Source organism: Rhinolophus ferrumequinum, chromosome 4, assembly GCF_004115265.2.
Source record: "Rhinolophus ferrumequinum isolate MPI-CBG mRhiFer1 chromosome 4, mRhiFer1_v1.p, whole genome shotgun sequence".
NCBI classification, from domain to species: domain Eukaryota; kingdom Metazoa; phylum Chordata; class Mammalia; order Chiroptera; family Rhinolophidae; genus Rhinolophus; species Rhinolophus ferrumequinum.
In genome coordinates this window covers 89,497,153-89,569,241 of record NC_046287.1, presented here as the reverse complement: position 1 = coordinate 89,569,241, position 72,089 = coordinate 89,497,153, and positions in this window count along the sequence as shown.

Below are 72,089 nucleotides of genomic sequence, written 5' to 3'. Positions count from 1 at the left end.
TATTTTTAAATATGGGGGGAAAAAACAGAAGAAAATTATTCTCTAGAATTAATACTCTTTCTTACAGTTTTGAGTTTTTAAGCCACACTTAGTCATGTGGATAATTTTCCATCAGAACTTTATTTCCTCCAATTGCTCCAGATAACTTATAGCACATAAGTTCCTTATCTTCTATTCAATATGTTGTTTTCACTTTCATCCTCTATAGTGAAAGGCATTTTTCAGTGCCCATTCTGGGGCAGCTGACAGATCCCAACAGTTCTCTAGAAATATCTTTTAATCACAGAGCCTGCAAGGTGACTGATTTCATAAAACAAATGGGCTGCTTATGACTTTAAATTACAGCTCTGGCTTTTCAAATCACCTACAGGTATTCACAAATGGTCTCACTAAAAAGCGACGTATTTGTTAAGGTAAATTACCCTGAAAATGGGACATAATACCTTTCCCACTTCTACTCCTCCTCTTAGGGAGATTAAAACAACAGTTTCATTTCAATAAAAGCTAAACCAGAAAGATATTTTTTCATCAACAATTTAAGATAATTACTCCTGACAGTGTAGCAGATATTAATTTTCTTTATCCAATGAGAATTAACTTTCTCACCACTAAAAATACACTGTAAAATGCCCCTTGGTTTCTTTAAAATTAAAGACTTTTTTTCCAAGCAATTTAATCAGTAGATTTTATTTGCTTGGCCCAATGTCAGCTCTTTTTCTATTTCTTAAAGTTTCTTAAGTCATGTCATCTGCTACCGGATTATATTTTACTAACTTTCTAGCAGTGAAATGGATATTTCTTTATCCTTTAGCATGTGGTGTAATGCGTGATTAAATTCAGGGTATATCTGAGCACCTATGTAAACAAAATGATATTATTTAGACACTGGATAAATAAAGGTTGTTAATAACAACTGATCGCATGAAACAACAGCCAATCTGTTGCCTATTTCAGTTACCCATTCATGTATTAAACATTTTCTGAATGCCTATGATATGACTGACACTGTGAAAGTCACTTGGGATCTAAAGATAAATGGGGCATGATCTCCATTTTCAAGATGTTCAAAGTCTATGGGAGAGTAAGACTAGTTAGGACAATTGTCTTTCAATGTAATAAGCACTACTATAGAAGAATGCTGTGTTTCTGTGGGAGCACAATGGAGGAGCATCTAACTATAGAATTCAAGGAAGTATTATATAGAAGATACCTGAACTTAATAGGTAAGAGTTAGCCATTCCTAGAGAGGTAGAAGGGGAAATGGCATACCTGACCAGGGGGACAGCACCTTGAAAGATCAAGAATTTATGGGGCAATGTACATGAAATTCATGTACATCAGAATAGTTGGGAATAGAAAGCGAGAAGGAATTGAAAAGAGATTTGCCTAGAGAAGCATTGGAAAGTGGGTAGAAAAAGATGCAATCCCAGTCTTCCCAACTCCAAACATTGGTGTTTCCACCATACTAAGCTGTGTAGGGCAAGTATATGACAAATCATATGTAACGTACATTTCATAGGAGGCTGGAGGAGGCAGAGGTTACTTTAGGTTAGATCAATCAGGGATAGCTCCATGGAGTAAGAAGAAACTGCACTACATCTGTTTCACGTTGAACAGTTGGACACTGTCATGGAGAGTGGTCCTGTATCATTTCTCTCCTTTTTCCCACTGGATCATTTCCAATAACATATAATAGTGCTTTTCATCTTTAGAAAAAGGTCCTTGACTCCACATACCACACCCTATTTCCCAGACCCTCTTCCTATATAATTTCTTGAAAAGGTCTTTTACACCAGACAGTTTGCACTTCCTAACTTCTAGCTCTATCCTCAACCACTCTAGTCTGGCTTCCCACCATCAACCTCATAAAATGTCTCTTGTCAAGGTCACTGATGCTGCCACGGTTACTCCATGTGTCAGTAGCATTTAAAATGGTGGCCACTCCTTCCTTCTTAAACAACTCTTCTCTTTTGGCTTCTTTGATCTCATGTTCTCCCAATTTTCCTTCTATTTCCCCTCCCACACCTTCTCAAACACCTTCCCTACCCAACCACTAAATATTGAGGAATCTTACGGCTCACTTTTAGGCTCACTTCTCCATTCTCTACTTTCTCTTCCTAGATAATATCAACAATTATTTTGGAGTTAAATATAACTATTATTCTATTGACTCTGAAAATGCCTACCTCCTCTGAAATCCAGAGGCAAATGTCTAAATTCCTACTTAACATCTTCACTTGGAATTCTCATAAACAACTCAGATTAATATCCCCACAGCAGAATTAATTCCTTCCCCGTTTCGCCCTCTACCTCCAATCTTACCCATCCCATTAGCTATTCACCCAGGAAAATCATGGGGTAGCAAGAAGGAACAAAGGAAGACCGGAAGCAGCAATTTACACAGGGCCAATTATGGAAAGGATGAAATCTGTATTTAATGACAATGTATCAGATAGACTATCACTAGTTTCTATAACAAATAAACCCTAAAATTCCAGTGGCTTAATACAAGAGAAGTTCATGGCCCTGTCCAAATATGTGTTTATGTACTATCCTCACATGGTTATTTAGGATAGGCATCTTCCATCCTGTGGCTTTACCATCCCTTTGGGCTTCAGAGTTCTTTGAATCTAGCTATACATCCTGAGAAGAAAGAGCAGAAAATGCACAATCATTTCTTAAAACTCCAGCTTCTGAAGCAGGCAATTTCTGCTCACATTCTATTGGTGAAACCTAGTCACAAGACCCTACTTTGATTCAAGAGGATCTGGGAAGCGTAGTCTCTGGCTCATCAGTTGCCTGCTGTGTAAATATATGGTGGACAGCCACTTATTTCTGCCACAGCTAGTTACATGAAAGAACCTAGGATTGCAGTTTATCGGGAAAATTAAAGATCTGAGGACAAATTAACAAATTTAAAATAAAAAAATAATTTTTCATGGGAAGAAAGAAAAGAAATAGATGATTATAAGAAGACATTGAAAGGAAATGAGATATTAAAGTACTACAATATTTTATAAGGGTATTTCATATCTCATACTGTCCCTAGTCAGCTTACCTGAAGCTCCTGGCTCTTCGGACTCCTTTGGGCTGTAACTCTTTAGGATATGAAGAAGGACAATTCCACCATAAGACCACAATGGAAGAAAAACTGAAAGCTGGATTTCTACTACCTCCTGCCAGTGTTTTTAAATGAATGCACACACGAATATTTTATGACAGTTGCAAGAAAAGGATAAATAGTGAAGTAAATCCAAAAAAAAACATGTTGTCAGCTAATTATTCTCTGCCACTCACTTATGTTCCCTTAAGTGACTATTACAAAAAATATTTTTAGTAAATGTAGTTTTCAAGATAGCCTGACATTTTACCTAGGGACTTGGAAGCCCTATATAATGAGCTACCAGAGAATGGGATGACAGGCAATGAAGAATTAAATGTTCTAAACCTCCCTTTCTCCTCTTCGACTTCATGTTCTTATTATACAGAACTGGATCATGAATGTGATGAGAACATTACTCAAGAATAGTGACAGATTAGCTGACAAATTATATCCCTGGTTTGGAGAAGGCAGAAAATTACAAGGTCATAACAAGGCATAAATCATAGAGGGCACATCAGGGTCCAAGCAATGACCAGATAGGCAGCCAGAAGCTTTCTGCCTCTGAGAAGTTTGGCTTTCCCACAGAATCAAGAAATTAGGACACTGGTCACACCAGAATAGAGAACATGGGCTGGAGAGGGGTAGGTGGTGTCATGTCAGGTGAAGATCAGTTGAGTCCCCAACTGTGATATGTAAAAGTCTAAATCTTCATCAAGGCAAAGATTTAGGGCATAATTTGGCTTTAATGAGATGTTCTGTGACTTGTTAGAAATGAAAAGTAAATAGCTGCTGGCAGCTTTCCATAAGTCAGGGTGGCTGTGGGACATGTTCTCACCCATTTAGTTGCCACAAAGACTTCCAACTTGGTTACCATAGAGACAGCATAGAAATCAAAGGCCTCATGTAAATTATTTTCTTTTTTTCAACCTCATGTAAATTATTAAAACCTACTTATCCAAGTAGGAGAGAGTCTGATAATTTCAATAGTTTTACGTTGAGACTGGTGATACTTATCTTAGGACAAAAAGGAATTAAAATATTTCCCTACATAGTTTCTGAGCTGTGACACTAGGTTTATCTCACTATATTCACTATTAGTTTAGATCCAGAACTTTGTATTGCACAGTAACTTCTGTAGCTTAATGCTTTGAATTTATCAATGTATATATGTGTGATTTATAATATATATTGGACTCACACATAATAAATGTTAACCACCTCCCCAAATAATCTATGTTCTATCCAGCACAGTGTTGGAAGATGGCATAAGATAGGAATAATTCATTGACAGGAAAATCTGCCATTTGACTAATATCCAGTGCTGTCATTAACTTGTTTATTAAACATGGTCATGAACATAGAACAGAAATCTTTTGCACAAGAGGACACCCTGTTCAAAGGCTATTCCCCAGAAATCTAGAGCCATTGCCTGGGCATTCAGTATCACTAAAATGAGTTAAAGGACAATCAGTGTCCATAGCCAAACGTCCTTGCTTAGGCCAAGTAGAAAATTTCCTATATGGTATGACCAAGCCCCACCAACCTGAAAGTATCTGCCTCACTGGCCTAATAAACTCTGTTTTTTTCTTACAACTCAACCTGAAACCATTGTCCTATAGTCATTCTTTTGCTTCAGACAGCAAGTGTAGAGCCAATATCTCCAGAGAAATGGAGAAATGAAAGTCCAAACCTAAAGAAGCCACTTTGGTTGTTGACAGAGAAAACACAGGGCCATCAAACAGATATCATGGACCAAAGCAAATCCTCATAAGACTTCATCAAGAAATAATGGATAACAAGAGGTTTTCCTCTGGAAGGAAAGGGAAGGCAGGAAAATGGCAAGAACTTCAAGAAATCCTTATCTCCTACGTCTTTTCTCTTAGAAACTGAGACCTTACAAGCAGTGAAGATTAATTAAGTTTACTGAAAACAGTGGGAATCCATTCCCCTAGTATCCAATTTCCCTCTCTGACAGTCCCCTCCTTCTTTTCCTATCCTTTTCCCCAGATCCTCAACATACTCTCATTTCGATGTACTAACTTCAACATGTATTACCTCTGTAAAAGAAAAATATCATGAGTAGTGGAAACTTCCAATATTCGTTCATCCTCCCTCTTCACACAGAGCATCCCAATTTTGTTTTGGGAGGCAAAATGATCAGTGAAAATATATTCACCCCCTGTGGAATGACCGTGGAACCCAGTTCTGGCCAATGAGATGAGAGCACAGTAGAGGAGCTCTTTCTTTCCTGATAAAAAGGGTAAGAATTAGTTGGCATAAACCTTCTACTCTTGCCCTTTCTTCCTTTCTGCTAGAATGGAGGCACAAAGCTACATGTGGCCAAGGGTTAGTAGAACTTCTCTATCCTCTTACAATCAACAGTAGGAATCGCATGCCCCAGCGGTGACAGTGGGAAGCTAGAAAGAGCCTTGGTCTGTGAAGATTCCCTTGAAGACCAAGCCTTCAGATTACTTCAGATTACTTGTTAATGAAAACAATAAAGCCCTTTTTGATTAAGACATTATGTCTACTTTATGCTCCTAAAGGTAATTTTGTCTGATATGCCATAGCTGTTACTTGACAGGGTGAGAATTTCCATGAGATGAGACAAAGAATCAAATATGAGGGAGTGGTGTGAGTACAATGATGTGAGATACCCGAAGGTACAGGTCTATAGCAATTCGTGAGCTGTGGCTAATTGTTTGGCAGGGTAGTCAGGGATGTGGAAGAAACAAGGTTAGAAAATTGGTGACTAGGAGGTCTAAAAAAGAGGTATGTGAACAGACATTTTTGCATAGGCACAGAGTGCAAAGGTATTATGTCACATGTGAATGATCTTGGGGGGGAATTTTAACATTTAGGCAGTTTGGATGACCAGTTCATGAACAGTAGTCAGCCTCTTTCCCAACAACTCCTGTTTTTGCCCAGTGGGCTCATGATCAAAGTGGCCATGGCACCAGGGATGGAAGTTAGGTATGGGCTCAGCAACACTGACTTCCACTCATCAAGGCCACCCTGGCTGTGCCCACCGCTGAGTGCCCAATCTGCTAGTAACTATGTAAATAAACTTAGAAGCAGATCTTCCCAGAGTCAAGCCTTGAGATGTGGCCCCAGCCAATAGCTTCACTGCAACCTCATGATAGACCCTGAGATAGGATCATCCAGCTAAGAAACTTCTTAGTTTTTGACTCATAGAAACTCTAATATAATATAAGCTTATTATCTTAAGCTACTGCTTTTGGAGTAATATGTCACACAGAAATAGATAATATACACCTAGCATGAAAACACCTGATCAGGGAGTCCTGAATAACTTAGATGTGTTAATGCTAAGTATCTCCAAGAGATGCACTCCCTACTTTCTTTATTTTAATTTTCTATCTTTGCACTTTTTTTTTAATTCTTACATTATGTGACAAATAGAACTATGCCTTATGTTTATAGTTATGAAGCTGGTTTCTAAAAATTACACATTCTTTTTTATTTATTTCCCCAGAAAATTGTATCTGGACATTAACAATTTGGGGAAAGAGACAGTTACTGTCTATGCTCCATCCCTTTCACTTGTCAGCCAAAGCACTATAATGATGATAGGAACTTACAGAAATAAAAGAGAGAGGAGGATCAGAGCCATAGGAACAGCTGTGTGATGTCTCTGACTCAGAAATAGCCATGAAAAAAGAAAATGTATGATGGGTATCACTGTTAAAATTGAGAATTTATAAAATTGTGACAAAATGGGGATGAACAGGAACCTCTTGACTTCTATTTTTTGCTCATCCTGATTGATTTCCCCTTCCTGTGGAACAGAGCTCTGCCACCTCTGAGTGACCAATGGACTCTGCCCTGAAATCAAACCCAACATCTACAGCTTTTTTAAACAGCAATATTTTTTCATTCATGTGTCAGTCCCCTGCTAGCTGACACTCAAATAGAAACCACAATCTCTTCTAACAGGTTTATTTCCAGGTATAAATCTATGTCTTTTTAATTGCATTTTTGTTGTTGTTATTGTTCAGAGAAAGATCAATTCCATGACCTTGCAATATAATTTTCCTCTTTGGTTTTCTAACAAAGAAAATAGGCGCTTGGAGAAACGATCACTGTGAACAAGTTTCTTTTGTCAGAAAGCTAGTCTCCTTTCTCTCCTACCTAGTAAGATGCAGATCTTGTACCACATTAGCTCCAGAACTGGTATCCTTATCTCAAGACTTAAAGATTTTATCTATTTCATTTTCTACTTTAGGTCTGCAATTATTCACTACAAATTACTTGCAAATAACCCTTGGTCACTTAATTTACTTCTAGATGTCAAGAGAGCATTCTAATTTTTACCTCAATATGTATCCTACAGGAATTGACTTTAATTTTAAAATGATGCACATTCTTCACTGTGGCAGTTGTCACATTTCTGCAAAGAATTTATTAAACTACCCATTGGCATGATTTTCAGATCTAGTAGCATCAAGTTGCTGGTGAGCTAAAATCAATTTACCAGGTAATGAGACAATCTTCTTTGCCTATTTCCCTAATTAGCATTCTCCATATTTAATGGAAATTATGACCTCAGCTTTCTATCTTCCTCTTGGCAGATGATTAAAGACAAAACACTGACCTTGGGTCTCCAAGATCCAGTTTTCTAAATTTTCCAAACTTCACTCAATGTCACCTTACCTTGCTCTATCCATGACTGACTCGTAGAAGCCCGATGGCTACAATATCAGCTGAAGCAGCCACAGAATTAATAATTAAGATCGGTAACTAAGTTAACACCATTGCTTCAAAGCTTCGAGCAATGTCTGAGATAAGAATCACAGGGGAGAGAAAGCACACAAGAAATGAAATTTCTTCTTATTATATTTAGCATATGTGTATAAATGCATGGTGTATTAGTTTCCTCAGGTGGTAGTAACAAATTACCATGAACTTCGTGACTTCAAACAACAGAAATTTATTCTTTCACAACTTGGAGTCCAGAAGTCTGAAATCAAGGTGTCGATGGGGCTGCACTCCCTTAGAAGGTTGCACAGGAGCATCCTTCTTTGCCTCTTCCCACTTTGGGTGGTTCCAGGCATCCTTTGACTTGAGGCCACTTCACGCCAGTATCTGCCTCCATGTTCACATTGCCTCCTTCTCTCCTCTGTGTCTTCTCCTCTTCTATCTGTCTCAAATCTCCCTCTGCCTTTCTCTTATAAAGACACTTGTCATTGGACTTAAGACCCATCTGCGTAACCAGGATGATCGCCTCATCTCAACATCCTTAACTTTATATCTGCAAAGGTTCCAGGAATTTGACATGGATATCTTTTGGGGGACCATTTTTCAGCTGCACAAATATGAGTATATGGATGAAGGTGCAGACATTACACATAGGGAAACCCATTTCTGATGCTGGTTGAAAAATGGGATAGTGGATCAGTAAAGTATAACCACAGCAATTTAGCATTTATTGATGTCTTCTTTGTGCTCATGTGTGATTCTGTGAGAACACAAAACTTTAAAATTTTGGTGGAATTTTCAAAATGCTATAATAGAATAACATACATTTAATGCTATAACCCTGTTAATGCAACAGAGAGGAAAAGAGGAGCGAAAAGAACATAGGGGCATATGAGTCAAAAAGAACTAGGTTTAAATCCTGGCTATACTGAACTCTAGTCCTACGACCATGGGTAAGTTCATTTAAGTTCTTTATTTTTTACTAGTTAATATTATACTAAATCTTGTGTTTATGACAATAGTTTGGAGAGATGCATGGAGAGGCAAACTAACTACTGAAGCAGAGCTTAAAATGGTCCAAGGAAGTAAGGAGATTTAAAAGATTCAGCACCTACTCATGAATACTCTTAGGTCTGAGCTGTGATCAAAAGATACGGTGAATGTTTAAATAAAAAAAAAATTATTATAGTAAAAGCCACCTTGCCATTAATCCCTTTCAAAATACCCGTCCCCCCTTGCTTCAAACACATTTATACCATCATTCTTGCCACTTTCTGAAGCAGTTCTGGAAGTCCTCTTTCATGAGTATCTTTACTTCATCCTTCATCATGACAACGCTCCATGTCACACATCACTTCTGGTGCAGCAATTTCTGTCAAATAAAAAAAATTACAGTGTGTCCTCATCCACCTTATTCCCTGGATCTGGCACCGTGTGACTTCTGGCTCTTCCCCAAAGTCAAAATGACCATGAAAGGAAAATATTTTGAATCGATTCAGGACATCAAGGCAGCCACAACAGCGCAACTAAAGACACTCGCAAAAGAGGACTTCCAGAACTGCTTCAGAAAGTGGAAAGAATGATGGGGTAAGTGTGTTTGAAGTGTGTGTGTGTGTGTGGGGGGGTATTTTGAAGGGGATTAATGGCAATGTGTCTTTTACTGTAATATATTTGTTTATTTACATGTTTACCATATTTTTTCATCATACCTCCTATGTTATACTTTCTATTTGCATCCTTACATCAATGCTAAGCTATAGCTGTGGTATCCACAATTTATAGGTGAGCGAAAGAAACTCAGAGAAGGTGAGTAACTTGCCCAGAGTCTCACAGCTATTAACTAATACAGACTAAATCCAAATGCACATTATTCTGACTACAAAGTCTATTGAAATGAGAAAAATAAAACGGATGTGTTAACTAACATTATTGGGGTAATCATTTCACAATATATACATACATATCTAATCATTACATTGCATGCCTTCAACTTACACTATGTTTAATGTGAATTATATCTCAACAAAACTGGGGGAGGGAAAGAATTGTAAATATGCCACTTTGTGCAATCAATGGGAGTTTCATGTTCAGGTTATGGGTAGAATATAATTCTCAGTGTGGGGGGAGGAGGAGGGTAAGGAAAAGCACAAGGGCTTTCAAAGCAGTGCAAGTATTTGAAAATCTAAATCAGTATCTAAAACGGTTGGTTTTGATTCCAGTAAAGAATTAAATGTGAGAGCTTGGAAATCAATCAATCAATGATAAAGCTAATAATTTAAAGCTTACTACCTGAAATATTTATTCAAATGTCACATGTGAGATGTTGACTATGTTTAATGAGAGGTCCTGAAACATGTAAGAGGATGGATAAGACACAGATCTTGTCCTCAAGAAGCAGCTAAAAATACACTAAGATTAGTCATCTGGAGGCTTAGCTGTGGAGTAATAGGAGTCTAGCCTAGCATCAAATTAGGAAACTCCTAGTTATCGCCTACCTCAAATTTGAATATCTAGGAGTAAAGCGTCCTCATAAAGCACATGGCTGCATCCTTTATACTTTGTTTCCATTCCACAGGATCTTCCCACCTTGACTAGAATCTGCTACCCAGTCTTTCTGCTAATTCCACATTTCCCCAACTACCTACAACCACTCTGAAGAGAGGGATTCAAGCAGTGATCTTCAGTTCCAACCCGTGAGCTAGGCAGCCCCACTTATATGGTTAGTTCTTGTCAGCCCCCTTGGGAGCTGTAGCCAGCTACTGGTTTTTCTCACGTGGAGGCAAGACCCGTATGTCAGTCAAGATTGGGGTACCTTCACACTTTTGTAGTTCAAGCCAGTTGCTTGGGTAGTGACACCAGCCTGGATTTGATTGAGGTTTTTTCTGTATTTTTCAGGCTTTGTTGTAAGGGGAAAGCACCTGCCACTTCTTCTCTACTGATGTTTTCCTTCTTCCTGTTGATCCAGTCCTCTCCCAGTATGCTGCCTAGTGGGACTGGGTGGAGGGGTATAACAAGTGAATGAGATGAACAGGGAGATGCATAACAAATGAAATGATCAAGGATGTGTATAATGAATGAATGAAATACACAGAAGTGTATAACAAATATGTGAAATAAACAAGGAGGCGTATAATAAATGAATTAAATGAACAAGGAAGAAAATAATGAATGCATGAAATGAGCAGGGTAATGAATAACAAATGAGTGACATGATCAAGGCAGTATAAACAAATCAGTGAAAAGAACAAGATGTATAACAAATGAACTAAATGGACAGGGAGGAATATAATGAATGAATGAAAAAGGTTGTGCATAACATGAGTGAAATGAACAGGGGGATTAAGTTTTTTTGACATCTCAGTAAGGATAGAGGGTAGAGTTACACAGGCTGAGACAAATACATGGGCTGTGGCAGAATAACAGAACAGCTGTATTTAGAGGAGTTCTGTTTCCTTAAGTGTTTGTCTTCACATTTGTGAGTCAACTTCCATTGTGTATTTCAAGAAACTTTTTTGTCAAATTATTGTCTCAGGTCAGCATAAATAAAGGTAGGGTTAACACTCAAAAGAGCAAAGCATCTGTGATTTAAAAAATAAGCTATTTCTAAAGAAAGATGGATAAGTTAAATTGTTCTGTAGATGTTCTGCTTGACCATATTGATTTGTTATGTGGGTATTTTTTTTTAACAATAGTAGAGACAGTGACCCTAAGATTCTCAGAATTAATCATGGCAAATCTCAATAGTATACCATTCCAGAAAATGCTCTTACATAGGTTTGTTTCAAATGCAGTCTCAACCACCTAAAATTTACAGCGACCCAATGCATTTGTGCTTTCTGTGATTCAGTGTCAGTGGTAATTTTCTTGAGTTTTGTAACCTTTATTATTAACAGAGTCAAATCCAAAGAGGAGGAAAAACAAGTACAGGGTATGTGTCTCCTGTCACACTCCATAGACTGTCAGTATAAATTACCCAGATGCCAACATATAATTAATTATAAAGCAGTGTTTATAGCTAATGCCAAAGTATCCAATCCAGTTTAGGGATTAGACCATCCTGTCCCATTACTTTACTCATTTTCTTTTCATTTTAGTGTTTATCATCATCCCCAAGTATTAGATGATGATAACTAGTCTACTAAGAACTTAGGGTTTCACAGAAGATGGTTGGTTAAGACGGAAGCAATTGACTAAGAGGACGATTTTGATTATGCATGAATTTCAACTAGCCATGCTTTTCCTGTATTCATCTGGGTTGGTTAGCATAGTCGTGCCTTCCAGATTCTCCATAAAGGAGTGCTTGTAATGAGGCTCTTTCCCACCTCTAAGATGTGGCCAGGGTGACATGGCACGACTTAGGTGGGCAAAAGGACATAGTTATACTAATTCCACACCAAAGCAAGAGGAGTAAAAATGGATTGAAGCTCTGCAATTCCCATGACTCACAGATCGTATGAAAACCACACCCAAAATGTACCCCATCCCAATCTACTGCACTGCCCTGAAGGCTTCATCAAGAAACCTTTCTAGTAACAGCACCTAGAAAATGTCACTCAAAGTCAGTCAACATCCTTCCCTCCCATGGGAAGAACAGCACACTTATTCAACATGCATTTAGGAGATTTCACCTTTCCCATTTCTTTTGTTGGCATTTTCCAAGCAAGTGTGTCTGAGGATGAACTTTAAAGTGTGATGTGATTACTGATATTTTCTTGGATTTTTACATTTGTTGTTAGGCATTGCTTCATTCTGTTACCTATGTCCACTGAGTCTGCAGAGTGTTAATTTGAGACACACTTGTAATGCAAGGGAAGATAAAAATAATGGTCATAATAACTGCCTTTTAGCATTTACCAAGAATTTGTCAGGTTCTTTGTGGTTTGTTATATGAGCTGATCACAGTAAGGCACACCAGGAAAGAGCTCTACTTTTCTCCCATTACTTACATGCTACATCAAAGCTTCCGATCCCACCCCGGGACAACATCTCAGGCATCTCCCACCACTTTCATTCACTTTAAGACTCACTCTCAGGAATGAAAAAAATCCAGTAGAGTCATACCAAAACATCAATATCATATCTAATTTGCAATTTCTTTTATTTTCCTTAATTCAGTTCTGGCCCAGAGTCAAACCCCTGCCATATGTATGTAGGTCCGTGATCTGCTCTCTCACATATTTTCTATATTTTACCCTCCATCTTCCCCCTCTCCCAGCCTCAGGGAGATAGGGAATGAGAGGACCAAGTACAGAAATTTCCACTGAGCTGACCCCAGCTGGACACCAAGCCCTTAGGTAACGTAGGTATCCATCCTGCAGAACCTCCCCCAGCTGTGTGGAACTCTGTATTGTCCAACTCTTTGACATGAGCACTGTGCTCTCAGAATAGCCTCTTTCAATCTCCCCGAACACCTATCCTCAGCAGTCTGACCCTTGACCTCTAACTGCTGGTTTGTCCCTTCCCTTGTGGGTGGTCTTTTGGGGAGAATCCCCTCAAGATGGCTGGAGCCCTGTTACCTTCTACTGGATACTCATAGTTGTGGGAATTCAAGCATCGTTATAGGTTGGCTCAGCTCCAGTTCTCCCTCCTTCTCTGCTATTATGGGATGCTCCACACAGTCTCCTAACTTTACAGCTTTCCAGGTGGGGCATAGGCATCACTCCTAGGGACACCTGAGCTTTCCCAAGACCTCTCTGTCCATGCCCCATTCCAATAGTAACACTACCCAACAGGCCCCTACCAGGACTAAGAGACCAGTCACCCCTTCTGTAGACACTGCCAGTCTCTATAGTGGTCCTCTTCGGGGTCATCACTTGCTGGGGTTGGGGGAGAGGTGTTGGGAACACCCTGGGAAAAAAAGCCAAAGAGTTCTGCATTTGTATGGATTTCTTCCAATAAACCCCTTTTAAATTTCTTTATTTTTATTTTTTTTTTAATAAGCTAAAGATGTGTGATGGGGGTTGTTATTTACCAGACCAAATTTTTCATCTCTTACTAAGACTGGCTTGGATGTGACTCTTATTTGTGTTTGTAATGTAAAAATACTTATTCCCTATTCTAAGATTTGGGCTTCATCCAAATTCTAAGAATTTGACTTCTGTATACATAAACAATCCAGACATCTATTTCCCTTCCTTGCTCATATTTCAGGTTCTGCTCACATATCCAGACAAATACAGTGTTTTATACAGCCCCTACATGGCCACCCAGGAATAGTCTTCATCATCAAGTATTCATCTTCCACCTCTCCTAACTCCCCACAAGGCAACTACTCACAGTCCCACTGGCCACACATGGAAATGCCAACTGAGCGTACTCGGTAGGTTGGACCTTCCATTTCTCCAGACTGCCACAACAGGTTGACCATATATGAATTTCTTCATTAAAAATTTAAGGCAAATTTTTAAAGGAAATTCCAATGTGGGGAGAGGGAGAGATTAAGTTCTCACTCACTTCCCAGAGTCTAGAGAGAAAGTACCTAAGGAAATCAGCCCTTCATAGCAGGATTATTCATGGATTCCCTCCAGATCGTGACCCAGCAGCTCTGCTCTGACGTTCCTACTTCTCTCTCTACCGATCACTTCTTTTTTGTCAGTTTCCATTTGTGAATTCCACTCACGTCTTAGTCAAGCTAATGCTATCCCCTGGGAGGAATCAAACTTCCTGGATCTTACTCAATAAATATATTTGTTTAGTAAGTCTTAGTATAACTTACTGGAAAGGGGACATTTTGTAAATATGGTTGAATCCCCACAACCCGGAACTCCAGGCCCTTCCCATAGGCCGCCCGCTAGGGGAAACTGCTCTGCAGGACATTGTGTGATGCCTCAGGTATTTTTTTCTTACGCCTCAGTTATTCAGGCTGGAGTAGCCTGGGGTTTGCTGTCCCAAGAAACCAGCAGGATTTCCATGCTTCTTCTGAAAACAGTCTGGGGGAGGGGAAAGAATCTGGCTCCCCGGATGACATTGTAAAAAGTGGACACAGGTTCTTCCAGGTTGGGTTTCCCTGATGATCGCCCACTCAATAATTTATTTATTTATCAATAAGTGTATGGACCAAGCAAGTAAAGAGCAAGACTGTCAAGTCCCCACTCTTGAGGAGCTTGCATTCTAGTTGGGGGAAAGAGACAGTAAACATATAAACAAATAGATCAGATAACATCAGATAATGGGTAAGTGCTGAATAGAAAAGGGGGAGAAAACTAGGATTGTAGGATAGAAAATAATGAGAAGGAAGATGGATGATTTAGTTGGGTGGGGTGGTCAGGCCCTCTCTCTCTCAGGAGTGATAATACACCTAGGACTTAGCTGATAAGAAGGAGCCAGCCTAGGGAAGAATATTCCAGAGGGGGCCAAAAATGTCAAGGCATAGAACCAACAGTGAACTCAGAGGGTTCATGAAATGAAAGGAGAACACTTGTGCCAGAGCCCAGAAGGAGATGAGATGGTAAATAGAAGCAGGGCCTGTGGGGCTTGTGAGATTAGACACATGCAGTCCGTTCAAGTGGCCTCAGGGGTGGGGTAGATGGGCTCAGAGTGAACATCTGTCCTTACTGCCATAATCAGTAATAAAACCCCTCTGACCCTAGAACCCAGTAAGGCATTGATGTGCAGGGCAGAGTTGGGCTCCTTTCCTGCTTGCCCTGGAGGCTACAAAATCAAGAACTGGGCCTTGTATACCTTAATGACACAATTCAGTCGTTTTCACAAGAGACATTAAATACTCCATTCTGGGGGCCCAATGAAGTTCTTTACAAATGTTTTGGTTCCAGTTAGTCTCTTTCTGGAAAAAGAGGAATGGGATGATCCAGTTTCATCATTATCTATATATTCCTTTATTTAATCCCCCAGCAACTCAAGGAGGTGGGTATCACTGACCCTGTTTTTCAGGCAAACAATCTCAGGCTCAGAAAGCTTCAACTCCCTAGAGGGGTACATAGCCACACCCAAAATCAAACACAGTACTATTTCAGTGAAATACAAATATTTATACTAGTGGGATAAATAAAGTTCATAAATACCGTCACATCAGCTCTAGTCAGGTATCACTACCAAAGGACTTACTTTAAAAAAATCAAACAAGTTCTTGTTTCAATGCTTTTTGGAACAAGAGATTTTGAATCTATAGTTGGATGACCCCATTGTGTTCATCTGTTAAATGGGCAATAAATCCACGTCACAGACTTCATGGGACAAAGAAGCAAGATAACAAGATTTATAATATTACTAAATATTTACTATATATTAAGCACTGTTCTAAGTTTGTCGAAATTCTCACACCCTCGGAAGCAGGTGGGTACTTTTCTCTTTTTTTTTTAATTTATTTTTCAATTACAGTTATCTTACAATATTATATTAGTTTCAGGTGCACAGCATAGTATTAGGTTGGTGCAAAAGTAATTGCTGTTTGAAAGGTTAAAAATAATTTCAAAAACAGCAATTACTTTTGCACCAACCTAATAATTAGGCAGTTATATAACTATCCGCTTTTAACAAAGGAAATGAGGCACAAAAAGGTTAAGTAACCTGCAGAGCCAGAATTTCAACGTAGGCAGTCTGTCACCAGGGACTGATGTGCTTCAGCCACTGTCCTGCATTGTGTCACGTAAATGGAAAAAAATGAATTTCAAAAATGAAAAATGGTAGCGCTACACTTATAAGCTCTACCCAATGCAAGGTAGTCAACAAAAGAGGAAGGACACTGGTAACTCCCAGGAAATGTGCTCCCCACTGCAACCCAAGAGCAGGTGCAAAAGAGCACACATTGTGGGGTGAGGGCCTGGCAGCCCATTTGCTTAAGGTTGGACCCACACCTATGACACTACACCAACAAGATTCTAAATGGTCAGATCCCTGGATGCCAAGCCCATATGTGACCTCCAGACATGAGGTATTCCAGGATGTCCTCTCCTGTGACAGGAATACAGAGAAGAAAACTAGGTGGATTAAGGAGACATACATATTTAAGGCTGGCTATATTTTGCTCTTAAAGGAAAAAGTGACATTCACTCACTCAAGCTGAAAACACTTTTAGAATCACATTCATAGCACAGAGATATTGCTTGAAAATACAAAAATTGACATTTGACACTTGCTCATAGTTCAGCTTGTTCTTTATTTAGCAAATAATTTCAGAAGAAGCCTGAGGCCTCTGGGTAGATAAAATGTTTTTTCCTGCTTATCTCACTTTCAGGTTTCGTGCTGTGGAAATATGAGGTGTGCGTGTGCGTGTGCGTGTGTGTGTGTGTGTGTGTGTTTGCCACAGAAAGAGTCCTTGTCCTTGCAAAGCATCAGAAATCACACTTTGTCTGTAAACTTATGAAAAAATACTAGCTCAGAATCTAGCCTTCAACCATGAGTTTTTCATCATTATACACATAAAATACAACCAACTGATAAATCCTAGCTGAGCCCTTTGCAGGTATTATGGTGGAGAAGTTGCAGGATGCTGCCAGGTGGGTGTTAACATTTTACAGAAAATAAACCAAGTTGTCCTTTAGCTCTGGGTGAAATTGAGCCTGCTGTTTTGCATGATTATCTCATATTTCATGCAATGACACCAAAACCTTGAGTCACCATTATTCCCGTGTGACAGGCATGCAGACTGAGGCTCAAATATGGAAAGTAGCCAGTCCTGATTGGCAGGCTTTAGGGGTGGGTGGCCTGGTTTGACTGCACTGGCTAAACGGACATCTCAGTTGTTTAAATCTCTCCAGGCCTCATTTTCCTCTTCTGCAGAATGGGCTACACCAGTTCCTCACAGTGGAGCATCTCAAACTTTTATGTGCACACAAATGACCTGGGATCTTAGTAAAATGCAGGCTCTGATTCAGGGGGTCTGGGGCAGGGCCTGAGAGGCTGCATTTCTCACAAGCTCCCCGGGACGCCTGTGCTACTGGTCTGTGGACCATATTTTGAGAAGCAAAGAATCACTGGGTTCTTGTTTTAAGACTTAAATGAGATCACGTACATCAAGTTGTCAGCACAGTGCCTGGAACATAGTAATTTAGTATTAGTATTACTGTGTTAGTGCTAGTCTTAGTACCAGCATCATCTCTAAATTATTGGGTAGCTCAAATTTAGTGTGTGAGTAGCCTGTAAGATTTTCTTTACCATGTCCTGAAAAGCTCTCGAAAGAGCATGGTGATGGTCAGTGTAGTGTGGCATAATGAAAAAACATTAGAATTAAGGTCAAAAGATCTGGATTTGAATCCTGGTATTATCTTTTGGAAAAGTCTTGAAACCTGTATGAGATCTTTAGGATAATAATAACTGTCTGCTTGGTTGATGGAACTCTTAAGAATCCAATGTCACAATATATGGGACATTCTTGAAAGTAAACACTCACGTGTGTATAAGGTAGTAGGTGGAATGATGCTTTCTGTGTAGGTGTAAACATTTCCTAGCTTCTCTCCCCTCACCAACTCTCCGCAGAGAGTGTCAGAACTGCTGGTGTTACTTATTTCAGAAGGCATAAGGGTGATAAGGGCCAATCTTGGACATCTGGTGGGAGAAATGAGCTCAAGCCACTTTAAATGCTGCTTCTATCCCACCTGCATAAGGTCTTAGGAGAGCCTTTAGGAGAGGAAATTGTAGAGCAAAGAGAAAACCCAGGCCAGCTGACCTTAAGCCCACACTATTAACCCTGTATTATGCTGCCTCCTGTAAGTCATACTGAAATATTCAGCACATGTACAATGGTAACAAATAAGGGGGTGGCCCCAGATCTCAGTTCTCATGCTCAGAGGGGTAAGACTTTGAGAGCCAAATTCAGGTTGGACCCTGGGGGAAGAAACCCAGCAGGACCTCTGTTTGATTTCCATTAGGTCTGAACCCAACACCTCAGCTAGCAAGGAGCTGTGACTTGGCACCTTCCAGGTTGCCCTGTGGCCTGTGTGGGACCCTGAGGAATCAGCAGTGACAGTCAGATGGATGGATTTCTCAAGGTTTATGGGATGGTTCCCAAGACTACCAGGTGAAGGTCTTTCTACAAAATATGGCAGGCAAACCTAGCAGAAAAATAACAGGCCATATTTATAAGTACACTGCTTAACAGTTCTCTAGAATAAAAAGTGCCATCTGCAAATAAATAGATGTCTGATATGAAATTATATATTTGATACTGCAACAAAATGGATACCAGCTTGATCAAAGGAGTCAATATTGGAGTTGAAAAGGTAAAATTGGGTTCAAATTCCAGCTTCTATTGCTAGTTAATTACAGTAAAACCTAAAGAATTAGCAACGTGCCCTGGTAGTACAAGGCTTTGGAGGCAGGCAGCCTTTATGAGTCAGATTACAGTTCAAATCCTGGCTCAATCGCTTTTTAGCTGTGTGATCTTGGACAAGTTAATTAACTTTTCTGGGCCTTAGTTCCCTACTGGTAAAAAAAAAAAAAATGAGGCCAATAGTGGAATCTACCTCATAGAGTTGTTAGGATTAAATAATTTCATAGTGTAAAGTGCTTAGAATAGGAAGCAAACACAGTAAGCACCCCAAAACAAGCTGTTATTACTTTATGACTCGAACAAATCAATTGACCTCTTTGAGTCACTTTTCCTCATCTGTGACAGAACAAGCACATTGTCAGGGTGAAAAGAAACAATGTATGTGAAGATATCCTGAAAAGTTAAAAGAGCTAGATAAACTGTAAAATGACCCAATTTTTATTATTACCAAGGGAATTTTATTTTGCGCCTCACTTCAGTTTGGTAAACGGGAGCTTCCATGTACATTGTCCCTAGCACAGATATTCTGTGATTTCTCTAAATGTCTGACATCTCCTCCAGGACCTCAACCTGCCAAGAGTTCTCATTCAAACACATCCAGGGGTCACTGGGAAGAGGAATTAATTAAACAAATTTTAAAAGAATATGAACTCCAAGTTAACCCACTGCTTGGAGCAAAAACAAATCTGTGACAAAATAAATCTTTCTTGAAGGTGTAACTCCTCCTATTTTTAACAAACTCTCTCTATCCTATGCACAAACCCAAATCCTTGACAGGTACCAAGTATTGGAGTGAGAGATTTGGATCTGCACAAACCATGAAGTAACGAATTCATGAGGGAGTGACCCTGTGTCAGCAGAGAGTCCTAGATACACAGTGTCTTTTTGGTAGAAATGTGATTCTGCTGACCCAGGTGAGCAAAGGAGTATATTCTTCCCATAGTGATGATGGACTAATACTTCTTCCACATGGGGGCTCCCTCAGTGATCAAACAATATACATCCACAAACATACGAAGAGGCTATATGGGTGGAGTCTTCAGTTCCTTGCCAAGAAGGAAGTGATACAGGAAAGTTAGCATGTCCCTAAGTAGACAGGGAGGTCCCTGGTAAAATAAACAAAGGCAGTCATATCCTAAAACTTCAGGTTTTGAAATCACTCCTTTGCTCCAGAACATAATGTAACAAGGCCTTGAGGTTAATCATAAAATTCCTTTTGGCCTGACAAACGGAGTAGATCTGATAGATAAAGAGTGGGTTACTTTGCTAATTCCTTTAAGATGGGCGAGCAGAACTAACCTGGTAGACGAATTTCATTAGAAGGCGCCAGTTCCCTTCTTCAAACAATTCCCTTCTCCAAGCCGCCCCCCTTCCCAAACAGACAAAGGGAAGGTATAAAGGTAGGAGCTTTTGCCTCAGTCATGGGCATCCCCCCATTCGGAACACCCTCCCGCTCAGGAGCTGCAACCTCCTCCTGCCTCTAATAAACTATCCTCTTTTTAAAAACTCTTTGCCTCTCCCTGGTCCGTGTTTCCATTCTTCGGCTTCACGAGACACGATCCCGGCCCACACTCAGAAACTGCTGGCAGATCCAACATCACCTACATCGGAAGCTCAGTCTTTTCTAGTCTAATCTCAGAAGTGACAGGACATCCCTTCTGCCCTATGCTGTTGGGCATAGAAACCAGCCCTGTTACAACCCCAAAAGCTGGGGACTGTTGGAGACCACCTGGGAAACCGGAAAGGGTTGGTTATCCACAGAATTGGTAAATTAGTATGTGCAAAGGTCTTAGAACAGTATCAGTGCTCAGCATAAGCAGGCAGTAAAATGTTTATATGTGTTTATTATGTATATGTTTATACATGTATATTACATACATGTTTATTATAAGTGTTGTGGTGGTGGTGGTGCTGCTGCTGCTGAGAGCGTTAAGGGCTCAGTTGGTGACCATAAAACAGAGACACCAGCCCAAGTGCCCATTTCAGCCCCAGCCCTGACCTCATTTACAGCTTGCTCTAACCAAATAGTCTAGAGATGTTTTTTTCTGGAACTCGCCCCGTAGTTTTTTCTTTGCTTTTCAAAAGGCTGTTTACCAAGCATCAAACCCAGCACACAACCTATGCAAAAAGGTCCCTCCCTGGATCAGTGGAGAAGTTTACAAGTGCAAATACCAGAACATCCAGAAGAACCTCTTCAGAGCTTTAATTCTCTCACATAACAAGAAGTCTGTGTAAAGGCGGTGCCAAGGTTGGTTCAGGGGCTTGACATGTCTTCAAGGATTCAGGACTTTCCCATCTCTCCCACCTGCCATCCTTGGTGACATCCCTTCATGACAGCAAGAGGGATACAACAGATTAAATCACAACTCAGTGCAAAGGCCTGGGTGGGGAAGCACCTGGGTGGTGAGAGAAGTTTCTTGACATGTCTCTGATTTGCTCAATGTTTTTGTTTTATCCAAGAAGAAATCTTTTCCCAGCAGCCTCCCCGCTGACCTTTCTTTACATCTCATTAGCCATATGTCAGTCACTTGCCCATCCCTAGCTGCAAAGGAGGCCAGAAAATTATCTGATATTTTCTGACATGGTGGCCCTGGCAGAGCTGTCCTGGAAGAATGGGGAGGGCCCTGGTTATTGGGGAGCTAACCAAGAGACTCTGCCATGCTCCCTCGTGCAGATTCTCTCATTTGAAAAACTTTATCATTCTTTCCACCTAGAATATTAATAGGCATGAATCAATAGGGTTGTGAGGAAGCAATTCATCTGAAATTGATTAAGTCTTGTTTACCTGACATCATCCAGAAATAAAGTGTTGCACAGAACTGAATTTTGCAGATAAGTTTTCTTCAAAAGTGCTAAAGCTGACTGTATTTTAACCATTCTTCTGACAATCTTTACTGAAATTCTTTGCTTCCATCTCTTATTTGGTAATGTGTCTGGACATAATTGAACACTTCCTGCCATTATGGACTCATTGCACTGTGCATACATGCTGTACTGCCCCTGGAAGCTCCAGCTGCTCCAACACCGACTGCCCCAGTCTAGCTAAACCTGCTCCATGTAGTATACACTGTACCTCAAAATATCTGCAGCTCCTTGTGGGAGCACGTCCTCCCTTGAAGTCATCCTTGTTTTATGCTGTCATTTCTATGTCTCCAGAACTTCTAATGTTAGTTCCTGCTGCTGTTTGTACTTTCATCATAACTTAGGGCAGCGAGGGAAACCAGGAGAAAGCCAGAGGCTTTCCCGCAGGGATGTGGTGATAAAGGAGACTGACTCACAAAGGCAGCTCTGAAGCAAGGACACCGGGTGACATACTGTGCCAGCCCTTCACTGATTCTGGAGAAAGCCAGAGGAGCTTGGAGGCAGTTGGTTTATTACTCCAAAAAGCTGATATGGGGTTAAGATGGATTATATCCTGACCAGAGAAACAGGTATTTTGATGGAGGAGGAGGAATGGGTGGTCCGGAAGCATGGGACCCTGCCACGGAGGACAGGTCTGGGAGGTCACCACCACATGGCCTCTGGGTGCCAGAGGAATACGGAGGTGCTACCCAAGGTAGGACTTCGAGTTATCTCCATGGGCTCGGCAAGACCATAACTAGCATTGGGACATCTTGGACCTAGTGGCTTTGGGGTACAGTTCCATGTTTGACAACGGCTTCCAAAGTTTGAAATGACCCCAAATGTCCTCACTATTCAAATAGGGCAATAATATTTTATGGTGGAACTTTGGTAGCTTTCAAACTTTATAATTAACCATCTTTACCTATGAGAATTTATTTGCCAAGCCTTATAAGCAAGACATTTTAGGCAGGACCCAGGTTAGATTTCCTGGCCTTTCTGTGCCTGGTTTGACCCTCTGGGCTGCATCATACCGCATCCTCTTCTTTAGGTTGCCAACTGATGGTGTTGTGTCAGGAGACATAAAAGGTTAGCTCTGGCAACTTCCTGTGTTCTTGACTCTCCTAGTGTAGAAGTCCTATCTCAAAATTAAAACGCTTCCGTGATTCACGTGCCCTAACTGCTGTTAAGTGACGTGGGGAAGGCAAAAGGAGTCTGTTATAGGTTCTCACTAGTAGGGTGGTGGGCACATAGGACAGCTATCACTCAGACTGGCGTTTTTCTCGCCTGGACTGGCGAAAAAGCCTTTGCTGTCACACAGGGTTTTAAATTTGTAAGGTAAGCTCCTAGTCCAACTGTTGCTATCTCCTTATGCTTTCTCCCTACAGATCAGGGAAGAATTGTTTGGGGTCATAGATTTCCTCCGACAGGGATTAATGAAGCATAAGTTAGCACAAAGTTAACTAAATTAAACTTTTGTTATAAAAATAATGCCATTCATTAATCATGTACAGTAAATCCTCCTTATTAATGGATTTCATATTTGCATATTTACTTATTAGCTAAAATTTATTTGTAATCCCAAAATCGTACTCATGGAGCTTTTTGGGTCATGTGTGGTAATGGGCAGAGTGGCAAAATCTGAGTCACTCAATGTGCACAACCCTAGTTGAGGTCAAACAACCTGGCTCTCTGCCTTCTTGTTTCAGCTCCCGTATTCTAAACAACTGTCCTTCTCCTGGTCTATTTAGTGCCATGTTTTTTAAATATTTGTGCTTTGTGTTGGTGATTTTGCTGCCTAAAATGTCTCATGAGTACAATGCTGAAGTGCTGTCTAGTCTTCCTAAGCACAGGAAGGCTCTGACATGTCTTACAGAGAAAAATATGTGTGTTAGCTGAGCTTCCTTCAGGCATGAGTTACAGTGCTGTCTAATGTTAATGAATCAAATATATATATATATACATATGTATACATATATATGTATATTATATACAGAGAGAGACAAAAAAATGTATACACATTTTAAGAAAGAAAAATTGTATTAAAATTGTAATATTCAATATATACCAATAACAAAAGATGAATAAAAGTCACATTTGACTTCTGCAATTACAAGAGATTCTCAAAGTGGTTACCATCAACGTCCAAACACTTCTGATTACAGCAAACTACTGCTTGAACAACATTGACCAAAGTGTCCACTTCTGTACATTTTTTGGCATCCAAATATATATGCGAGTGTGTGTGTGTGTGTGTTTACTTATTTATTTATGCTTATATTTATATTTATAAATATATATATATTTACTTATATAAAATATATATTAAATAAGGTGTCTTTAAACAGAAACACACATAAAACAATGTTATATATTAATCTGTTAATGAAAATATTGTGGGCAGAGGCTCATCACAGAGGAACAGACAAAGGAAACTAACCCAGTATTTCCCAAGGAGCAACGACTCCAGTGTTTGCAAATTCAATGTTCATGGAGACTTTATGGAATAGCACTACTGGGAAGCAAGAGAATCAACTGTACTGTGAGTATCTTATACTTTAAGTCACATTCTGATACATATAAACTGCTAGGTACAACTGTTACATTCCTCATTAAACTTGCTCTAAAGGTCTGCCTTATTCCTGGACCTTTCTTAACACCAGGGGCCTTCCTGGGCATAGATAGGCTTCCAACTTGCAAACATGGAGGGCCTCTGAGCACTTGTGGCAACAATAGCTCTAGCACCCTTCTAAATAAATTAAGACCCCCTTCTTTTCTGCTTGTCTTGCAAAACTAATAGACGTATTATAGAGTCCTTTTTGTCATGCACAATGAGACAAGATTATAATTTATTAGTAACTGGAAGGAGATCAAGTTAAAGTTCTAGATCCCTGTGTACAAGCCCTAAGAAAGGCACAAATAGCTACTGACATGGGCAAAGTAGCTTCAGGCAATGATGTCTCCCATTTCCCATTTTTATTATACACATCTCCTAGCATTCTCCATGGTAAGTGATAAATTCAGCCAAGGAAACAGAGAGAAAGGAAAGGGAAAATCTACACTCTCCTCTAAAACTAACCTAGAAATAACTTTAGAGGTCATTACTCTGAGAAAACAGATTTATAATTTTTTGTTATCCACTTTTAAATTTATAGCATCCTAGTTCAAGCCTTTACCGTTCAGCTAGATTACTACAGCAGCCTGCCAAATGCTCCCTGCCTTGCTTCTTCTTACACCCTCTAATTCTTCACAACTCCAGATTGATTTTTATCATGAAAGTTCCCACAGTTCTCAGGGTAAAGTCTAGCCAAAATCCACAGCCTGGCAGTCAATGTCACCTGAAATTTAGTTCCAAATCTACAACTTTTACCTACTTCTATATCCCAATGCATAGCCTCTTCTCCAACATAATCAGTTGGCTCCCTCTTTCTAAGTGTAACTTGTTTCTGCTCAGCATAGTAATTGAATGAATGGCTAAGCTTAGACTATGAAGTAAGAATGACTTGGCTTCAAATCCTAACTCAGCCACTCACTATGTAACTTTAGGCAAATAACCTTAATGCCCTCATTTTTTAAACGGAGTTAATAAGAATATATATCTCATAGGTTTGTTTTGATAATTAAATGTTATTATGCATGGAAAGTACCCAGCAGTACCTAGTACATTAAAAGTAATGACTAAATATTAGTTTAAAAAATAAATCAAAACAGTATGATACATATTGGCATAAAAACAGACACATAGACCAATGGAACAGAACTGAGAGCCCAGAAATAAATCCATGCATACATCAACTCACATTTGACAAGCGAGCCACAAATACTCAATAGAGAAAAGACAGTTTCTTCAATAAACGATGCTGGGGAAATTGAATATCCACATATAAGAACAAAACTAGATAACCATCTTACACTATTCACAAAAAATAGCTTGAAATGGATTGAACACTTAAATGTACGACTTGAAGCCATAGAACTCCTAGAAGAAGACACAAGAATAAAGCTCCTTGACATGGGTCTTGGCAATGATTTTTTTTTGTTTTTTTTGGACATGACACCTAAAGCACAAGCAACCAAATCAAAAGTAAACAAGTGGAGCTATATTAAACTAAAAAGTTTCTATTGCACAGCAAAGTAATAGTCAACAAAATGAAAAGACCAACTATGGAATGGGAAAAAGATATCTGCAAACAGTACATCTAATAAAGGGTTAATATCCAAAATACATAGGTAACTAATACAACTCAATTAACAACAAAAAAAACCCCACAATAATTCACTTTAAAAATGGGCAAAGAATCTGAATAGATATAGAAGAAGCCATAGGTATTAAATTTATGGACCTTGGGTTCAGAGAGGATTTTATAAATTTGACCTCAAAGGCAAGGGGAGTAAAACCAAAAATAAATGAATGGGACTATCTAAAACTACAGCTTCTACACATCAAAAGAAACCATCAACAAAAAAATTAGGCAGCCAACCGAATGGGTGAAGATATTTGCAAACAACACCTCTGATAAAGGGCTAATATCCAAACTATATAAAGAATTCATATAACTCATCAAAAAAAAAAAAAAACCACAAGCATTCCAATGGAAAAATAGGCAGAGGGCCTGAACAGATAATTCTCCTAAGAAGATATACAAACAGCCAACAGATATGAAAAAATGCAAATCAAAACAACAATGAGATACCACTTCACATCTGTGAGAATGGTTATTATCAACAACACAAGTAATAACAAGTGTTAAAGAGGCTTGGAGAAAAAGGAACCCCCATACACTGCTGGTGGGGATGTAAATTGGTACAGCCACTATGAAAACAGCATGGAGGTTCCTCAAAACATTAAGAATAGCATTACAGTATGACCCAGCAATCCCTCTTCTGGGTATCTACCAAAAAAAAATTCTTAAAGTCTGAAAACATTATCCATAAAGATACATGTACCCCTGTGTTCATTGCAACATTAATCACGGTGGCCAAGACATGGAAACAAACAAAGTGCCCTTTGATAGATAATTGGATAGATAATTGGATAGAAGACGTGGTACATATATACAATGGAATATTCCTCAGCCATAAGAAAAGATGAAATACTGTCATTTGAGATAACGTGGATGGATCTTGAGATTATCATGCTAAACGAAATAAGTCAGACAGAAAAAGTCAAGAACCATATGACTTCACTCATATGTGGGATATAAAACTGAAAGCAACAAGCAAACAAGACTAACCAACCAAACAAAAACTCATAGACACAGATAACAGGTTTAAATTTCCAGGTATAAAACAAATAAGTCATGGGGATATAACGCAAGCGTAGGGAATATAGTCAATAATATTGTGATAGCATAGTACGGTGTCAGATGATTGCTACACTTACCATGGTGATAATTTCTTTTGGTATATAAATGTTGAATAACTATGGTACACCCCTGAAACTAATATAATATTTTACGTTAGCTATATTTTTAATAAAAATCTTTTTAAAAAATAGGAAAAACCTGCCATTTGCAACAACATAGATGGACCTTGAGGGCATTACACTAAGTGAAATAAGTCAGACAAAGACAAATACTGTATAATCTCTTACATATAAAATCTAAAAAAAAAAAAATAGACTCTTAGGAAAAAACATCAGATTTTTTGGAGTGGAAAATGTATGAAGGGCTAGGGATGTAATGTACAATATGATAACTATAGTTAACACTGCTGTTTCTTACATATGAAAGTTGTTAAGAGAGTAAATCCTAAGAGTTCTCATCACAAGCAAAAAAAAATATTTTTTCTATTAATTTGTATCCATATGAGATGATGGATATTAACTAAATTTATTGTGGTAATCATTTCATGATACGTACGAGATCTGCCAATTAAGTTCACAAACTCATCCTAGAAAAAGTGCTACATACATCATTGCTGAATATCAATACAGTCACCTTCAAAATATTCCCCTTGAGAAGCTATGCACTGATGCCAGCACCTAGTCCACCCTTCAAAACAATTTGGGAACTCTTTTTCTAGAATGGCCATCAGAGCTGTCATCGTATTACACTTGATGTCCTGGATGTCATCAAAATCTCTTCCTTTCGATAGTTCCTTTATCTTCGGGTAAAGAAAGAAGTCATTGGGGGCCAGATCAGGTGAGTAGGGAGGGTGTACCAATACAGTTATTTGTTTACTGGCTAAAAACTCCCTCACAGACAGTGCTGTCTGAGCTGGTGCACTGCTGTGATGCAAGAGCCATGAATTGTTGGTGAAAAGTTCAGGTCGTTTTCATCTAACTTTTTCACAGAGCCTTTTCAGCACTTCCAAATAGTAAACTTGGTGAACTGTTTGTCCAGTTAGTACAAATTCATAATGAATAATCTCTCTGATATCAAAAAATGTTAGCGATATCATTTTCACTGTTGATTTGGACTGACAGAACGTTTTTGGCCGTGGAGAGTTGGCTGATTTCCATTGTGCACTTTGACGCTTTGTTTCAGGGTACACCCATGTTTTATCACCAATGATGACATGGCCCAAAACATTGTCTTGCCTCTCCAAAAGGTCTTGGCAAACTTCGACTATCCTTTTCTTTTGTTCGTTGGTTAGCTCCTTTGGGACCACTTTTGCATACACCTTTCTCATACCAAGATTTTCAGTGAATGTCATTCTAAACTTTCCCAAAAGCAAAAGTTCAGGACCAGATATCTTCACTAGTGAATTCTACCAAACCTTCAAAGAGGATCTAATACCTGTCCTACTCAAACTCTTCCAAAAATTTGAAGAAGAAACAATACTCCCTAACTCATTTTATGAGGCAAACATTACCCTGATACGAAAACCTGGTAAGGATAACACACAAAAAAGGAAACTACAGACCAGTATCTGTGATGAATACAGACACACACACACACACACAAAAAAAAAAAAAAAAAAAAAAAAAAATTCTAGCAAATCGAATGCAACAATGCATTAAAAAGATTATTCATCACAACCAACTAGGGTTCATCCCAGGGGCACAAGGATGGTTCAACATATGCAAATCCATCAATGTGATACATCACATAAACAAAGGACAAAAGTCATATGATTTTATCAATTGATGCAGAAAAACTGTTTGACAGGATACAACATCCATTTATGATTAAAACACTTAATAAAATAGGTATAGAAGGAAAATACCTTAACATAATTAAGGCCATATATGACAAACCCTCAGCTAATATCATAATTAACCGAGAAAAACTGAAGCCCTTTGCTCTATATTCAGGAACACAACAGGGATGCCCCCTATCACCTCTGCTTTTCAACATAGTGTTGAAAGTCCTTCCCAGAGCAATCAGGCAAGAGAAATAAATAAAAGGCATCCAAATTGGGAATGAATAAGTAAATTGTCCCTCTTTGCAGATGACATGATACTATATATAGAAAACCCTAAAGACTCCAGCAAAAAGCTATTAGGAACAATAAGCAAATACAGTAAAGTTGTCGGCTACAAAAATCAATGTACAAAGTCCATTGTGTCCCTATATACCTACAATAAATTCTCAGAAAAAGAAATAAAAAAGAAAAAACAATTCCCTTTGCAATTGCAACAAAAAGAATAAAATACCTAGGAATAAACTTAACCAAGGATGTGAAAGACCTATATGCTGAAAACTATAAGACATTTTAAAAAGAAATTGAAGAAGACACAAAGAAATGGAAAAACATTCCATGCTCATGGATTAGAAGAATCAACATAGTTAAAATGGCTGTATTACCCAAAGCAATATACAGATTTAATGCAATCGCCATCAAAATCCCAATGGCATTTTTTAAAGAAATAGAACAAAAAAATCATCACATTTGTATGGAACCACAAAAGACTCCGAATGGCCAAAGCAACCCTAAGAAAAAAGAACAATGCTGGAGGTATGACACTTCCTGACTTTAGCTTGTACTACAGGGCAACAATAATCAAAAGAGCGTGGTATTGGAAGAAAATCAGATATGCAGACCAATGGAATAGAATTAAGAACCCAGAAATAAAACCACATAAATATGGACAGATAATCTTTGTCAAAGAAGCAAAAAACATACAATGGAGAAAAGACAGCCTCTTCAATAAATGGGCCTGGGAGAATTGGAAAGCCACGTGCAAAAGAAAGAAACTGGACTGCTATCTGTCACCATGTACCAAAATTAATTCAAAAATGGATCAAAGACCTAAGCATAAGACCCGAAACAATAAACTGCAAAGAAGAAAGCATAGGTACTAAACTTATGGACCTTGAGTTCAAAGAGCATTTTGTGACTTTGACTCCAAAGGCAAGGGAAGTAAAAGCTAAAATAAATGAATGGGACTATATCAAACTTAAAGCTTCTGCACAGCAAAAAAAACCCATCGACAAAATAAAGAAGCAACCAACTGAATGGGAGAAGATTTTTGCAAACAGCACCTCTGATAAGGGGCTAATATCCAAAATATACAAGGAACTCATACAACTCAACAACAAAAAAACAAACAACACAATTGAAAAATGGGCAGATGACCTAAAGAGACATTTCTCCAAAGAAGACATACAAATGGCAAATAGACGTTTGAAAAAATGCTCAACATCACTAATCATCAGAGAAATGCAAATAAAAACCACAATGAGATATCACCTCACCCCAGTCAGAATGGCTATCATCAACAAGACAAATAGTAACAAGTGTTGGAGAGGCTGTAGAGAAAAAGGAACCCTCATACACTGTTGGTGGGAATGCAGATTGGTGCATCTGCTATGGAAGGCAGTATAGAGGTTCCTCAAAAAATTAAGAATAGAATTACCATATGACCCAGCAATCCTTCTCCTGGGTATTTACCAAAAAAATCTGAAAACATTTATCCATAAAGACAAGTGTGCTCCAATGTTCATTGCAGATTTATTTACAGTGGCCAAGACATGGAAACCACCAAAGTGTCCTTCAATAGATGAATGGATAAAGAAGTTGTGGTGCATATACACAATGGAATAATATTCGGCGGTAAGAAAAGATGAAATAGGACCATTTGTGACAACATGGATGGATCTTGAGACTATAATGCTAAGCGAAATAAGTCAGACAGAAAAAGTAAAGAACCACATGATTTCACTGACTGTGGTATATAAAACTGGAAACAAAAGAACAAGACAAACAAATGAAGGAACAAAAACTCATAGACATAGACAATAGTTTAGGGATTACCAGAGGGTAACGGGGGAGGGGGACTCTAGAAGACGGTAAACAGGGTCTAATATATGGCAATGGAAAGAGAACTGACTCTGTATGGTGAGCACACAATGTGAGATATAAATGATGTATTACAGAATTGTACACCTGAAATCTATGTAACTTTACTAACAATTGTTACCCCAATAAACTTTATTTTTTTTAAAAAAAAAAAGGAAGAAAAACAAAAACAAAACAAAAAAACAAAAAAAAGATTTTCAGTGGCGATTTTCCTGTTTCTCTATCAATGTTGACCTGGTCTGCTATGCTTCTCACAGTCAGCTGATGGTTTTGACGCATAATTCGATGAATTTTTGCAATGTTTTCCTCAGCTCAGCTCATTACTGGCCGCCCTGACCTCTCTTCATCAATGACGCATTCTCTCCCCTCAGAAAAATATTTAATCCATCTGTACACTGCCATTTTCTTAATGGCATTATCCTCACAAACTTGGACTAACATGTCCCTGATTTCACTTTCACTCTTGCCAAGTTTAACAAGAAATCTAATATTTGTTCATTGCTCTAATTCAAGCTCAGACATTCTCATGATGGCACACAAAAACACACAATAACAATAATGAATGCCACTCAGCAAGACACCACCACATGTCGACACGAACACAGCTGTGAGGCACTGATATACCAAGGTTATGAAATCTTATAGAGCTATTTGTACAGTGCTGCTAATGTAAGCGTACGGTGGCAAGTTCATGAATGTAATTGTCAGACTTCGCATGTGTCTGTTTACCAGCGCTTATCCTAAGTTCTTCAAAGGCTATGATAATGTATGATCCATTTTTAATTTAAAAAATGATGAAAATATGTCTAAAATCACTAACTATAGTACATCTGAGAAAATCCCAGAAGCTCATTTTAATGCCTCAATCCCAATAAAAATAGAGTGGACATAAAGGCTTCTACAGGTTACCTCCCTCCTGAATAGTTGGAAAGAAGGCTAGTGTCTCAGAAATTACCCCTTTAGTACCAAACACATCTACATAGTAAAAAGGAGAACGGCCTTAAAGTTAGAAATGCCACAGGCAGGATGCCAGTTGGAACAATTACCTAGCAGTACCTTGCAAGTTAGTACAAGACTATACTTCAAAAATATTTCCAGAACTTATATAAGAGGCATTATTAAAAAATAAATCTTATTGGCCTGGATATAAGACAAACTCTTTGAAATATAAAGTTTTAATTTCCAAAATGATGATTTTTTAAAATTTTTAATTAAACAAATGCATTCAAGCACATGAAATGCTCAGTTTTTTATACCCCATGATGATAAGGAATGACAATAACTCTTCCTTCTAACTTACCCTGCTACCTTTTGAAATACGATAGCATGAATTACTGCTATCATAATTTAAATTAAAGTGTTTCTCTAGCAGCCCCTGGCAATCTGTGTTGGACATCTCTTCTGCCTATCCAAACTCCACAGAAATGGTGTCTCAAAAGTCCAATGTTTCTTTTGGAGCAAAGCATTTTTAAACATAACATTAACAATATTTACAATAGAGATAGAAACTATTTGACAGCCCCCGTTTCTCTAGTCTTTCCTGGTAGCCCCAACCCCATCCCATGAGGTCAGGTTTGTTAGGTCTCTTGGAATGGAAGCTGCTGAGGAGGTCTCATCAAAATAGAGGGTGTTTGGCCCTGCCCTGAAGGGAGATTCCTCACCAACAAACAAAGGCTGCTATATTTTTATTGTTTACTTTTATTAAAGAAATCTTGTATTTTTTTCCTGCTAGGACATACATTCAGATTCCTTTTCACTGGTATTTCCAGCATGGAGGACAAGAAAGAAGCCGGGAGATGGGATGGAATTGTTTAAGGTCACATTCAGGAAAAGATTCGAGTATGTTGGTGTGCAGAGTGACGGCGGGCGGAGTTACTCCACAACCTCTGCTCACTGCTCAGGCCTTGAAAACACTTATACAGAAATTAGTCCATCCACAGCTGTTCTTTTAACCCCAGATTTACAATTCCAAATCTCTCATTCTGCCTTTCTCTCCTTGCCTCCTTTTCCTCTCCCATGAGCACTGTCCCCTCCCACCTTGTTCCCATCCTTATATTGTCTTAACCTGAAAGTAACTGTCTATGTGAGCTTCCAAAAGCCCTGTAAGCAAGAGAGAGAGCTGCATCACGTAAAGTAATGTCGAGATTCCTTTGTAACAGCGTTGGAGAAAGCACAATGTCTTATCTCCTGACATCCATATATGTAAGGGAGGCTAATATTCCTAGCTCAAGTAGCAGATTGAGTGCTGCTGAGACTGGAGTACGGAAAAGAAGAAAATGCATTCTTGCCTCACCTCTAGCTGCATGGAACGCAAGTGTAGGGACCATGGTTGGCTTGTTTGGTAGCAAAAAAAAAAAATCATCGTTTCAAAATCCCAATGCTGACTCTGCAGAGGAATTACTTTCAAGCCTATTACATTTCTCTGGGGCATATGACCAGCCCACCAGCCATTAGTCACCTTGTCTGTCGCTTGCTCAAAAGTTGGATAATGTATTACTCTGGAAATGTTATATGGGCTTTTTAACATTTTAGTTCTTTGCTGAACTGTACTTTGAAGTGGCGTGCATAGAGAAATGAAAAAGATAAAGGAGATTTTTTTATTTCCTGCGGAGAGGGACGAGTGCAATTATCTTAGCAGGCATACTTCTTCCTTCTATTTCTTCCCTTTCCTCTCTCATCCAATAAAGGTAACACTAAAGAGAATCAATTTGCAAAATGAAGCTCATGGCTGAGTAGCATTGTCAATGGAATGCTGACATAGAAAGTGCTGTTGCCTTGATTCACAATATCTGTTCCCATGGAATGCTGGCTACATCATACAAATGTAAACATTATCACACATATATTAAGGACTTTAAGATAAGAGGGAAATAGTTATTTTTGAAATAAATAATTAATTTGTAATTGTGTTGTTGAGTTTTGGGGCTTGTGGTTGACATTTATTTAAATAGACACATTATCAAAAATAAATAAATCCATAAATCAATAAATCGACATTATCATAATGATATCTGCAGCTGGACTTTTAATGACAATGGTATTGATGATGGCTATAGCAACAACATGATGGCTTTACTGGGAAAATACTTTTTTTCTTTTATGCTAATTGCTACGTGCCAGATATTCTACTGCAAGTTTGGTGTGGAATCCAGAAGCTCACTCCTAAACATACAGGACAGTACTGTATTTAAAGGGGATTCCCTGGAAGAGATATGGTCATGAGAGGTAAATCTCATGAAAAGGAATGATAGTGTTCACCCAAATGAGGTGATTCTTTTTTATTTTTTTCCTTAAATATAACCGTATTATTTCATTTTTTTTAATCTTTATTAAATTTATTGGGGTGAAAGACGTGATTAGTAAAATTACATAGGTTTCAAGTGTACAATTCTATAATACATCATCAATATATTACATTGTATGTTTACCACTCAGACTTAGTTCTCCTTCCATTTGTTTGAATCCCTTTACCCTCTTCTACTTTGACCCCTCCCCCCCTTACCTTCTGGTAAACACTAAAGTGTTGTCTGTGTCTATGAGTTTTTGTTTTTCTCTTTGTCTTGTTCCTTTGTTGCTTTCAGTTATGGAAAAATATTTCATGTTCATGAATTGGAAGAATCAACATAGGTAAAATGGCCATATTACTCAAAGCAATCTACAGATTTAATGCGATCCCCATCAAAATCCCAATGGCATTTTTTTAAGGAAATAGAACAAAAAAGCATCATATTTTTATGGACCCACAAAAGACCCCAAATAGCCAAAGCAATCCTAAGAAAAAAGAATAAGGCTGAAAGTATCACACTTCCTGATGTCAATTTATGCTACAAAATGACAATAATCAAAACAGCATGATATTGGCAGAAAAACAGATATACAGGAAGAGAAATGTGAAAACCCAGAAATAAGTCCACACATGCATGGGTAGATAATTTTTAACAGTAATTCTTTTTAAAACATTGAGCATTCCCTATGGTTTCCAAATGCCAAGGCATATTAGTTATCTATTGCTGCATAACAAATTGCCCCAAAACTTAGTAGTTTGAAACAATAAAATGCATTTTCTCAGCTTCAGGAATTTAGAAGCAGCTGAGCTGGGTGCTTCTGGCTCAGGGTCTCTTGTGAGTTACAGTCAAGATGACAGTTAATATTTCTGTCATCTAAAGGCTTCAGTGGAGATGTAGAATCTGCTGCCAAGTTGACTCACTCACACACCTGGCAGTTGGTGCTGATTATGGCAGGAAGCCTCAAATTCTCCCCACATGAGCCTCTCCCCAGTCACCTTGAGTGTCCTCACATCACTGTGATGAGCTACCCCCTGTAGAGAACCATCCAAGAGATCAAGACAGAACAGCAATGCCTGTTATGATCTAGCTCAGAAGTCACACACCATCATTTCCGGCATATTCCATGTGTTAGAAGTCAATAATTAAGTCCACCCATCTGCAAGGGGAGGGAGCATTAAGATGGGAGGGAAGTTAGACCGCACCTCTTGAAGGAGAGAATGTTAAAGAATTCATGAACATATTTTAAAACCACCACATAAGGTTATCTAGTTCTGACATAAATAGCTCACAAATGGAATTTCTTGTGTTCAGTAAAATACTCTCACTTTTTTTTAAATGCGCATTTGTTGGACATTTTACAAGCATGCCTTGAAAATGATAAATACCTTGGTCATGGTCATTTTTTATGTGTGGCATGCTTATTGCTTTCAAAATACAGAACTTGAATAAAAGTCCATTACAAATGAGTGGATTTGTACAATGATAGCTCAATATGCCAGATAGCAGGCTGTTACCTCTCAATTCCAAACCCACCCTTCCACACTCAGCTATGTGATGCTGGGCTGGGATTCTGCAACCACATTTCTCCTTTTCCTGCTGCTCTTCTTTGTCAGGTCCTGCCCATAGGGGGACTACAGAGAGATTGCAAAGTTAGAGGAGGGAACAGGGATTTGCTCCTGTTGGCTTCCTTTGCATTTTCTGCTTGCTTCCCTTGTCCCCCTGTTTTGCTTCTCTGCCCCAGCAGCAGCAGCTCCCTCCCAGAACAGCAACTGAACCCAGTACACATTTTTTCCAGGTCTTGCAGATCCAACCCAGTTTGTAAGCCTTCAGAGAAACCAGCACCCACTGCCCAGTGTCCTTGCTTTAGAAATCAGGGCACTTCCTTTAAGCTCAGAGACACCAGTACAAGCTAAGCAACAGATCCTTCTCAGAATTCTAAGATTTTTCTCTATGGGACATCTCTTCCATAGCTCTAAGTTTTAATAATTCCAACCTCTTCTCTTTATTCCATGATAGATCTAGGACCATTCAGTTTATTTTGCTCTCATTTCCGTAATTTATCATTCTTCATATTAAATTCTCTCCATTAAAATAAAGCAAGTGGTATGGTTTTTCTCTCCTGACTAATATGTTGTTTATGGAATTGCCAAAAAGAACCAGGAAAGTGGTATAATGGATGCTGTTGTTTGAAACATGGAAATGAGCTAAAGTCACAGGGGACTACTAGCATGGCCAATATTTAGGATCATTTAAGATCATACAGCAAAATTATTAGTTATGAAATGGGAAAATATAAGTCTGATGTTTTAAACATGAAAAGATACACCTATTACTAATAAAGTTCTATGGGTTTTTAAAAATCAAATCAGATACACAGGGAAATATCAGTACATCCAGTATTTCCCCTGAGGACTAAAAAGAGATGAGAGATCCTCCTTATAAAGATGTTAGAGGGGAAAAAGACTGGAGAACAAGCCGTCCTGTTACTCACAACCTTTAACTGTATACAAACTGTGCTGAGGTTTCACTCTAATGTGAAAACTAGAAATCTTCCACCTAGTGATCAAAAGTGAAACCCTTGTCCTTTGCCACCCTAGGTAGGACAGACAGATGAAAAACAATCCTGTATCACTGGATGCACATTGAAAAATATTAACTGCATCCTCAACCAAGAGTAAAGATTTTCGTCAAACTAAGGAAATACCAGCAGGTATTGGATGGATTGAATAAAAAAATAAGTACAGAAATATAGTTTAGAAGGAAACTGTTATCTGAATCCAAAAAATATTCCACTCTGAGTAGAAAACAAAAGGCACAAAAAGATGGGGCACAGAGGGTAACATATAAAATAGATTGGTTTCAAGGTTAAACTAAAGATGGCCCAAACCATGATCCCATAGAACTTTCTTCTCTCTCTCTCTCTCTCTCTCTCTCTCTCTCTCTCTCTCTCTCTCTCTCTTTCTCTCTCTCCCTTCCTCCTTCCCTCCCTTGCTCCTTCCCTCCCCCCCACCCTGGTTGGCTGTCTCACCATGAGTCAGCCTAAACATGGCCAAGTCCATCTGATCTGCTTCACAAGGGTAGTGGAGAAGGGTTAGTCAGTCTTTTGCCTGGCTCTGCAGATTCCTTGACACCCCACCCGACTCAACTTACAGGCCGACCCAAGCTGCTCCCAGTGGCTCTTCCATACAAATGGCCTGACTGGCTCGTGCTACAGACTTTCTTAAAATTTCTCAAAGGTTCATAAACACCAAACAAACAGCATCTGGCCTCACCTTGCCTTTAACCACTTGCTAAGGAGCCCCAAGCCCAGCATTAGCAACAACTGGACAGGGTTCACAGCTTGGCCTCTTGCGGCACCTCCAAGCCCATCATGGGTGGTGGCCATCTGTGGGTTGTTTTGTGGCTCATTCCAGGTGGTCCTGGGCAGCGTACAGTCTATTGCTGAACATGGCCTGCAGTGGGACCCATTCCAAGAGGACACGGGGACAGCTGGCCCATTGGCCAGCTTCAAAATGCACTGGAGCACCACCTGGACACTCTGAGGATGACACACCCAAATGGCAGACTGGGCAGGCAGCAGAGCCCTGCTAAAGTGAATCCTGCTCCATAGGCTCAGCCCCTTCTCCACTGTAGTCATGGCCAGTCCTCACAACAAATCAGCCTGAGGGGCAATCCCTCCCATTGATGTGCAAACAGCAACCAAGGATCAATTACAACAGAAGGGCACACACAACCCACACAAGGGACACACCTGAAGTACCCAACTCAGGTTACCAGGGAGACTGTGCTCATGGGCACCACAGGATATCTACTACACAAGGCCACTCTACTAAGACCACGAGGCATAGCAGCTCTACCTAATACATAGAACAAACACAAAGAGACAAAGAAATATGTTCCAAATGAAAAAAAAAAAAAAAAAAAAAAAAAAAACAGAACAAAGCTCCAGAAAAAGAACTAAACAATATGGAGAAAAGCAATCTACCAGGTGCAAAGTTCAAAACACTGGTTATAAGGATGTTCAATTATCTCAGGAGGAACTTCCACAAAGAGGTAGGAAACATAAAAATGGAGGTAGAAAACATAAAAAGAACCAGTCAGAAATAAAGACTACAATAACTAAAATAAAGAATACATTAGTGGAAGTTAATAGTAGATTAGACAAAGCAGAGAATCAATTCGGTAGTTTAGAAGATAAGGTAGCAGAAAACACCCAAACAGAAATACAAAAAGAAAAAAGAATCTGAAAACTGGGGATAATTTAAGGGACTTCAGAGACAATATCAAGCATACCAATATTTGCAGCGTAGGACTACCAGAAGGACAGGAGAGAAAGCAAGGAATTGAAAACCTATTTGAAGAAATAATGACAGAAAACTTCCCTAACCAGGTGAAGGAAATAGGCATAGAAGCCCAGAGAGTGCAGAGAGTCTCAAACAAGATGAACCCAAAGAGGCGCACACCAAGACACATCATAATTAAAATGCAATAGTTTACATAGGTACTAAACTTTTGAACCTTGGTCTTAGAGAGGATTTTGTGAATTTGCCCTCAAAAGCAAGGGGAGTAAAAGTAAAAATAAATGAATGGGACTATATTGAACTAAAAAGTTTCCTCACAGCAAAAGAAACCATGAACAAAACAAAGAGGCAACCAACCAAATGGTGAAGATATTTGCAAACCACACCTCTGATAAGGGGCTAATATCCAAAGTACGAGGTGTGATCAAACAATATCGTGAGTGTTTAAATAAAAAAAAATATTACAATAAAAGACACAGTGTCATTAATCCCCCTCAAAATACTCCCCCTCGCTTCAAACACACTTATCCCATCATTCTTGCCACTTTCTGAAGCAGTTCTGGAAGTTCTATTTCATGAGTGTCTTTAGTTGCGCTGTCGTAGTTGCCTTGAGGTCCTGAATCGATTCAAAATGTTTACCTTTCATGGTCATTTTGACTTTTGGGAAGAACCAGGAGTTGCATGGTGCCAAATCTGGTGAATAAGGTGGATAAGGACAAACTGTAATGTTTTTATTTGACAGAAATTGCTGTATACCAGAAGTGATGTGTGACATGGAGCCTTTCCATTGTGATCACAAAATACGGTGAATGCTGCTGCTGAGTGTCATCCAATAGAAAGGCAGGGATCTTCAATATGGGAAGCCATGTGTTAAACCTTAGTAACAGTGTGTGACAAGTTTCACCTTGTTCAGTGCAGTTGAGTGTGAGCTATGGTTGAGAAAAGGTGTGTTTTAAAGTGTGTTGTAAATCATCCTCCATCACGACAACACCTGTGTCATGCATCACTTCTGGTATGGCAATTTCTGTCAAATAAAAACATTATTGTGTGTCTTCATCCACCTTATTCACCAAATCTGGCACTTCTGATTTTAACCCAAAGTCAAAATGACCATGAAAGGTAAACATTTTGAATCGATTCAGGACCTCAAAGTAGCCATGACAGTGCAACTAAAGACACTCATGAAAGAGAACTTCCAGAACTGCTTCAGAAAGTGGCAAGAATGATGGGATAAGAGTGTTCAAAGCAAGGGGAAGTCTTTTGAGGAGGGTTAATGGCAATGTGTCTTTTCCTGTAATAAATTATTTTTATTTAAACATTCATCATATGTTTTGATCACACCTCATATATAAAGAACTCATACAACTCAACAACAAAAAAACAAACATTCCAATAAATAAATAGGCAGAGGACCTGAACAGACACTTCAGCAAAGAAGACATAAAAATGGCCAACAGATATATGAATAAGTGCTCAAATTCACTACATATTAGGGAAATGCAAATCAAAACCACAATGAGATACTACCCCACACTTGTTAGAATGGCTATTATCAAAAACACAATAACAAGTGTTGGAGAGGCTATGGAGAAAGAGAAACCCTCATACACTGCTGGTGAAAATGTAAATTGGTATAGACACTATGGAAAACAGTATGGAGGTTCTTCAAAAAAAAAATAATAATAGAACTACCATATGACCCAGCAATTTTCCCTCTTCTGAGTATCTATCCAAAAAGTCTGAAAACATTTATCTGTAAAAATATATGTACCCCTGTGTTCATTGTATTAGCTTTATTAAAATAGCTTTATTCATGGTGGCTAAGGCATGGAAACAACCAAAGTGTCCTTCAATAGATGATTGGATAAAGAAGATGTGGTACATGTATACAAGAGAATATTACTCGGCCATAAGAAAAGATGAAATACTGCCATTTGCAACAACATGGAGGAATCTTGAGATTATCGTGCCAAGCAAAATGAGACAGAAAAAGTCAAGAACCTATGACTTTATTCATATGTGGGATATAAAACTGAAAGCAATAAACAAGCAAAAACTTATACACACAGACAACAGTTTAGGTGTTACCAGAGGGTAATGAGTGAGGAGAGGAGGTAGAAGTGGGTAAAGGGGCTCAAATATATGGTGAGGAAAGATTTGATATTGGATGGTGAACAAACAATGCAATATATAGATGAGGTATTATAGAATTGTATACTTGAAACCTGTATAATTTTATTAACCAATGTCATCCCAATAAATTTAACTTTAAAAAATACCAAAGATGAAAAACAAAGAGAGAATCGTAAAAGTAGCAAGAAAAAAGCAGTTACTTTCAAGGGAGTTCCCATGAGACTGTCAGCTGATTTATCAACAGAAACTTTGCAGGTCAGAAGGAATTGACACAAAATATTCAAAGTGATGAAAATCAAGGACCTACAACCAAGATTACTCTACTCAGCAAAGCTATCATTTACAATCATTTCAGAGTTTCCCAGAGAAGAAAAAGCTAAAGGAGTACATAACCATCAAACCAGGATGAAAATAAATGTTGAAAGGTCTGCTTTAAGAAGAAAAAATAAAGCTAAAAGTATTCATAATAAAATAAATATTAATAATAAAATGGCAATAGCTACATATCTATCAAGAGGTACTTTAAATGTGAATGGATTAAAGGTTCTAATCAAAAGACATAAGGTGGCTGAACGGATAAGAAAACAAAACATTTACATATGCTAGCTATGAGAGACTCACTTCAGATTGAAAGACACACATAGATTGAAAGTAAAGGGATGGAAAAAGATATTTTATGAAAATGGAAAAAAAAAAAACAAAGAAAAACTGAAGTAGCAGTACTTAAACCAGACAAAATAAACTTGAAAACAAATGCTATAACAAAAGATAAAGAAGGACCCAGTAATTCTACTTCTGGGTATTTACCTGAAGAAACCCAAAACACTACCTCAAAGGTCATATGCATCCATGTTAATTGCAGCATTATTCACAATCGCCAAGATACGGAGACAGCCTGGGTGTCCATCAAGAGATGAATGGATAAAGGAAAGGTGGTACATATTTACAATGGAATATTACTCAGCCATAGAAAAGAATGAAATCTTGCCATCTACGACAACATGGATGGACCTAGAGGGTATTATACTGAGTGGAATCAGACTGTGAAAGACAAATGCCATATGATTTTGCTCATATGTGGACTGTAAAGAATAAAATAAACAAACAAAACAGAAACAAACTCATAGATACGGAAAATATTTTGATGGTTATCAGATGTGAAGGAGGTTGGGGGGATGGGTGAAAAAGGTAAAGGTATTAAGAAATACAAATTGGTAATTACAAAATAGTCATGGGGATATAAAGTATAGCATATGGAATATAGTTAATATTATAACTGTATATGATCACACTTAACAGGGTGATCACCTCATAAGTTACAAAATACTTAATCACTATGTTGTACACCTGAAACTAATATAATAGTATATGTCAACTGTAATTGAAAAATAAAAACATGACTAAATTGTGTAGACAAAGAAAAAAAACATCATTACCACAGCTAAAAATTAGACTCAAAGCCACCTCTTTCACCCAATATCTAAAGGAAAGGACATTAAACATGAGCAGAGTCATTGACACTTATGAACACAGAAGTAAAAAAACAGAAGGAATTTAGTATGAGTTGGAAATAGAATATTAAATCAACCATAATAGCATGTATTATAAAGTTATAAATATGTACACAGTATCTTCTAGAGAAGGCTATATAATTTAAATGTTATTATACAAGTGCATATTTCAAAATTGCTAGGCAGAAACTAAATTATCTCTTCAATATGGTTAAGTAGTTGTTCTTAGTTTGGGATGAAATTTTGTTAGACTTTAAGAAAATGTTATCAAATATTATGAGTTTGGAAAAGAGTCTTAATTATTACAACTTTGATATGTTTCCAGAAGATCCAACTTAGCTCTAGGCTAACCTTCAGAATCAGAGAGCCACTTTCCACCAGTCACATCAAGGAAAGAGCATAAAATCAGGGCAGAGGCAGCAAGACCTTGCCCTGTGCACATTCTCAGAGGAAGGAAGCATGGGCAGAAATTAACAGCATGGTCTTTTGAGATAGACCAACTGAGCTGCCGTTGTGGACTAGGACTAGTTAGTTTACTTTTCTAACCTCAGTTCATTAATCTGCAAAATGGGACCACAAGCAAAACCAGTCTACTACGGGTCCATGTTACCAAATTGGATGGATGACTTTTCAGTCCTAGATTTCTCAGCTTCATCAACACAGTTAATACTGTCTTCTTTTTCAAACAACTTTCCCTAAGCTTTGTGGAAAGAAAATGTTGCCCTCTCTCCATATTCCTGCTTGGATTCACAGTGGAATGAACCAATCCTTCCTGTGAGTATCTGACTTCCATTGGGCTATAGTACTCAGTTGTTTGGTCAAACACCAATCTAAATGTTGCTGTGAAGGCACTTTTTATATACAATTAACACTTAAATCAGGAGGCTTTATGTAAAGCAGATCACCCTCCATAATGTGGGTGGGCCTCTCCAATCAATTGAAGACCTTCAGAGAAAAGACTGAAGTCCATCAAAGAGGAAGGAATGTGGCTTCCTGACTTCCTTTTGGACTCAAAACTGCAACATCAGTTCTTGCCGGAATTTCTAGCCTGCCAGCCTGCCCTGCAAATTTCAGACTTGCCAGCCCACATAATCACAGAGCTAATTCCTTAAAATAAACCTCTCTCTCTCTCTCTCTCTCTCTCTCTCTCTCTCTCTCTCTCTCTCTCTCTCTCTCTCTCTCTCTCTCTCTCTCTCTCTCTTATTGTGTGTATGTTTGTGTTTGTATGTGGTATGTGTCAGATAGATGACAGATAGATGATAGATGGTGGATAGATAGATAGATAGATAATAGAGATAGATAGACAGATATTCTATTGATTGTTTCTCTAGAGAACCCTAACTAAACTAACAAAGCCCCCTAAGTGGTTTCCCCAATGGAGCATCCTTGTCCTTTCTCTACAGGGTAGGCAGAATGTTCATTTATAAAGCATGTATTACATCAAGTCATTTTCCAGCTATGTCTATGGCTTCCCATTGCACTTAGAATAAAATTCAAAATCCTTAAAATTATTTTCCAATCTTGACATAATCTGATCTCTGTCCTCTTCTGGTGTCTCATCTCCATTCTCTGGTCACTTGGTGTATTCCAAATGGGCTCTTTCTACTTTCTGTTCCTACTGAACCCCTTCTTATCTCAGAAGATTTTTACCAATGGCTGGAGTTCATTTCCTACCCTTTTCATGGAGCTTCCTCCTAATCATACTCAATCATACTCATTTCCTCAATGAGGCTCCCTCCCCAAGCCCCAGTAATAATGATAATAATACGGCTAAAAGTTTACTCTGTGGCAGTCTCCATTCTATCAATTTACACATATTAATTCATTTTGTCCTCACAACAACTACATAAAGTAGATAGTATTGTTATCCCCATTTTCCAGATGAAAAAAGTGAAGCACAGAAAGCTTAAGTAATGTGCCCAAGACCACACAGATGAGCTGGGATTTGAATCTAGACATTTTGTCTCCAGAGTCTATGAACTTCATTATTGAGTTTATCTTCCCCTAGGTAAAATTAAAAGATTCCCTTGATAACTTTCTTAGTGTCCTGTTATTTTCCCTCACAGTATATATTGCAATTCAAAAAATATATTTATGTTTGGTGACTTTCTAGCTCCCATCACTATCCTATCTCATGTGATAATACATGAGATATTGATAATGAGGACTAGGACACTACCTGTTTGGTTCAGCTGTGTCCCTAGTTCGGTATTTGGTATATATTAATTCTCAGTAAATATTTGTGGTTGTATATCCTTGTCCTTCCTTTCCCTAGCTCATCATTTTTAGGTAGCAAATTCTCAAAACACAGCCTGAGTGCCCTCAAATCAGATAGGAATAATAATGGGAGTCTGAATGAAGAATTGGACTAATATCCTCAGTGTCTGACCTTGGCTATGCTTTTCTACCAACTGTATTCTTTGCATGGACCAATCTCCGCAGTAGTGCAGATAGCAATGGGATGAGATTTGAGAGTCCCCAACCCTCAAAATTTGACCCCACCATCTACTTGAAATCTAATCTTTAGAGATGCTATTCCTTCAAATCTTTCATTAGAATTCAAATATACCCTGGAAGCTGAGAGCTGGTAGCCATTATTAGTTAACGTCACAGCTAGGATTACAGGACAGACAGTCCCCTGGGGATGCAATTCTGAGTAGATGCCTCCATACCAGATGGGCCTGGTACCTGGAGCTAAGTGACCAGCAGTAGACGGGGAGGGAGATTTAAGTAGAGCCAAGAGGACCCAGAGTTGATTTTTCCTTCTCCACAATGTTCATTTGTTTCCAACATGGCCCTGCAAGAACTGCCTTGATATATTAAATGTCTCCTATGGTTTGTAGAAAATCTAATTTTTAGTTTTATCTAATGCTGTATCCATGCAACAAGACAGCCATCAATTTAAAAAGTGAGAAATTTAGTCAATCAAGGAAGGAGTTTTTTTGCCTCCAAGACACCAAACAGGTTTGACTGACTCTTCACTGATTTAATGAAAAGTGAGTACTGGGGTCATGGAGCTGTAATCCAATTAAACATTATTTCTTTCCACCTCCTCTTACTGAGGACATTGAAAGACAACTCAATACTAGGTTTAATATGGGAAAATGGTGATAGTCATTGAAAAGATTTCAAATAAATTTGGTATTCTGTTCCTACTTCTCAAATTTATGTTCTCCCCTTTTAATGATGCATACTAGCATTTTAAGACAAACACTTCTAAACTTACTTTGTATTCAAACTGCTTATTTTAGGAAGGAAACACTGACCTTGTATTGACTGATTGATCACATTTTAGAAAAAGGGAGAGCCCAATTTGTTTTCAGAATAGTGTCAAAGACTACGGACTCCAATCTACTAATCCTGGAAACACACGTAGTTAAAATTATTTGAGGTTTAATTTAGATGGTAAATCACATACAACTAGGTCATACTTACTAATGGGTAAAATAACACAATACTGTGTTTCCCCGAAAATAAGACTTAGCCATACAATCAGCTCTAATGCGTCTTTTGGAGCAAAAACTAATATAAGACCTGGTCTTATTTTACTATAAGACCCAGTCTTATCTAACATAATATAATATAAGACTGGGTCTTATGTTAATTTTTGCTCCAAAAGACGCATTAGAGCCAATTGTACAGCTATGTCTCATTTTTGGTGAGAAACAGTAGCTGTCTCTAAGAATCTTCCAGGAATGTCCTGGGAGAGGACCCAGTATCGTAGTAATTATGTTTTAAATATGGGGACAATCCTTCAAAAAGTGGGATTTTGATCAGCTTTCATTAACATAGCATCATAATTTAGTAAAAGGAGGTCTAGATATGTAGTCAGGCCTGGCTTCTTGGTGATCTCCAGGATCACTACTCTTTGCTGGGTGATCTTGAAATCATCACATTTCTCTAAACCTCAATGGGCGAATTTTAAGAAATAGAGGTTGATTAACATAATTTTGTTTGACTACCTCAGTAAAGCAAAGCAAGTAAAAGGTTCCTGATTCTAGTTCCACATGCAAAATTTCCAGGATAAAATATATTACAGAGAGATTACACCCAGACCACTACGCAAAACTCAGAGAGGACTTCAGAGAAGATTAACCTCAAACACAATCGATCCTCAGAATTCTGTTGCTCACATCACCTTTCTGATTGGATTCACTGGCTAAATCAACTCTCTTAAGTCATCAACACCCCCCCTTTGCTCTATACACTAAATTAATGACAATAATAATAAACTTTTTAAAATAAGCTTATGACTTGCAGTTGCCTAACCATCCTCCCTCACTTCATCAAACTGTTGGGCTTGTTCTTGTTTTTCCTTTAGCTAACATTTATTGAATGCTTACTGTACAGCTGGCACAATAAGTATTTTACATGTATATTCCAAAGGGAAAAGGCCATTTGTATTGAATATATAATGCAGAACATTATGTTTTAGTGGCTATAGGTTAAGTTTATTGCAAATAAAGGAGAATAAAGAGACAATGAATGGTTCATGATTATGTGGTTTTTTTCTAAGCTTTCTTTAAACCATAATCTAACCACCTTTCTACTACTCCAGATTGAAATGAAAGGGAAAAAATGTTTAAATGTGTTAAACATATAAAAATTCTGGGAACTCCATATGAAATTTTCATATGGCAAAAACTACCAGTACGGTTGTAGGAGGTGAGATTCCACATTAAAATATATAAATTGAAATATATCAAGCTTTAAATATTGGAATATTTAAATATATTTAAATATTTAAAATATATCAAGCTAAGAATATTGGAAGAATTTATGTTACAGACTGTCATTAGAACTTGAGTGACTGACTGACTGATCCTGAAGTTTCCATCTTAGAGTTCCCGAAGGTTTCTGTGTAGTTTCCTGAGAAACTTTTAAGATTTCAAAACAGGATTTGTTGTCTCATCATTTTCTCTGACAATCTTTTAACATGCTGTTTCCAAATAAATGAACAAATCATTTCACAAATGGCAAATGGTAAGGTTGTACTTAGTGGAAAGAAAAATTTGAAACAAACCTGCCAAACTCAAAATTTCACAAGTGTTTGATAAAGAATTTGCTATTCATTGGACTTCATTCACATATGTGACAGCAGCCTAAAAGCTTTGTTTCATGAGTATTAAATGACTACAACTGAAATCATTTGAAGAAAGTAAAAAAATCGGTTGGTCCCAGTAAAAGAAGACCTATTTTCTAAATAACTTCCTAACTTGTGTTCTGGTACCTCTGTTTTCATATTGAAGTACATCTTTATTTTTCTCTTCCACCTTTTGCCCTATTTTAAGTGAGTCTCTAAGATTCTATAGGTCATTATAGTGCATTTTATTTTTATTCGTATATATTTGTTGATCCACCCGTGGGAGACTTTTGCTTCCTGTCCCATGGTTTATGTCAGATCTGCATATTGCTTGTTTTGGTCCATAAAATGTGATGAAAATCATGGTGCCATTTCCAAGTTAAAGCTTAAGAGCAACAACATATTACATTCTCCTTTACTTTGTGGCAAGCACAGCTGTATCCCAAGTAGGAGCAGCTCTTTGAATTGGATCCTAGACAGAAGAGAGCATGTAGTAGGGTCACCAATAATATGAATGAGATTAAAAAAAAAAAAACAAAAAAACAAAAAAAACAAACCTTTAATATTCTAAGCCACTGATATTTGGGAATTATTAACCAAGGATTCCTTAGCCTATAATTGACTGATATAATCAATAGTCTTCAAATTTTTCATTTTATAGCTCCTAAAATACTTTGAGAAACTATGGATCTCCTCTAAATTGTTTAAGTTGACAACTAAAATTTCCCATCTTATGTCTAAAAATGTGCAAAAGTTGTCATTTGCCACATATTTTAAATTTTGATTTTTAAATAAAATCATTCCATCACTCTTATAAATGTACCAAAATGGACACAATATCATGTTATTATAAGACCCACGATCATATATTTTTGAAATACATAAACAAGTTTTTGTTGATAATTGAAAATTTACATCATTCCTTTTTGTACTTGAGCTTATATTTCCATTTATTTTTCCTCAAAAAATTTTAAATCCTGATTTATTAGTCACCCCCTCATGCTTCTTGGAAAGAAAATGTATATAATTGTAATATATACATAATTTGAATTTGAATATTTTTATTTCCTTTTATTATAAGACTCCAAGAGTGAAATTTTCATCTTGAATTATTATTATAATTTTTAGTAGCACAAAATTGATCAAAATGTCAATGTAAATATATTATAATTTTATAAATTATTATTAAATATAAAAAGTAAATGTTATTAGAAATTATACAGGTGAGACTTTTTCAATTAGTTTATGTAACTATGAATGAACATTATTTAATGTCAGAAGGAAACAGGGTTCACAATTAAATCTATTCCTTTTTTTGTTTATACAGATGTAACCAGTAAAAGATTTTGTTTACATGTAAATAAATTAGAATGAAAGGAGTTTTATTTCTGAGTTAAGTGTCCAAAATTATGTTGCAATCTATCAGCAAAGATTATGTTAATGTTTTATTAGGTAACAACTCAATTAGATCCTCCTTTAATTTTGTTAAAAACAAAGATTTGGAAATAAGCTATTTGTAAAATTATCCATTATCCAACTACTAGACTCATTCACTTAATTTGTGAGGATTAGTTTTTAAAGGCTTTTCCATGGCTTATCAATAATATATTAACTATACCTGCTACTCTTTCATGTAGAAGCATTTTGTGTAACCCAATAAAGAAAGAATTTAGAAAATCAAAATATTGTTAATTGTAGTACTCCTTTGCCTATACAATATTTTTTATATGATCATTAAATATATTCATCCAAAACTTGTAATTGCAGATTTAGCTCTTTTAATTTATGAAGGTATCCACCACATAACCTAATTGACAAAGCCAGTCCTCATTCCCAAACCAATTAGCCAAATCCAACATGCTTTCCGTCAGAAAAAATAAAAAATAAAAAATTTACTTCATTTTTCAGTTCAAACAAAAGCGCTAACCCATGTCCCTGTGACAAGCATCTCACTTTTGAATTTTAACATAGACACAAAGTTTTAGAACAGATCTTCTCCGTGAGACTACCTAGGCAAAATAAGGTACTATCACCTTTGTTAATCCCAACCACAGTCTTTAGATGTGACCATATGTTTCCGCTATGTCTCTCTCTTCCCTCTGATGTGAGCCCAGTCAGGTCCCAGGGAGGAGCTGCTCCTTGGCCTGGATCCTAGAGTGAAAAGAGCATGGAGTTACTCCTGTTAACTCGTTTTACAACATATGGTAGTTCAGAACATTGCCACAGTAGCTGAAATACCCCGTTTCTAATGCCACACTTTGCAGTCAACAGAAATATGTAAAAGACAGAGAAAGATGCAAAATCCTATAGCTGGTGCACAGAGTTTTGCCTAACGAAGGCATCATCAATACTGATATTTTCATTTGATTGGAGATTTTTACATCCCTAAACAATTCACTGTGCTAAGATTTCAGATGGGTGAAAGTATGACTTTCTTTTGGAAAGTGAAGAAAAGGAAAACTGAAAAGAAATGTGGGAAAGAAAAACCCACAGGACTTCCTGAATTGCAGGTATCTTTACAGGCCAATAAATTCGAGGAAAGAGCATGTAGTGTGGATGCTGAGGATACGAAAATTGATGCTCTTCGAACTTTCTGTACCCATGCGCCTCTTAGAAAATTCTCCTATTCGCCAATAGGCACCTGGATGCTGATTTGAAGACTATTACGGCAGACTTCAAAGTAACTGGGAAATCTGATGCTTGAGAAATAAGTGATTTTATTTTCTAATATTTGCATTAGTTTCTTTTGCTACATAAGAAACTCAGCAGCATCAAACAAACATATTCATTACACCACAGTTGCTGTGTGTCAGGAGTCCAAGCATGGCTTAGCTGAGTCCTCTGCTCAGGGTATCACAAGGCTGAAGTCAAGTTATCATCCAGGGCTGCAATCTCATCACAGATTCAAGCTCTTCTCACAAGGTCACTGGTTATTGACAGAATTCAGGTTCTTGTGATTATAGGACAGAGGTCCTCAGCTCCTAGAGGCTGTCCACCATGTCCTGCTATGTAACCCTCTTCACAACATGGCAATTTGTTTTTTTAAGATCAACAGGAGAATGTTCCTGCCACTTCTGTTCTGACCTCTAAACCCCCTTTTAAAGGACTCTGCTGATTAGGTCAGGCCTACCAAATGCCTCTCCCATTTGGTTAACTTAAAGCCAGCTACTTAGGGGGCTTAATTACATAGGGAAAATTCCTTCATCTTCGCTGTATAATGTAGCATATTCAAGGAAGTGATATGCCATCATCTTTGCCATGGTCTACTAGTTACAAGCAAGTTATAACACCTGCTCACAGTAAAGGGGAGAGGGTTTTACAAGGTCATGGGCATTGGGAGTCATCTTAGAATTCTGCCCACCAAACTTTTTGTTTATTTTTTTTTAAAGATTTTTTTATAGGGGAAGGGGAACAGGACTTTATTGGGGTACAGTGTGTACTTCCAGGCTTTTTTTCCAAGTCAATTTGTTGTCCTTTCAGTCTTAGTTGTGGAGGGCGCAGCTCAGCTCCCGGTCCAGTTGCCGTTTCTAGTTGCAGGGACACAGCCCACCATCCCTTGCGGGAGTCAAACCGGCAACCTTGTGGTTGAGAGCCCGTGCTCCAACCAACTGAGCCATGCGGGAGGCAGCTCAGCTCAAGGTGCCGTGTTCAATCTTAGTTGCAGGGGGCGGAGCCCACCATCCCTTGTGGGACTCGAGTTGTTGAACCGGCAGACTTGTGGTTGAGAGCCCACTGGCCCATTGGGAATCCAACCGACAGCCTTTGGAGTTAGGAGCATGGAGCTCTAACCGCCTGAGCCACCGGACCAGCCCCATACTCTTTAAAACTACATTAAAATTGTGACTATAACAACTGTGGAGCACTTGCACCAAATTTAGAATATAAAATTTAAAGGACAGCTCCTACGGCATTCATTATTGAGTGATCCTTAGGAGAATCACCAGGGAAATTAGTTTAAAACATAGGTTTCCCAGGCCCCCTGCCCAGAGATTCTGATTTGGTAGGCAAAGAGTTGGCCAGGAATCTGCATTTTACATAAATTCTCCTTGAGGATTCTTATGCACGTGCTGACCATATGTTGAAAATCATTAATATTAGTGCTTCCATAATTACAGAATAGCTCAAGTTTCCCAAGGCTCTACAGTTTGATCCAGAGAATTTTGCCAAATAGTTTAGCCCTCTGATTTATAAAAGCTGTATCTCACAGACTCCAATTCTCTACTTAGCACCTAACATATTGAAGAACTTTTATGTAGTTCCAGGAAGTACCCTTCTGCCTAGACAAAGTCTGTACCGTAAGACTAAGCTGACAGCCTTATCTCTACTATAAACCAAATATAAAAATTGTTAAATAGTGTACAGGATAGAAACCTGGTTAATTCTCCAACTGTAATAAATTTCTGCCAAGAGGGGGAGCAGTCAAAAGCCTAACTCTAAAGTAGGCCAGTAAATTCCCTCAAGCAGTGACCCTCACCTCATGGTCTGTTTCCTGCTGAGATCCTTGCTGGTTTTTGAAGGTAGGGATTCCTTGGAGGTCTTTGGTCAGGAATCAGGTGAGAAGGTAGTTGACAGCCCCAGCAATGTGACTCTGTGCTTCCCACAAAGACTCTACCTAATTTATGAAAAAATAGCAAAAGATGCAAGGCAGTATGCAACTGGGTTAGGTGAAACCTTCAAGCACCAGAATTTTCAGAGGAGAGAAACACTAAAAGTTGTAGAAGTTAGTGAGGGTATTTGAGAATATCTGCTTACCTAGAGAGCAATAAGGGATCATCAAGACAAATAAGAGGGAAGAAACTCACAGCACTTGATTGACTCAGCTAAGAGTTGTCGAGCGCTTATAATGTACAGCAGAGCTGTAGGCATTTTCACAGCCCCTTCTCCACATTTGGTGCTAGAGAGAAGAGGTTAGCTTTCTCACTTCCTGACTTTTCCCTTCTTGGACAGCCTATCAAGCACACCATACTCCTCTCAGTATAGGATCACTTGTGATTAAATAAGAAGAAAAGTGTTTTGAACAATTGTTCTTCAGTCCGTCTACACCCAAGGTGTCTAAGTCATGCCATTTAGAGTTCTCCCTGACAACTTCACCTTCACTTCTGAGAAAAATTCTCCAAGACTGAGAAAAAGAGGCACATTAGTTCTGTCTGTAAGTATGGTTCTTAGGGAAATAATGCATGTAGCCCAGTCACCACATGAGTGACCCAGAAAAAACAGGTGGAATAAAGAAACCAAGCTTTGCAGCCTCACAAGAGTTGGGGAAGATACGTGTACTCGTCTGCTTTCCCCATAAGTTAAGCTAAAGTTCACAGCAGCTGAGTCAGGCAAAGTATTTAACAGGTAAAATGTGTTTGTGCTATTCCAATCTCCCAGGTCATATCTACATTCTTTCCCTGCCATTACCCCCTCCTGCATGTCCATGCCATCTTCTTTCTTGAATTCCGCATACTATATCCTTGAGGATTTTTTTCCTTTCGAGAAAATGTTAGGAAAGAATCAGAAAGTCACATATATGATCTTAGACAGCATATATGATCTTAGACAGGTTAAATTATTATTGTTTTTATTTTAAGAAACATATAAGTTTTTAAATTATACCTTTATGATGAAGATTAAAGCATTAATCAGTGGATTAATTTGTTATTGTTGAATTCATTTAAGAGAAGGCAGAAAAATTTTCAAAACCATTCCACATAAGCAGTCCTTTAGACTTAAGGCTTTGGAAGTACTTGAAAAGAAAAGTTGGGGGAGGGAATGGTATTTACCCCAGTCTCTCTAGTTCTTTAAAATATAATGTCCAAACTTCCTGTTTCAGCTCCAATATGTAAAGAGCTTAGATTTTGTCATTGAAAAAAAAAAAAAAAAAGAATTTGTCACTCCTGTCCTTATAAGAAAAAGTTCGATAAACTGAAGTCAATGAATTCTAGTACCCATCAAAGAATCAAAGTTTCAGGAAAACCAAAATCAGAAGAAACAGGTACACACAGAGAGTCACACTGAGAGCAGAAGTCACCGGAGTGATAAAATAGTAAAAACATTTGAATGATAATTTTGATGAAGTTCTGGAGGTGGCATTGGAACTAGCCTAACAGTGAAAATCTCCTTTGGGGCCCTCAAAGTTCTGTGGGCTTTACCTCTAGAAATACCAATGGTTCTCCACACAAAAAAATCTTAGAAAGATCCCTTCATTGCTCTGCCGGAAAAGAAGAGTACTAATTGTGGAATGCATCTGGAATATTGTCCATTACAAAGATCTACTCTAGGAGAAAATATTTTGTGAGGTTTTTCTCAGCTGGGGAAAGGGTATTCCTCTCACTCCAAACCTCTCTAGCCTTCCTGTTTCACCTAAGATGGGGAGAAGGAATAAGGGAACATAGTCAATTGGGATAAGAAGTTCAAGGGGATAGACTGGAAATATTATAGCCAGGCAAAGGAGTAGAAAAAAGAAGAGAAATAAAAAGCTATATAGCACTGGGAAGAATAACAAACAAACTTGTGAAGGTGACAGACAAACAAAACAAGATTACTAAAAGCCTAAGATTTAACCATAAGATTATAGAATACCCACCCTATTTCATATTTATTACCACACAGATGGGGCTCCTCTATAATAACAGCAGATTATAGCTGACAGAGATACAAGGCAGAGAACTGATACAATATTTGCGAAGTATATCTGATGAAAGGCTTGTATCCAACATATCCAAAATATACAAAGAATTCTTAAAATTCAGCAATAAAAAAGTAAACAGCAATTTAAAGGGCACCCCTAGGCAATATGGGAAGGAATTCCATTACTAAGTCTAGAGCATCTGGCAAAAATGAGGGGAAAATCTGAGAACTCTCTCAGAGGTATTGGAGAATCTCATTTGTTGCCCTCCCTTTCCCTTTTGATTACATGGGTGCTCTAGCCATCCACCCAAGCCTGTCAGAGTACACACCAGACCTCAGGACCACACTGGTTCTGCAGTTTGCCCCTGGACACCCCGAGGCCTGCACCAGCTACAGCTTCCAGCTGGCCTGCTAAGGAGGCCCTGGCACAGCTTGCTCCTAGGACTTTTCACAGCTCATAACCACTTCTGCTATAGCTCTGGGCCTCAGTGTGGCTTGCCCCTGGGACTCCTCAATGATCAGGCCCATTCCAAGTATACTTTTAGCCAGCTTTTCAAGGCATCCCCTATGAGGCCTGACTGCAAAACTCCATGCAGATAGCGCCAGCTCCAATTTCAGGTCCAGCCAGCCTGCCAAGGGGGCTCCAGCAAGGCTAGCCCCTGAGGCTTCCCACAGCCCATGCTTACTCCAGCTCCAGCTCTAGTTGGCCTGCCAAAGATGCCTGGACAGCCAATCAACAAAGGGGAAGCTCCTACACAAGACAACTGATTCAAGACCAGGAGAGGTTGCTGTATCACCTAATTCATAGAAACAAACACAGAGAGATGGCCAAAATGAGGATACAGAGAAATATGTTCCAAATGTAGGAACAGGGGAAAAAATAAAATAGAAAAAGAACTAAATAAGATGAACTCAAGTTATCTACAAGACAAAAAGTTCAAACTACTGGTTACAAGGATATGCAATGAACTCAAAAGAAGAATAGATGAACTTAGTGAGAACTTCAACAAAAAGATAAAAAATATAAAACAGAACCAATTAGAACTGAAGAATACAATAACTGTAATGAAAAATACTCTAGAAGGAATCAACAGCAGAATACTTGATGCAAAAGAAGAACTCAGAGAGCTGGAAGACAAGGTAGTGAAATCACCCAATTGGAACAGCAAAAATGAAAAAAGAATAAGAAAAATGAGACTAGATAAAATACTATGTTAGCTCAGAAAACATGAGAATAGTTTAAGAGGCCTCTGAAACAACATCAAGCATACCAGCATCCCAATCATGATGGTCTCAGAAGGAGAAGAGAGAGCTCAAGGAATTGAAAACTTATTTGAAGAAATAATGGCTGACAACTTCCCCAGCCTGGTGAAAAAAAAAAAAAAAATAGATAGACAAGTCCAGGAAACACACAGAGTTCCAAACAAGATGAGCTTAGAGGCCCACACCAAAACACATCATAATTTAAATGCCAAAATTTAAAGAAAGAATCTTAAGTGCAGCAAGAGAAAAACAGGTAGTTACAAACAAGGGATTCCCCCATAAAACTATCAGCTGATTTTTCAGCAGAAACTTTGCAGGCCACATGAAAATGGCATGAAATATTCAAAGTGATAAAAGAGAAAACAACAAGAATACAACCAAGAATACTCTACCCAGCAAAGTTATTCAGAATTGAAGGAGAGATAGTTTCCCAGACAAACAAAAACTAATGCCATTAAGCTGGCATTAAAAGAAATGTTAAATGAACTTCTTTAATGGGGGGAAAAAATCCAAAACTAAGAAAATATAAGGGCAAAAACTTAGTTAATGTAGTGAATCAACCAATTATAAAACTAGTATGAAGTTTAAAAGATGAAAGTAGTAAGAGCATGTGTAACTACAGTAACAAGTTAAGGTATGCACACAAACACACACATGCAAAAGATGTAAAATATGATGTTAGAAACAAACATTGGATGGAGAGTAAAAAAATTGTAATGGATTATAAAGTGCTCAAACATAAGCAACCATTGACTTAAAATAGACCACTATAAGCTTTATAGTTTGCTATATATGAATCCATAAACCAAAAATGTACAATAGACACAGAAAAAAGAAAAAGAAGAAGGAACCCAAAAAAAATCACTAAAGAAAGTCATCAATGTACAAGATAAGAGAAAAAGAAGGGAATAGAAAAGAACTACAAAAACAACCAGAAAACAATTAATAAAATGGCAATAAGTACATATGTATACATAATTACTTTAAATATAAATGGTATAAATATTTTAATCAAAAGACATAAGGTGGCTGAATGGGGGAAGAAAAGACCCATCTATATGCTGCCTACAAGAGACTCATTTTAGATCAAAGGACACACACAGACTGAAAATGAAGGGATGGAAAAATATTTCACGCAAATGAAAATGAAAACAAATCTGGGGTAGCAATACTTATATCAGACAAAATAGACATTTAAAAAAATCTCTAACAAGGGACAAGGGAGAGCATAACATAATAATAAAGGGCTCATTCCAACAAGAGAATGTAACATTTGTAAACATCTATGCACACAATATAGAAGCACATAAATACATAAAACAAATATTAACAGACATAAAGAGAGAGATCAACAGTAATATAATCATTGTAGGGCCTTAACACTGCACTCACATCAATGGATAGATCATCCAGACAGAAAATCAACAAAGACACAGTGGTCTTAAATGACAGACTAGGTCATATAGACTTAACAGATATTTAGAGTACATTCCATCCAAAATCAACAATACACATTCTTTTCAAGGGCACATGGCACATTTTCTAGGATATTCCACATGCTGGACCATAAAACAAGTCTCAGTAAATTTTAGAAGACTGAAATCATATCAAGTATCTTCTCTGATCACAATGGTATGAAACTAGAAACCAATTACAAGAAGAAAAATGGAAAGAAAAAAAACACAAGTGGAGGCTAACAAAACTCCTATTAAACAATCGATGGGTTAATGAAGAAATCAAGAAAGAAATCAAAAATTATATTGAGACAAATGAAAAAATGGAATCACAATGATCCAAATTCTTTGGGACACAACACAAGCAGTTCTAAAAAAGGAATTCATAACAATACAGGCCTACCTCAAGAAACAAGAAAAATCTCAAATAAACAACCTAACTTCACACCTAAAGGAACTAGAAAAGGAATAACAAGCAAGCCAAAATAAGTAGAAAGAAGATCAGAGCAGAAATAAATGAAATACAGACCAAAAATAAATAAGTAAATAAATAAATAAATAAATGAAATTAAGAGCTGGTTCTTTGAAAAGATAAACAAAATAGATAAACCTTTAGCCAGACTCATCAAGGAAAAACAAAAACAAAAAAAAACGGCCTAAATAAATAAAATCAAAAATGGAAAAGGAGAAGTAACAATCAATACTATAGAAATACAAAGGATTATAAGAGAATACTATGATTAATTAGTATATGAGAATAATTATACGCCAACAAATTGGACAAACTAGAAAAAAATGGACAAATTCCTAGAAACATATAATCTTCCAAGACTGAATCAGGAAGAAACAGAAAAATCTGAACAGATCAATTACTAGGAACAAAATTAAATCAGTAATCAAAAAACTCCCAACAAATAAAAGTCCAGAACCAGATGGATTCGCGGATGAATTCTACCAAGTATTCAACAAAGAATTAATACCTATCTTTCTCAAAAGATTCCAAAAAATTGAAGAGGATGGAAAGCTTCCAAACTCATTCTACATTCAATAAGCTATCAACATCCAGGCTTTTAGGACCATCCTTGCTTTCTTCTTCTCTTCTTCTCACAATCTCCCCAATTTCTATCAATGCCACCTCAGAAAATCTTTGGCATTCATCATTCCTCTTTAGCCTCACTGATACTCCACTGGTCCAAGCCCACAGCATTTCTTGCCTAAACTATGACAACAGCCCATTGACTAGGATAGCCTCCCTACCACTGATCTCTTTTGGCCATAGTTCATCTTCCATACAACCTCTGGAATTTGTTTTCTAAAAACAAATCCAATCTTGTCTCTCTGATACTTAAAGTTCTCTTCTGATTTTCCCTTACTTACAGAACAAAATCTACATACTGTGACATACAAATCCTTACTATAACATACAACTTCCTTCATAATCTTAGCCCCCAAAATTTTCCAGCATCTGTTCTTGCATATTCTTTTCCTATTTTGTTGCACTTATTAAAATGTAAACTAATTATAAGTTTATATCTTTTTCTCTTTTTTCCAGATATTCACTTCTCAAAAGAAGTGACTATGATCACTTGGAAAATGTTCTGCTAAAGACTAACAAAAAAGTTGAAAGGCTGGAGGAGTGTGAGGAGTCATTCTCATATCTAGCAAGGGTTTCCTGAAAGTAATCTTGATTATGTATGAAAGGGAAATTACTACAGAAAGCAAGGCTTGTAGTGAAGGTGTTGGAGTCCCTGAAAGCCATCAGGGGAGCCATTAAGTGAGGGATGGGTAAATAGTCCTATCCCCCAATAAAGTAAATGTAATAAGACCTTTTGTGGCTCACGAGGCAGAAGGGTGAAAATCTGCCCAACTCCTATAATATGAATTGGCAGTGAGACATAGGGAACTATATATTTTACAAGGAGCAGGCCCAGAGTCAGTTCCCTAACTGTTCATGGGGCTCCTGGTGCTTTAGAAGATGACTATTGGAAAGGTTATTTTATACCAGGTTTTTTTTTTAAACTCAGCTTGGAAAAATTATTATTATTATTATTATTATTTATTTTTATAAAACGAGCTTAAATTTTGCTGAAATCTAGGAGATTTAAGCTTGTTTTGATGAAAAGTCATGTTTCCAAGCTAATTCCTAGAGACAAACAAGCCTTTTGACAGGTATAATGTCATGAATAATGTTACACATCAATACATATAAAACATGCTGAATTGAATCTATTTGTAAATCACTACCAAAAACATGCAGTGGAAAAAGAAATAATCACTCAGTTGTAATAAAAAAGAATTAATCTCTGACTACCTTGGAAATATGATTATCAAAAAGTTATTGAATTGGACATTTTTCTATTGGAAAGGTTGTTTTATACCAGATTTTTTTCTAAATCTCAGCTTGGAAAAATCATTTTTTTATAAAATGAGCTTAAATTTTGCTGAAATCTAGGAGATGTAAGCGTGTTGTGATGAAAAGTCGTTTCCAAGCTAATTTTAAGGAAAAATCTAACAAAATAATTTTTAACAGAAAAATGCAGAATGCCTGCTAGCATAAAAATAAAATAAAGTTTTCAACCAACTTTGAGTAAAAATATGGTAGAAGACAATGTTTTTAACATAAAATGTGGAAGTTAAGCATGTTTTAATGAATATGTATTTTCAAACTAGTTTTGAGGAAATATCTGGGACAAAACAATATTTTTAAATAGAAATATTTGGAATTTAATCCTGTTGTGTTTTCCAAACTAGTTTTGAGGGAAATTTTAGTATAAAACATATTTTTAACAACAACAACAATAACAAAAGTGCAGAATTTAAGCAATGATTCCAAAGGACACAGACAAACCCAAGGGAGGAGCTCTGAAACAGATGAAATTGGTCCAAATATACTGAAAGTGACCAGGCCTTGGTACCATGCCTTGTCCTCCCCTCCCCCTCAGCCTCTCCTAGGACCGGGCATAGAATGCAGGCTGACCCAAGGGTGAGGCAGTTCTTTTAGTCCCCAAGATTCACTGGAAGGGCCTGAGGTGTGAGATGCTGGCAGCCTGGGAAATGAGTACCTGGGTCCCATTTGGGGGAGCTGGGCAAGTGCTTGGCAACACCATTGCCAAGGAGCCTCAGCAATAAATTTAGGGAATTTAGAAGGAAATGTGGGACCAACTTAATAGAAAACTTCAGGTACATCGGAGCTGAACATCTTACCTACTCAAGAACAGATGTCTTGATGAAGATTCAAGTTCCCAAAAAGGCATCAAAGAGTGTGTGAAAGTATTTAAACAAGGAAAAGGGAAGGAAGCTAAATGAAGTCATTTTATTCATTTTCACCACATGAAAACTGACAAATTCCAGACCCACATGCTGTTGAAATACTAGTGATGACTTAGGATAACAAAAGCAGGTTAAATCACCGCTTTAGAAGAGAAAATCTAGGATTGATCTGATACAGGTGTGCTGGAACTTGTACAGTATGTGGGTAGAATATTTTTTATTTTTCCATATTTGACGTCTGCCACAAATCTAAGTCCAAGCTGAGTCCAAGAAAGTATCACATAACACACAATCAGTGCTAGACACTCCCATAGATCACCCCCCAAAATTTTACCGCTCATCCCGTTAGCCTACAAATGCAAACGTGAGAATCAAGCAAACCAATGGAAAGAATGTTAATGGAATGTAGTGTTCATAAGGAGTTTTCCTCCTCTTTTCCCACGCTCCCTATCTCAAGTCAAGCCAGGAGCTAGCCAGAATCATTCTACTTGTCCAGCAGAGGGGTATAACCATGTTTCCCCGAAAATAAGACTGGGTCTTACATTAACTTTTGCTTCAAAAGACGCATTAGGGCTTATGTTCGGGGGATGGCATCCTGAAAAGATCATGCTAGGGCTTATTTTCTGGTTAGGTCTTATTTTCGGGGAAACACGGTAGCATTTCATTCCCTTGTTGGGCAAAGGTCTTGCTGATCCCTCTTCTGTATGCTACATACTTGAGAAAAACACAAGAGCCTGGGGATAGGATTACCAGGTAAAATATGAGATGCATGGAGCTTATTTATGCAAAAAATTATTCATTATTTATCTGAAATTCAAATTTAACTGGATGTCCATGTGTTTGTTTATTAGTTCTTACAATCCTATTTAAAAGGAACAGCAGGGCAGAAGGACAGTGGACAAAGGCCACAAGTGAAGGTAGCCAGACTTGAGCCACCTTGCAGGTATTCATTCAAGATTTTACTGACAGTGAGGAGATTCCAACAATAAGAACCTATAGAGTGGACTATAGTGGGAGGGGGACAGGAACTGTTAGGGAGTATCAGAAAAGACCAAGAAACTGTGGGAAGTTACAGTGTTCTACAAAGAACTCACCCATACATGCGTCCCAGAGGAGAGCTATTATATGAACACTTGTCCAACAGACATTTAGTCAAATCCAGAGAAGCAGTAACAGTAGAGAGGGAAAAGGCAGCAGTCAAGTAAGAGATACTTGTGTCTTTCCATGTATCTGGGTGGATGTCCTTTCACCCAGTCCCAACCCCTCAGGGGAGACAGGAAGCTGAAATGGTAGGGGCAGAGTAAGAAATGAAAGAGCAGGAGGTCCTGCAAGTCGCCTGAGCCACAGCCAGAAACAAGAAGAAAAGAAGACAGGAAATGAATGTTAAATTGGATATCAGATTGAAATTTTAAACTGGATCAAACTATATTAGTTATCTACTGCTGCAAAACAAATTTAGTAAATTAAAACAACAGACATTTATTATCTCACAGTTTCTATGAAGCAGGAATCTGGGGACAGCTTAGGTGGACGGCTGGGCCTGCAATCATCACGAGGCTCAACTGGGAAAGGATCTAATTCCAAACTCATGCACATTGTTGTTGGCCGGATCGCATTCCTTGTGTACTCAGACACAAGGCCTCAGCTTCTCCCTGGCTGTGGGACACAGGCAACCTCAGTTCTTTGCCACATGGGCCTCTCTAACATGAAATCCATCCTAGGAGCTACCTGCCACAGATTGCATTGGCTTAGTAATGATCAGAAAGCTATATTGCTGCCCCAAATCTCATTTATGGATGGGTAAAAGAGATTAAACACAGCATAACTAAAAGAGGTAATGAAGACAAATCAAACTTTTATTTTTGTACCCATAAAGTTAAAACAGTTCCATAAACTGGATACAGTGTTCACCTTCCTAAAGTTGGCAACGGTTATGTAGTAAGGAAGGGAGATAGTGTGATACAGTGGAGAGAACTCAGCCTCACCACTACTACAAACCTTGGGTTAATTGACACCTTTGAAATGAAATCTTCTTAGTAATCAGGTTTGTGATGAGCATACCGGATGATGTATATGTTGATGTAAAGTGTCCGACCTGTACATAGTGGCTATCATTATCATTATCATTACCCTTACTATTATACAATCTTCCACAGCTCATCTAGCCAAGGTTAGTGACCAGCAGAACCCAAACTCTTCTGACCTCTATTTTAAAGTGTGATGATGACAGAAGTCATAGCAATCATTTATGCATAAGCAACCACACATTTCTAAATTGTACTTGAATTTCGTTCTAGATAGTAATTATGGTAAAACCAACTCACTGCTCAGTGGCTTATACTTTCACAAAGAGCAAAAAATCCCATCTGCTGACACCTGGGCAGAGCTGTGTATGAAGTAAAACATCAGTGCTGTGTATACTCTCATAAAGCATCACAGTGTCAAGGTGTTACAGGAGAATCCAGCACATCCATAAACATGTAGAATTTTCCACTTACCAGCAAGAGTTTCACCCCTGAAGCAATCACAGCGCTATTTTCCCATACTTCAGACAAACCTGGCCAAAGAAGAAGAAAAAATTTGAAAGGGTTTATAAAAAATATTTTTTTCAGGTGATCCAGTCAAGATGGCAGAGTAGATAAACACTGTGTTTACCACCCCTCGTGACCACATCAAAATTACAACTAAACTACAGAACAGCCATCATTGAGAATTGCCTGAAGTCTAGCTGAACCAAAGCCCTACAATTAAGGACATATAGAAGAAGCCACCTTGCTACTGGTAGGAGGTGCGGAGATGCAGAACAGATTGGTTCCACACCCACGTATGATCATTAAAAGTCAGAAGGGATATCTTAGCTGTGAAGGTCCCCCTTGAAGGAGCAAGGGGTCCCAGCCCCACTACAAGCTTCCCAGCCCAGAGTTTCAGCGCCAGGGAGAAAAGTCTCCACAACTTCTGGCTATGAAAACCAGCAGAGATTGTGGCTGAGTGAGATGAGGGTGGCTGCAGTCCCAGGCACTCCTCTTAAAGGGCCTGTGCATGGATTTACTTGTTGATGGACTCACTTGCTCTGAGCTCCAGCACTGGGGCAATATCTGGAAAGGTGCCAGGGACATTCGAGGAGGAACTGAATTGTTGAGCTTCAGGGTATGGGCTGGAGATGCAATTTTCTCCCAGATGGAGGAATTGGTGTTTCTTTATTGAGCCCTCCCCCTTCCCGGTGTGCAGACGCAGGTGGCTGTCCTGTCTGAGTCTCCATCAACCCAGTTAACACCGTTTTTTTTTCTCTGATTCCCTGAGACCATGCCTCACCCAAATTTTGGGTCTACACAAGCCACTTCCAGTGGCTTTTCTGTATAAATTGCTTGCCTTGTCTCATGCTGTAAACCTCCCTAAAATCTCTCTGGGGTTCACCAGACCGAAGTAAGCAACATCTGACTTCAATGTGTCTCACACCTCTGGCTGAGAAGCCCTACCTGGAACTAGTGACAACCAGCCTTCGTTCATAGCTTGGCATCTTGAGGCACCTCCAAACCCAGTTCAGGAGGTGGTTTGATCATCTGTAGATTGCTTTGTGGCTTATGCCAGGTGGCCTCGGGCAGGGTACAGGCTACTGCTGAATTTAGCCTATGTCTCCAAGGTAGTGATGCCCAGTGGTCAGCTCACACCCAATTGGAGCATCACCCAGTCACCTCCAGGGATGACAACTCAAAGGGCAGACTAGGACGGCACAGAACCCTGCTAACATGAATCCTGCTCTATGGGGTCAGCCTCTGCACCCTAGCTCCTCCACTGTAGTTATAGCCAGTCCTCACAACCAATCAGCACGAGGATCAATCCCTCCCATTGACATGACAATAGCAACCAAGGCTCAACTACAAGAGGAAAACACACACAACCCACACAAGGGACATACCTGGAGCACCCCGCTGAGGTGACCAGTGAGACTGCACCAGTGGGGCCCACAGGACAACTACTACATAAGGTCACTCTACTAAGATTGGGACACATAGCAGATCTATCTAGTACATAGAAACAAACACAGCCAAAATGGGGAGACAAAGAAACATGTCCCAAGTGAAAAAAACAGAACAAAACTCCAAAAAAAAAATTAAACAAAATGGAGACAAGCAATCTACTAGACACAGAGTTCCAAAGAGTGGTTATAAGAATGCTCAATGATTTCAGGGGGAACTTAAACAAAGAGATAGAAAATATAAAAATGGAGATAGAAACATAAAAAAGAACCAGTCAGAAATAAAGAATAACTGATATGAAGAATACATTACAGGGAATCAACAGTAGACTGGATAAAGCAAAGGATCAAATCAGTGATTTAGAAGATAAGGTAGCAGAAAAAAACCCACACAGATCAACATAAAGAATCCAAAACAATGAGGATAGTTTAAGGGGTCTCTAGGACAACATCAAACATACAAACATTTGCATTATAGGAGTACCAAAAGGAGAAGAGAGAAAGCAAGGAATAGAAAGTCTTTTTGAAGAAATAATGATGGAAAACTTTCCTAACCTGCAAAGGAAATAAATGTACAAGAACAAGAAGCACAGAGGGTCCCAAACAAGATGAACCAAAAGAGGCCCACACCAAGGCACATCATAATTAAAATGCCAAAGGTTAGAGACAAAGAAAGAATCTTATAAGCAGTTAGAGAGTTCCCATAAGACTGTCAGCTGATTTCTCAACAGAAATTTTGCAGGCCAGAAGGAATTGGCATAAATATTCAAAGTGATAAAAAGCAAGGACCTATAACAAAGACTAATGTACCCAGCAAAGCTATCATTTAGAATTGAAAAACAGCTAATAAGCTTTAGACAAACAAAAAAAAGCTAAAGGAGATCATCACCTCCAAATCAGTTACAAGGAATCTTAGAGGGACTTATTTAAGATTAAAAAAAAAAGTCAAAAATATGAATAATAAAATAACTACACATATAACTACATATCTATCAATAATTACTTTAAATGTAAATGGATTAAATCAAATGACATAGTGTGGTTGAATGGATAAGAAAACAAAACTCTTATATATGCTGCCTACAAGAGACTCACTTCAGATGGAAAGACACACAGAGACTGAGAGCAAAAGGATAGAGAAAAGATATTTTATGAAAATGGACTTTTTTTAAAACTGGGATAGCAATACTCATAAGAGACAAAATATACTTTAAAACCTAGTCTATACCAAGTGACAAAGAAATACCTATAACCCCACTTCTGGGTAATTATCAAAAAAATACCCAAAGCATTATTTTGAGGGGACATGTTCATCCATATGTTCATTGCAGCATTGTTTACAATGGCTAAGATGTGAAGGTAGCCTTGGTGTTCATCAATGGAAGAATGCATAAGGAGGAGGTGGTACATGTATACAATGGAATATTGCTCGGTCTTGGAAGGGAATGGGTTCATGCCATATGTGGCAGCTTGAAAGGACCTTGAGGGTATTGTGCTAAGTGGAGTATTTCAGAGAAAGACAGATGCAATGTGATTTCACTAATATGTGGAATCTAAAGAACAAAATAAACAAAACAGAAAAAACTCATAGATACAGAGAACATTTTGAGGGTTGGAAGAAAGGATGGTATTCAGGGGATCAGTGAGAAAGAGGAAGGGATTAAGAAGTACAAATTGGTTGTTACAAAGTAGTCATGGGGATGTAGGGTATAGCATAATGAGTATAGTCAATAAATTGCAATAACTATGTTTGGTATCAGATGGGTACTAGATTTATTAGGGTGATACATGAGAGGGGGTTTGGAGAGCAGGGCAAGAAAGGTGAAGGCATTAAGAAGTACAAATTGGTAGTTACAAAACAGTCATTAAGGGATGTAAAGTAAAGAGTAGGAAATATGGTCAATAATATGGTAAAAACTACAGTATTTCCCCGAAAATAAGACCTAACCAGAAAATAAACCCTAGCATGATTTTTCAGGATGCTCATAATATAAGCCCTACCCCAAAAATAAGCCCCAGTTAAGATCATCAGCCATACGGACACATTTAGCATGTCTGTTGCAACACACAATGGATGTATTGAATTATAAAATAATAATATTAGTATATAATTAAATATAAATAATATTATTGACATTAATACTTAAAATAAATGATAATATAAATTGTAATTAAGTATTTGTAAATACCCAAGTGGATGACTTTGGACGAGAGGTAAACACCTGTGTAAACAGATGAACTCAAGACTTATTGCCGAATGACCAATCAGAGTACAGACACAATGCATGAATCACATGCACACTTGATAACGAACGGACGTGGTTGTGTCTAATGTGAATGTTCATAATTTAATATATCGTGTGTTTTAACGAATGTACTTAATGCACTTGTGTAAAATAAAGAAATGTTTTCTGAATTTTGGTGCCTGCAATTTTTCGTTGCTTTTGTATGGATCATCATTTTTAACTGTCATCATTTTTGTTGCCACTCCTGTCTCGTAAGTCTTCAATTAACACTTGATTTAATGGTGGACTTAAAGGAAATAATATTTTGACCCCCAGACAAGATGAGTGCAAAAGGAACGAGCTATTCCATCGTGTACAAGAAAGAAATCATGGAGGACTCCCAGGGCAAGAATCTTATGGCTTTCTGCAAAGAGAAGAAGTTGGATCTCCGAATGGTCCAAAAATGGTGAGCAGAGTACAATAACCTCAATCAACAGGTGGGCGAGGGAAATGCTAAGAAGCCCAAGTGTGGACCAGGTTGGCAACCATTATTTCCTGAGCTGGAAGACATCTCTAAATGGATTGTAAAGTCTTTGATTGTTTGCAAGGCAGTATTCAAGGATTTGCCCTTGCAATGGCACCACGGTTAGAAATATCCCCAGAAGAATTCGAAGCATCACAACACTGGCTGGATGATTTCCTTCAGCGATATGAGCTGTCTCTAAGATCGACAACACTGTTCTAGCTGGAAGATACTGAAGCTATTAAACGTGCACTGGTATTTAAGTCCTTTGTTGATGGATCGACTTTTGTAAATACCAACTCTCAAACATGATTGCTATGGATGAAACTGCAGTGTTTATAGGCCGAGGATCTCAAACGACAATTGATCAGAGGGGTGCCTCATCAATCTGCATTCCCTCTGCTGGTTAAAAAAGTGCACATGTTACCTGTATTTTGGCAATTCATCTGGATGGAAAGAAAGCCCCACCTCTAATCATCATTAAGGTCAAAAAAGAATTTGAATGTGTTTCAGGCATTTACGCTCTTGAAACCGAAAAGCCTGGTGCACAAAAGCAGTTATAAGGAATTGGGTCGATTTAATGCTGCCACTTGTTTTGCGAGGTGGCCAAAGAGGTCTGCTAGTCTGGGATTCAGCCACTACTCACCCCACTAAAGACAAAAAGAATTTCCTCGCACAGAGAAGAATAGATCAAATAATGATTCCCACAGGAATGACTACCTATCTCCAGACTCTTGATATTGCAATAAAGAAACCATTCAAGGACCATTTGTGCATGGAAATCAATGACTATGTTGAAGATAAAATGGAGAGAAACCAGCATGAAAACTTTGTGAAGCCTAGCTTGCAAGAGGTCATGACTTGCGTGAAGAATTCACGGGATAAAATCACTGACTGCTGTGTTGCCAATGCACTACAAGCAGACTACGTAAACAAGAAGTTCTCATTTAAAGAGAGCTCTATTGCTGGATATGAGAGATTGGGGCCAGTGGTTCTACAGGAAATGGAGTTGCAAGAAATTCAAGCCAGAATTCAGGGTTTGGAGAGTTATGACGATGTTCCAGAAGAAGATCTCAGACTGTATTTGAATAAATGCAGATTTTTGTACATGAATAAATGTAGATTGTTTCACCTGCAAAAATAAGACATCTCCTGAAAATAAGCCCCTATGTGTCCTTTGGAGCAAAAATTAATATAAGACCCAGTCTTATTTTCAGGGAAATATGGTATGTATTGTGCCAGGTGGGTACTAGACTATTCAGGGGGATTACTTCTTAAATTATATAAATGTTTAACCATTATGCTGTACACCTGAAATTAATATAAAATAATATTGAATGTCAACTGTAATTGAAAAGTTAAAAGGTGAAGGGAACGATGAAGGGGAATAAGAGGTCCAAATTTCCAGGTATAAAACAAAGAAGTCATAGGGATGTGATGTATAGCATATGGAATATAGTCAATAATATTGTAATAACATGGTACAGTGTCAGATGGTTGCTGGACTTATCATGGTGATCACTTCTTTAGGTATATAAATGTTTAATAACTATGGTGTACACTTGAAACTAATATAATATTGTGAATTAGCTATATTTGAATAAAAATCTTTTTTAAAAAAGATATTTTCCCCTGCCAAACATATTTTCAGTATAATACCACCATCTTCCTCCTCCTCTTCCATCATCATTATCATCATTATTACTGTCAGGATCATTATCATCACGACCACTATCTCACTACCATTTATCAAGGTTTCATCATGTATACTATTTATCTATTGCTGTGTACAAATAACCCTAAATTTTTAGCAGGTTAACAGTTTAACACAACAAATATTTATTATCTCACAGTTTTGGAGGGTCAGGGAATCCAGAAGTAGTTTAGTTAGTTTCTGGCTCAGGGGCTATCATGAAGTTGTAGTCAATGTGTGGTTGGGGAGAGATACAGGCTGCAGTAATCTGAGAGTTTACCTGAGACTGCTCAACATCTATTGGCCATTGGGAAATAGAAATCAAAATTACATTGCAATATGGTTCCAGACCCACTAAAATGGCTATAGTAAAAAGGCAAATAATAACGAGTGTGGGTGAACACGTGGAAAAATTGGAACTCTCATACACTGCCACTGGTGTTATAAATGGTGTGGTCACTTTGGAAAACCACCTGGCATTTCTTCAAAAAGTTAAACATAGAGCTACCATATGACCCAACAATTCTACTCCCAGATATATACCCAAGAAAAATGAAAAATATGTCCACATAAAAACTTGTACACAGATACTCATAACAGCATTATTCATAATAGCCATAAAGAAAAAGCAATTAAAATGTCCATCAACTCATAAATTGATCAACAGTATGAGGTATATGCATTAAATGAAATATTATTTGGCAATAAAAAGAAATGAAGCATTGATACAGGTCACCACGCAGCAGCCTACCCGTTTGTTTCCTTGTACTTGCCCCCAAAGAAAGGAGAGTCTGCGAGATGGATCCTTTCAGGGACTTTGCTACAACTTTGTGTTTGCACCTTATGTCTCCCTGTTTGGCCCCAAAAAGATGGCTGGTCAGCCAATGACGGATACAGCTTTCCACGTGGAAAGCAACCTAAGACAGGCAGAGCCGAGTGGGGACCAACAGGGGAACCCATGGGGTTCATAGAGGTGGGCACAGCCCCCCACCTTCCTCAGGCTTAGGAAAGCCTCTGCCTCTGTGGCTGCATTCCTTCCCAAAACCTGCAGGGGAAGAGATTCAATGATGTGCTTCCCCATCTATTCATATACATATAGGTTTTGTCCCTTGGGGAAGTTGAGATTTAGGGTGCAGCTGCCTGCAGGCAAGGGTGATTGGCTTGAATCAGTTTCCTATTATGATGTATGGGATTCACAGATCTTGAGATTGACAAGCTTTATCTCCTTTACTTCCCCACCTAAGCGCAGTCCCGATTAGGCACCCACAGCCCAGTCTTTGAGGCTGCTGGTCCCTTGCTGCCCTGCCCCCCCCCTGCACTTAAACTCTTCATGGCTACTGTCTTTTCTTAACCCTGCGCCGCCCTCCTCGTTCCCCACACCCTCGGTATGCTGGACGCAACAGATACATGCTACAACGTGGATTAACTTTGAAAATATTATGCTTAATGAAAGAAGCCATAACCAGCCACATATTATATGTCTTCATTCATATGTAAAGTTCAGAATAGTCCAATCTAAAGAGATAGAAAGTAGATTAGTGGCTGCCTAGAGTTTGGCTAGGTTAGAAAAAAACGAGGAGTGACTGTTAATAAAGTACAAGGTTTCTTTTGGGGGTGATAAAAACGTTCTAAAATTAGATAGGGTTGATGGTGGCACAGCTGTGAATATACTAAAAATCATTGACTTGTACATTTTAAATGGGTGAATTACATGTGAATTATATCTCAGTAAAGCTGTTATAAAAAATCTTTAATGAAAGATTAGTATGATACTGTAATAAGATCAAAAAGTCAATAAATATTGATATGCACTATAATCAGTTTATAAGACATGCTGAGCACCTGCTGTATGCAAACCACTATCAATAAAATTATGGAGAGAATTCACAGTGCATAGAATAAAATAAGTGAATTAATAACATTACATGAGTATTTTGATGTGTACTATTCATGCCTGATAAACGAAGAAAAGGTTAATAACATTTTTCTTCAATGTAGGCATTTATTAAATTCTATAAGTGAAGGAGAGCAATCAAGTTGCATAAAATTAAAATCTTAATCGTTCAGCTCTAGGCTGTATTTTGTAAAAAAAGATTCATAAACACAGCCTCTGATCAGAATCTGTAGAAATCCTGAGAGAATATCAAATACAGATGAGTTGCCAGAGGATGTTTCCATACAGAATTAAATAGTGCCCTTTTTAAAATTAACAAATGATTTATTTATAATCACAGACTTTTTGTTGGGGAAAGACTAGAGAATATTTCAGCTCTAAAACGTTTCTAAAATTTTAGCTTTCATCTACTATCTCAAAAAAAAAAATCACTAGTTGAGAGACTGAACCTTATAAAATGAGAATCCAAGATGGATTCATTCTTACTTTAATGATGAGGTAAAACCATACCAGGTATCTCTAGTCAATGAACAGTGGACAATATCCAACCCCAAAGAAACTGAAAATTCTGCTTAGTGACAACACATTACTTAACTCACAGGGCCATTTAACATAACACAATGAGACAAATCTATGCAAGGAAATTTGTCAGGTGAAAGCATTTCTTCCTAAAGAAAGACAGGCTGGCAATCAAGATAGAAAAACGTATGTCAAATTATGAGCTTCTTTCGAGAATTACCCTGACTGATTTTGTAACTATGTGCAAATTAGTTCCCTTCTGGAGCTTATGGGGGCGATTTCCAAAGGCTTCAAACCAGAGATATAGCTTCACGGGAGAAGGTAGCAGTTTTTAATTTTATTATATGTAATATGTCCATTATATGTTATATTATATGTGAAATAAAATCTAAAAGTTACAGTATATTATATTTTATATATGTAACATACTCTCGTTAAATCTTATGCGAGGAAGAATCCATAACATAAACAGCTCACTATGCCTTTCTGCTAGCTGAGTTACCACTTACAGTTCCCCTGAAAGTTTCTGTAGTGCCCTCATGTTAGCACTTCCTTTCACATGCCCTCCGCCCTCCACTGTCCGCCCACCGCCCTCCGTGATAGACAGGAAGCAAAAGACACAGCATCCTCTTTTTACCATCATGGGCTAGTTGGTTATCTGAGGAGCAAAATGAATGGGAGAGAAAGAAAAAAAATCAAATCAGATCGTCTCTTTAAAATTTCGTATTTGCAATGTCACCTAGGTCGTGATTTTGCTAAAAAGAGAAGTTTTAGCGTCTTAAGGATTTATTACAGTATTTTCTAAGTGGGAGCTGCTTCTACACCTTGTTCAACTGTTACGATGGTCCATACTACTCAGTCATTTAACATCTTTAATTGGCTTCCCTCTTAGACTCAACCCCAAAACTGAGCTTCCGCCCATAAAATATTCAGAAAAGATTTGATTGGAGTCTAAACTAAGCAATAATTGGTTTCTTCCTACCCTAGGGGCTCAGTAGACTCTTGCAGCCCCCACTGTCCTTCATTAGCAAGTGTGAGTAGTGCTCCCCTCTGAGGGTCTGTAAGGGTGTGGCCTAAGCGACCGGCAGCGTCTTCCCTCCACTGGCCCAAATTCAGTAGATGCTGTCCAGGAACAGGACCTACTGCGTGGACTTCTCCATGACTCTTGTTGCTGTGTGTGCTAACTGATCACAGCAACAAAGGGGATTA